This window comes from Hyposmocoma kahamanoa, unplaced genomic scaffold, assembly GCF_003589595.1.
Source record: "Hyposmocoma kahamanoa isolate Upper Pololo Valley unplaced genomic scaffold, ASM358959v1 93, whole genome shotgun sequence".
In the NCBI taxonomy this organism is placed as follows: domain Eukaryota; kingdom Metazoa; phylum Arthropoda; class Insecta; order Lepidoptera; family Cosmopterigidae; genus Hyposmocoma; species Hyposmocoma kahamanoa.
The window spans coordinates 8,923,495-8,988,964 of record NW_020654810.1 but is presented as its reverse complement, the minus strand read 5'-3'; the positions used below and the strand labels follow the sequence as shown (position 1 = coordinate 8,988,964).

At 34.5% G+C, this 65,470-nt stretch overlaps 2 protein-coding genes across 7 annotated transcripts; both read left to right on the top strand.

Moving 5' to 3' along the window:
- Positions 1-19,731: 19,731 nt before the first annotated feature.
- On the top strand, positions 19,732-55,961 carry LOC113237431 (TOX high mobility group box family member 3-like). Of its 6 annotated transcripts, none has more exons than XM_026473893.1 (15): positions 19,732-19,951; positions 20,477-20,663; positions 36,068-36,136; positions 39,567-39,695; positions 43,255-43,364; positions 45,836-46,058; positions 47,581-47,658; positions 47,787-47,920; positions 48,055-48,190; positions 48,302-48,382; positions 49,886-50,161; positions 50,840-51,064; positions 51,303-51,659; positions 52,004-52,122; positions 54,479-55,961. In XM_026473893.1, the coding sequence occupies exons 2-15, from the start codon at positions 20,601-20,603 to the stop codon at positions 54,546-54,548; spliced, it is 2,070 nt and encodes a 689-aa protein (XP_026329678.1). In that variant the 5' UTR covers positions 19,732-19,951; positions 20,477-20,600; the 3' UTR covers positions 54,549-55,961. The 6 variants fall into 6 exon arrangements, with proteins under 6 accessions (XP_026329678.1, XP_026329681.1, XP_026329677.1 ...); XM_026473892.1 differs by having other exon boundaries at positions 19,733-19,951; positions 39,567-39,692; positions 50,837-51,064; positions 54,479-55,951; XM_026473891.1 differs by having other exon boundaries at positions 19,733-19,951; positions 50,837-51,064; positions 54,479-55,951.
- Positions 55,962-57,099: 1,138 nt separating this feature from the next.
- Positions 57,100-60,773, top strand: LOC113237465 (protein RER1). Its single transcript, XM_026473951.1, has 5 exons — positions 57,100-57,342; positions 57,683-57,787; positions 58,405-58,501; positions 58,827-59,050; positions 60,618-60,773. Exons 1-5 carry the CDS (start codon positions 57,265-57,267, stop codon positions 60,699-60,701), a joined length of 588 nt encoding a protein of 195 aa, XP_026329736.1. The 5' UTR covers positions 57,100-57,264; the 3' UTR covers positions 60,702-60,773.
- The last annotated feature ends 4,697 nt before the right edge of the window (positions 60,774-65,470 follow it).

Below are 65,470 nucleotides of genomic sequence, written 5' to 3'. Positions count from 1 at the left end.
GTGTGTGTGTGTGTGTGTGTGTGTGTGTGTGTGTGTGTGTGTGTGTGAATAAGCGCGTTTGCGTGTGCGTGTTTGTAAATGTGCGTGCGTACGTGTGTGTGCGTTTGTTTGTGTGTGTGTGTGTGTGTGTGTTCATTACTCATATAATAACGTACAAATACAAAATATAATAATGCCAAGTTCAATTATGATCCAGAAACCATGACCCTAATGCCAAGTCCGTACGCCTTTCTTTCAGAGATAAAAGAAAGGCGCAAGTATTAGTAGCAGAGTAGAGCTCCTGGTGGCAGAGTTCGTCCAGGAAGTACTGCCACCTTACCTATTTCTGGCACCAAGCAGTAATCTGAGTTACTGTGTTTCGGTTTTGAAGGGTAAAGGTGCTGGTGAAAATACGGGTAGGTGTACATATGGGACTTGTCAACTTATGTATCAGGCTGACAGGCGCAGTGGCAGTGTCCCTCAGAACTTTGCGATTTAAAGCTTTGCGAGGCAATGTAACTGTCATGGACAGGCGTGTCGCTTAATACTAGGCGCACGACTTGTTCGTCCTGTCACTTAGTATCATAAAAAAAATCATAAAAAGCAAAATTTTAGACAAAGATTAAATTTCTCGATATGTAAAGGAATTTTAAAGATCTGAGTTTTTCTACGGACGACAAGAACAATGACGTCATAATTATTATAGATACAATGAGCTACGGACCGAGTCAGTTGTTACCAACTACTACAAGTGCGGTGGCCCCGTTGTGGCAACTGACGGTTCGTCTCCAGTCAGATCGAAGGAATTTTTCTATATGTTGTTCAATCTTTGCAATACCAAACTATTGGATTATTTTCACGAAAAATATATGAATGTTATGGGTAGTAAAAACATTATGATATTCAAGCAAATAAATATTGCAATGATGTCATGAGTTAATACTTACTAGCTACACCATTTCATTGTCAAAAAGTGACATATCGGACTTTACGTGTCTTACTTACTTAGCGCTACTCGTACAAAACGAACAACTATTGCCAGTTCTGTCCAGAGCAACAGGAAAAACCTGCCAAAATTTTAAGCCAGCGATGAGTTAAAAACTATGATTCATAACATTTAATTGCAAATAGCATTCTCTAGACATTCACGGTTCGGCAGTTATGTATACCAGCTGAGTTGGTCCACGATGAAAATGCAGAGAAATATCACCCGCAGAACAATGGAGTATTATGTGGTAATAGTGGAAATATATTCGTTTGCTTATGCGTGGAAAAAAGTATCTAAACAAATCGAGGCATTGTTATGGCTGGCTCTGGGATAAAACAACTAAAGAGTCACTTTAAGTTGTCGTACTGCCCTTATCTTTTTGTCTTCTGATATTCATGCAAGTTATGTATGGAATTAGACTTTTAGGTAAGTATACTTTATTCAAAACTTACTCGATTTCTTATTTTAAGTCTGCTTGTCATAAATTCTTTGTAAAAGTATAGAAAAAATTGATTGATTTTTTTTTACAACACCATTCATCGCTAATTTAATTTATAAACTTGAAAGGAAGGTGGATTTCGTCGTGAAAAATTCAACGGTCATTCACCGGGCCAAATTAAATTATAACTGTAATAAATTACATAATTGGACGTTTTATTCAAAGTCACGTGCGACTAAAGTCACACTTAACGTCAAGATATATTTTATCTTATCCTGGTTCGGGACAGTGAGGACCGAGTCAGTGCCTACAACCATTTTATTGGAGCTCTACCCTCCTCCTTGAGGCAGCGTCAACTAGAAGAGGCAAGGGTAAGATTTAAATCTCTGCGGGCTCTTATTCAATGGACATGTTTAAGGCTTCGGGCGAGTAACTTGTCGGGGTCATAACCTGTTTGCGACCCCTCCCTGCGGGACCGCATCGCGATGTACTCTAGTGACCCGGCTCAACTGACGAACAATCGAAAAAATAACATGTACTGCGTATATTGTCCATCATTTTATAATAATTCATTTATATACTATCCTAAGTAATATTATAAATGCGAAAGTAGCTCTGTCTGTAACGTTTGCACGCCTAAATAGCTAAACCAATATTGATGAATTTTGGTACAGTTAGATGGGATCTAGGAGAAGGACATAGGCTACTTTTTATCACAAAAATAAATCTTAAGGGGGTTGAAATAGGGATTTTTTTGTTATGGAGAATTAACAAAACTACGAAAATTAGTAAAGTACTACTCGAAGTACTTATTGTATGCGAAACGAAGGCGCCGGCACCAGCTAGATACCAATATACATTTATAATCGAAAAAGTCCAAGTTTCAACAGGACTTGAGAAGTACGTAGTAGTTACATTGTTATGCTGAAGTAAAACACGGAAATCATTACTGTATGTATATTAAAATTTAAAATAAATTAGTAATAGTTTAAGGTACCATACCTGTGTAAAGTGACGGAGAGCCATGTAAGGTCGACCTATTTCCTATCCATATTAAAATATATTATGGAGTAAAAAATCAAATTTACTTTACAACTGCCATAAAGACGATTTAATTTTCATTTACGAGTTACTTTACAAAATAAACGTTATTTGTGTTGGTCGCGGGGAGCGCGACTTGCGAGCACCATCGGCGGGCAGGCATAAAATTTAAATTGGCTGGAATAGTCGATTGAGTTTGTTTGCGTATGGGATTTGATTTGTTGAAATGACGTCGAGACGTGTTGTGTTTATTGTATAGTGTTGTGCTGTGGCCCTTGGATATTGTTAAGGCACACAATGCGAGTGCAACGGGCCGTTGTGCCTTGTGAAATGTTGCACGACTACTTTTTTCGTCTGGATTCTACACTCACGATATTCGTTTTTTAAGCCGCGAGCTCGAGATGTACAGGTTTATCTGTTTAAAATTTATTAACATCGAGAAACAATTTAAAACCTTTTCTTTAGATGGCCCATGAGCGATTCTTGATGAATACTATTATAAAACTTATTGCTCGTGCTCGCATGATGCTTTTATTTTTATTATTTCTAATTTTGTATCTGTCTGTTCCATTCCGCGGCTAGTGAGTGGAAAGCTCTTGAAACTATTTTTATTTAATAAGTTTGTGTTTTTGTTTACATTGAAAGTGGAAACATGTACTTAAGTATATTAATTTGCTTGAGGTCGATTACACAAATCATAATTGAGGTTTACCAACTAATTGACATTGTAAACACGTATAATATTTCACAATAATTACTGGTTCTCGTTACCTATACGAGGAGGTCAAAAACAATACGATCGTGGGGATTAAGTTTAAATTATAGTCTGTGAGCTACGGGTTAGTCCTCGAAATTGCCCACCTGTTTAATTATGTATAGACGTTTCGAAACAAAGATACGTAATTAACCGATAAATTGATTAAAGATATGTAGTTTTTTTATTTCATAAAAAACATTAATTTATAATTACAAAATTGTTATTAGAAAAAGTGCGGATTGTATCGTCTTACAATTTTAAATTAAGGAACAAAACACGCTCTAAAATGCGTAATTATAGTAGCAAAAGAATGTAAATAAAAACATAATTAATTACAAAACAAAAAGCTCTTAAAAGCTTTCCTTTCGGAATTGAGTAGGGGTGGGGTGGCGCCCCTTCGTTATTATACCGAACTAATTTCATTCCCGATGTATGTTATGTTTTCATACTTTGTAGAACCTTGTGCGATATATTACAGTTATACGAATAAAATGGACTCATTATTTAGATTAAATGTTAAGGTCTCTTTAGATAATTTTCAGAAGGATTTCGCATACGCATTAAGTTAATGCGATGTGCTGATAAAACTTTTTCATTAACTTAAAATGTACTCCTACTTTCGTCAATAAGACTTTAGACTTCTATAAGCTAGTTTTTACAAACCAAAAATATAGAAAAATACAATCAGCCAATCTGAAAAACTTATAAACACGCTATCTTCAAATAACATAATTTACCAAAAGATAAGGCGTGTTCTACGTCTCGTACAATATAATATATACGAAAATTGTTTGAAAGCGTTTTTCCTCGGATATATTTGTACCTACAGGATGATGTTGGTAGACGTCGGGTTGTCGATTTCCTCGCGGCGGCGGCGGCGGCGGCGCGTCGGCGGAAAATACTGCGCAGTGCTACAGCAATATTTTTCCAACCGCTTGTCTCCAAATTGTACAAATATGAGTTACGGGAATAAACAACTACATACTTAATTCCTTACCATAGACAAGATGCTGTTGTCGTACGGAATTGTTTTTAGATTTTCTAGTAATGACGACTAAGTCACAAATTTTCTGACTTACAATATTAAAGCATTTTCTGGACACATAATTGTATTTTGGCTTTGTTTTAGTTTCTGTACTCATTATAATTAAACGTTTTAGTTAAGTAATTACAGCGAAACATTGAACATATTTTTTAAAGCTACCCTAATTGGTTACAAAAGCATAAAATCATAAAAATGACGATTCGAGTTGAGTGTTTACGACGAAATGAGAAACGTAAAATCCAATTTGCATGTTACATAACCCTATATATTTAATTTAGCGTATGTTTGTTTGAATTTTTTCAGTTTGTAAATTGGAGTGAAATGAAGGAGCGTCGGGCGGCCCGCGGCCCGCGGCCCGGAGGAGTAACACATGGGGTGCAGCGGAGGGTGCGCCGGGCGCGGGCGGCGGGGTGGCCCACTGAAAAGTGCGCGGGTGGGGCTGAACAAACTCGCGGGTACCTTCCCTATATATCTTGCTCCAATTTTGTTACATCTTTTCAATGTCACCGAAATCTTTTTTTTTTAATAATTTCCCCAAAACAACATGAACATCTGTAGAGTGGATAGGGTTATCTCTATTAATGTAATTATTTCTCAAAGATAATACACCTTGAGTAACATTATCTACGAAGTCATCAATATATAGGTATAACATATTAATTTGGTGAAAAAAAAGCAAAGCAGACACTTTACCATTACGAATCAAAATAAACATAGTAAACAATTCTATTTTGAATTATTAAAGAGTCAAAATAAAACATGAAAAAGTGGCACTAAACTAGCTGTTAAAACACAATGCGTCGAGATAAGAACGCGATAGAAAGTGTGTCACATTCACGTTCCAATGAAGACGCATCCGGTCGTAAATCTTACGTAAACTATTCACGATAAGTGAAAAAAGTGGTTATAAATGAAGAAAATAAGGTTTTAAACCAGTTCATAAAGATAGGGATTTAAGATTTATTACAATATTTATCGCAGCCTACAGACAATTAGTGAAAAAAAGAAAATAAATGTAACACGCATTACTAAGGTAGTCTTTTAATCCAGCAACAATAAAGTGTAGAAAGTGTAGACTAGTTGCAAATAGTGTTTTATTATATTGTATATATGTTGGTCCTTAAGGTATATATTATATGGGTCATGTGGCCTGAACTAAATAAATAAAAAAAAAAATAAAGACTACGGCACTGTAATTTTCAGGTCAGTTTTCTCTACGTCATTTCGGTGGCAATTTGTAATAATTATGAATTCGAGTATGTAATCTTGAAATAATAAATAAAATTTCAGGATGCTACACTTGAATATTAAATAATACTTCATGATAATATTCTAGAATAATCAAAAAATAAAAATTACCACTGAAATTAGGCACAGGAAACTAACCTGAAAATTTCACCGCAGCGCGTACCTTCGGTAGGGATTATGCGTAACTCTTCAAACTTTGTTTTCGTACATCCATTACGTAATTTATGTGGTCTGTGATGTAGACAGTCAACAATACTTATTGATTGTCTACATACATAATTGTAGAGTAATATATATATGAATAAGCCAAAATATTTGCTACAAATCGAATATTTTCGTGATTCGCGGTTGAATAGGGAGTAACCCTCCAGCATGTACTCTCAAATAGGGGAACAAGCATTTTAGCATTACCCCCGTGCACAACTCTTCCCGCGGGGAGGGGGTGGGCCCACGGCGACGTAAAAATCAATATGCTGGAGTTGTTAAATCACGCTTATAAACGAGCACTCGTCTTCGTTTCGTTGCTCAAATCACTAATATGAGTTTAGTTTTCATTAAGATGGTTCGTCTTTGAACCTCTACAAACGGTGGCTCGCACCGCATGGACTATACCTCCATTTATCATGCCTGGGGCTATTCGGTAGCAAACTCCTACATACATACTATTATAAGCATATAATTATATGGTTATAAGTATACTTTTAAAGTAACAAGATTTGTATTGTTTATCTTTTCTAGATATATTGTAAATTTTGCATTATATCTAGTGTATCTACCTCCTAACAGAACATATTCAGTGCCAATATAATAATTAGTGGTTACATAAGAATTGCTTAAAAATAGTCTCCCCCAAAAATCCTTGACATTTTTAATCATTTGACCCCAGTGAAGTTGCTAATTTATAGGGTTGGAGGGCAAGCGGTGCAAAGTTACAAGGTTGTATAAGACGGGGCATCGATTCGGAAGTTTTCCCATGCGTTCGCTCTTTACGGAATTTACCCTACATCCATGTCTACAAGGATAAACACAATAATAGTATATTTAAAGTAACTTTAGTTTTTCTTTTCAATAACTTACCACATCTTGCTTTTAGTGCCAAGAGGTACAAGTACACAAATTAATTTCTTATAATAAAATTATAATACCATAACAATGTACTTTTGAGTTGATGGAATTATGCTGACGATTGAAAGGAATCCAAAAAGAGTAATCAAGCAAGCTAACCCGAAAGAACAATCCCTTCATTCAATAACCAGCTTCGCCGGGGTCCATTATCAGATGGCAGAACCCTTTGATCTCATTAATCGACTACGGAATTAATTTAAAAAGGTCAACGCGATAGAAACAATGGCTTTTCAAACCCTCGCTCTGCGCCCGCCACAGGAATACTGCTTGCGCAAATAATTGTACTTTTTCACACTTTAAACGTTGTAAGGTTAAATATAAGTGACATGTGGATGCGACACGGTCGTAGTCGTTAAGAATGGTCAGGAGTATAAAAGAAACAAACAAAATAAATGTATATTCTGTGGTCGTACCGATGTGCATGACTCGTTTTTCGTCATTACTGAAATCACAGCGCGTGAACGTCATCTCTTTTCATCGTCTTTTAATCTTAGTTTAAAAATTACAGCACGAGCTCTCACGATTGTCTCTTGCCCCTATTTGAACATACCTCTAACCGGCAACTTTGACACTAATTTTTTAATGATACAAAAGACCATCGATATGGTTTTGGTAAAGCTCTGGACTCCGAATTTCCTTTAATAGGATTTATCAATCTCATTTATTTGAACATAACTTGGAAAGTTGGTTCCAAAGTAATGCGATTACACCTGTAAAAACCAACATACCTACTTAGTATCTTTTACAAATTGATTCCGATTTTAATGACATCAGGGACACAAACTGCTAACGAAAGACAACATCCATCTAAGACTAGTATATTTTACCTTAACATGCCAAGATCTGTAACGTAAATGTAAAAGTTTCTTTCCTTTTCATTACAATAAAATTACGTCCATCAACCAACATTCGATCGTCTAATTAAACTCAATTTTCCCTCTTTCGATCCGAACAATATCCCGGAATTTGTCGGAAGGAATACATTTGGTAAACGATTGTCGCAAATTCCAGTCACGTCAACCTTGTACGTACGTTCTTTCTGAAATGTCCAATTCCTCGAGAGTACGAAATTCAGAAGTCACTTATTGAACTTGTCCTAACTCTTTACTTTCCGTAATGGATTCATGTTGACTGAAAGAAAAACTCATAAATATTAAGCAATTGTCAATTTATACACACAGGTAATAGGTACAATACAATGAAGAAATAATTAATTAATTGACGTGCTCACTATGTTGTTGAAGTACGTTAAAAGCTGTGTAACGTTCGAAAGAGTAATAATAACTTGCTTTGAAAACACAAAATAAATATAAAAGGAAAACATAATTAATTCAAACGAATATACGCTACCATGAGAGTGTGAGAGAACACCCATACGTGTCGGGTTGTATGTGTGTAAACAAGCTACGTCAATAACATAACAGTCATATACATTTATATAGAGATGGAGTTCGTTTAGATCTGAATGCGATTGCTTTTCTGTTTTTAAGTGAACCTTCACATGAACACTGAAGGAAGAATTTGGAATAAATCGTTATTGAAGCTTTCTGGCTCACGAGAGAAATGTTCCTGTTATTGCCTAATGGAGTAAAAATTGAAAACTGAAAAACATCAAGTAAATCTATCTAGAAATAACAATCATTATCAAAAGTAGTGACATCGCTACCAAGACAATCTAAACTGCCAACATTTTTTATGTTGTTGTCTATTAAGACAAAGCGAGTAATCATGAAAAATTAGATTAGAGGCAAGTAATTTGTTTGTCGCTAAAAAGGGGAAAGTTTATACAATATTATTATTATCGCGATAAAACGTGAAATAGTTACCTAAAAGTAAAAAGTAATATTACTTGTCCCGTTAAAGTGGGTCACCCCCTGGTACCCCCGCGAACCCCCGCCCCCCGACCCCCGCCGCCTTGCCCCGCGCCCCCTCCCAGGCGCCGTCTCTCTGCCGCCTCGCGACTGTCCCCACTCCCCATACCACCCCTACATTCATTGTGCCGCAATATATTTCTTTTTATGTGCAAACAGAAAAGTCATTTATTTAAATTTTCTCACGAATTCGCATCGCAATTTTTTTTTATTACATTATCTGTAACACATTTAGAGTGCTTCTCATGTGTTCGAACCACGTCATGTATCATAAGCATGTTCAGACATTTAGGTTTAAGCGTAATGAGTTTCTGAGAATAACATTACAACGAATACTATATAAAATTTTATAATTTAAACAAAAGTGATATGTGTCGCAAATTTCTTTAATAATATTTTTGATGAAGCTGTGCTCGTCTATTCTCCTTCGAACGTCTGTGTCATCGCTGTTATGTCCCTAAATAATTAAATTTAAAGCTCTCTCGCTGGAAATAATGTTAAACTGAATTGCATTGCAAAGATCACAATTTCCCGACAAACTTAGACTGGCTAAGAGTTTCCTATTACAGAGAAACATTATTGCCTTAGGTAAAGAATTGGTTTTAATAGAATTTTTTTGTATCGTCTTTTTTAAGTCAGAAGTGGTTATAAACTCTAGAAACTTTACACGTCATACTTATTTGTAGATTGTAGAACATATTGTTATATTTCTTCAATTTTGATACGGAATACTAAAAAAATATTTTATCTCCAACTTCCAGTGAGTTTATAGCATTATCTATAGGCATGTTTTCATAGAGAATCAAATTACAATATTTAGTTATGTGTCTGTGTATCCATAAGCGTGTGCGTGTGTGTTATATCTATATGACGAGTGTGTAGCATATCAAGCATTGACTGACCTTATTCCATTGCTCTGGAGATGATATTTGAATAAAAATGTATAGCCGTTGACTGTACAAGGAAGTAAATACTTGCATAAGTTCTGTCTATATTTAAATGCATTTAGTGTCGCAATGCTGTGATTAATACTATGATATAAAAAAATATTCTATTTAAAGTCTATCTAGCTTTAACAAGCCTTTATTACTTTATCTATAGATAAAGTTGTAAAATGAAGCCAAACGTTGTTATTACTTTTGATACCGTTTGTTTGTAAGGCTTAGATTTATAAACCAAACTTTATTTACTTCGACTAAGCAAAAATTAAGAGCTAAGCAAATTTTTTGTAATTAAACTTTGAGTTTACTTCGCAATTTCGTGCTTAATCTTATGCAATGTTCGTTTTGTAAATCGGAAAACCTTGCTTAAATCGCCATTTTTGCTTAGTTCGAAACAGAGTTCGTTTTAGAAATCTCTGTGACATTATGGCACTATAAGAAAAACCTATATGACATGATAAGAAAAACTCAATTCGCCCATAATAACTCACTCATAACTCATTAGGGAAACTTTACATATAATCAACGCAATTTCCGAAACCGGTAACGTGGAGTTATAACGTAAGAATTTAAAAAATGTTTTCAAAAATTTTTTATCGGACTAATTTTCGTGAGACGATCCTCACTCATGTAAGACATAACATGCACCGACGCACTCATTGTAAGGGATGTCTAAATCCTCTTTGAAAAAAGTCTTCACCTTCAAAACTTTCTTACAATTTTTTCAACCTATTCTATCACGCAGTCATTCTTCACCGTTAAAGCAAAATCTAGCAGAAGAATAAGAAAGAATAAGAATAAATTCGGGAAGTACCTGGGGCGAATCGCCAGGAGGGAACCTGCGTCAGAGCGTCGCCACTGCGACAGCTGCTTCAAAGAGATGGCCCAGCATGTGCTGGTGGAGTTGCATGGGCTGAGTAACGCGGTGCCCTTGTTGCCACTGTGGGGAGCAACCTTTCCTTCGCAGCCATAGTTCGCTATATGGTTAGGAGCAAAAGGTCGTGAGACGCAGTCCTAGCCACCTACGAGAAAGTGATGGTGCAGAAGAAGGCGGCAGAAAGGGAAAGGGATGATATTGCCCGGACACAATTCGTTGATTGTAGACAGATGGTTCTTCGTCTCCTGATGTAAGTGGACTACGGGTGGCAGAAACCACGGTAACATGGGGTCCATGCGCGGCAGTTTTAGGGGAGTCTGTCGTCCGTTAATGGTGGGCCCAAGATGGTAGCGTACATGTTCCACGTTCGATGCCCAGTCAAACCGTGCACTGTCGGAGTTGCGGAAGAATGCAAAAACTCCGTGACTCTGATATATGGTGAGAGGAGAAAACACTGTCAGGTTTTAGTCGGTAAGAGTTCAACATAACCCTCCGGGCTTTTTTCTGACGTAAAAAGAAAAACTAAAATGGTATCTATAAATAGAAACAATTCAGACTAAATCATATTAATTGGTATAAAGTTACTCTGTAATAAAAACAATACAACCGCAAACACGATCCTTTAATATTATTCTGGCTCACAAATTGCGCAGCTACGCAAAACAATGAAATGGAATTGTTAGTGTCTCTTCGAACTTTTCTGCTTAAAACGGCGTAACGATCTTGAAATAGGCATTGCTACCATAGGCTACCATTATATCATATTAATTATAATTACCTATTAAATATTATAAAGTAAAAGATATAACAGCTATAATTAATTATTAAGACTGCAGCGGTTTTAGATTTAGCTCTGGAATATTCAGTATTTTCCTGTTCCTGTTAGTAACCGTATGTACAAAATGCTTAATACATCAAAGTCAAATAATCTTTATTTCACAAGAAAGCAAATTACACTTTAAATCATTATATTGATTGAACTGTACTGCTCATTCGTAAGGCAGTGACTGCTCCTTGTACGGGTCACTACCAAGGACTTTTGTCATCCAAGTATACGCTGAAGCTTTAGTATAATGTAACCTTAAGCTTAAGTTTCAAAACTCGTAATTGGCAAATTTGAAATATCAACAAGGAATCTTATTATATATATATATTTAGTTTTATTCCTCGTATTACTTTTATGTCTGGCACTATTTTTCATAAAAAAATTACTATTCTACACTTTTAATTTAATTTTCATGAAAGTACTGTACCTCTGGTGTAAAAATGTTGATTTCTTTAAACTTAACTCACAAAGACGCTCTGGGGCTCAGATTGTAATTTTTTTTTAATCTGATGTAACGACATTGAGCAACCAAAATATATTGTATGCGAGCATCAGCTTTAACAATTAAAAGTAATTCATTTTTCATCACACTTGGTCGTAAACAGTGTCAAGACATGCAAGCAAAGTCGACCATAATGTCCTAAATTATGCACATGGCTTTTTCATTACATTATCGCCCTATGGATTTTTTTATTTTCAAGATTAAGCAACAAGTTTTTATGCTCCAAAAATCTGAACATATATTTCGATTAAAATTGATGTGTAAAAAACATTGACTTATGGTAAAAAACTAAACATTTATAATTTATTTTATTTATTGTACAGAAAAAAAAAACAAGAATATATTTAGTAACAACGAAAACACAAACAAAAGGTACTGCATATTTCTAACAGAAATTTAACCATGGTTTACTAAATTTATTTTGTGAATTAAAATTCTGCAGTATTTTTAGAATTTGGAAAGTATTTATTTTATATCTGATACATTGTGGCTGTATGTATCTGTGCATTCCCTTCTTTTAAGATTTTAGTTCGAATTTTATTATCTATGAAAGAATAACAGGTAATTTATTAAAAAACAATAAACCCGCCATTTGCAAATTCCGTAAATGTTATAATGAAATTGTGAGGCGATATTTATTCAAACTAGAAATAAATTATCGTTGTATCTATTTCCTCGCAAATGTGATGACATTGTATGTAGCACGGGCAGTAAAAAGTACAAACCTCGAGTCATTGAAGCTTTCGGCTTCGGACTTTTAACAGTCTCGTCAATGGTCTCGTTGGTAATTTTTTAATTACACCGTTCGCATTTTTTTTTATGATACAAGTGACAACGGGGCCACCGCACTTACCAACTGACTCAGTCCGTAGCTCTTTGTATCTATAATAATTATGTCGTCATTGTTCTTGTCGTCTGTAAAAAAACTCAGTTCTTTAAAATTCCTTTACATATCGAAAAAATTATTCTTTGTCTGAAATTTTGCCTTTTATGAAATTTTTATTTTTTTATGATACTAAGTGACAGGACGAACAAGTCGTGCATCTAGTATGAAGCGGCACTTCTGTCCATAGCAGTTACAGTGTCACTCAAAGCTTTAATCGCTAAGATCTGAAGGACACTGCCACTGCGTCTGTCCCTCTGAGACGTAAGTTGACAAGTCCCACGTGCTTCTAACTTCACCTGCATCCTTGCACTTTAAAACCGGAACGCAGTAATACTCACATTACTGCTTGGCGACAGAAATAGGTAAGGTGGTACTTCTATTCTTCTAGAGCTCTACTGCAACTTAGTTGCATTTTATCTTCAAGGCTAGATAAATGGGAATCTTTTAGATAAGCTCGATATGTCGACGCTTTTATGTTAACATATTCTATTGGTGTTAAGTGTGCATCCATAGAACACGAAATGCTCAATCGATCTAATTGTGTCAGTAAATAATTCTTTTTCATCAAAATCATATTACTCTCACACGTGTTAAAAGGGACGATCTAGAATCGAACATGTGTGTGACGATGCTATCCTCCATCGTCATTCCACCTTTTTATTATTCTCTTTTCTGGTTCCTGACCACATATTTTGAAAATTTGAATCGTTCTTGAAATGCCTTATGCTTCACTATTCTTACATTTCTTTGATTCATCATCGTCACTCCCATTAAAATTCTTGAAATAAGAGGTCGTGCCCATAGATCAAGAATCACGTTAATTTCTTTATCGTTAAATTCCAATTCAATGACTATTTTACACATAATTATGTACATAATTTAGGGATGAGTATTGTGTAGATATTGCGTTATTACCCGACTGCGGGAGAGTTATGTTTTTCGAGTGTATGTATGTTGGTATGTATGTCTGTTCATTTTTCACGCTGTACAGCCTAAACGGCTTGATGGATTTTGACATATTATTATGAGTTGTCGTTAGATTCGTCTTGATTATGGGAGTGTCCATAGGTCCATAGGCTATTAAATAAAATAGTGAGGGGCAATATCCAGCTAAAAATATGTTTGCAGTCTGGTTTTTGCTTTTTTAAATAGTTTTTAGACTTGTTTAGTATTATGGGAAGTGTTTTATATGAAAAGCAAATTTTTTATTTCATTTTATTATTTGTTACATTTTTCCTTTTCCTCTTATAAAATGATAACATTTCTTAAAATAAATCTGTTGGGCCGAATCCTCTGCATTCTTATTTCTCTAAGGCTAGACTACACCTGTTGTCCTAAATGCCTATCATTGAGCCATTGAGGTCGAGCTTGTTTATGAAAACAATACTTACCAACATCGATCAATAAGTTTTAAGCAGTAAAGAACCACGATTATTGCATTTAAACATAAATTTACGTTTTTTTTTATGATATCCAGTGACGGGACGAATAAGGTGTGGGCCTGGTGGTAAGCGTCTCGCCTGTCCATAACAGTTGCAGTGCCACTTAGAGCTTTAAATCATAAAGATGTGAGGGGTACTGCCACTGCACCTGTCACACTGAGACATAAGTTGAGAAGTTGCATGTGCCTGTAATTTCACCAGAACCCTTGCCCTTCAAAACCGAAACGCTGCAATGCTCACACTACGACTTGGCGGCAGAAATAAGTAGGTAAGGCAGTACTTCCCTGGACGAACTCTTTCACAAAGTGCTCTACTGCTACTATTTATATACGTTTTATTTATTAGATAGTGCAATGTGACAAATTACCAATAGGGTAGAATGTACATTTTTTAATTAAATATCTAATGATAACAAATAAATAGATTTTGTATTAATTTTTGTATTATTCTTTTTTAATGTTGAGAGGAGACCATTTTGCATCTTAAAACTTAATAACTAATCATTACGCTTTACATTTTTGTGTCATCAAATTAGGATTTGCCATAATTTATAATAATAAATAAATAATAAATAACTCGGGCCTTTTCAAGGCGAGAGTAAATAGGCATTATTTAGATGTGCATGCTCTATCGTCGACCTCACCGTTACTTTCCATCAGGTGAGATGGAGGTGAAATGCGCACTTACATTTTATATGAAAAAAAAACTACGCTTAAAGGCAAGCTTTACTTCAATTCTATTTACTCCACCATATAAATTTTATAAAGATTTTAAATAACATAGTAGTCCTTATATGATACCTCAAAACGGCGTAGTAAGAAAGGCAAATGACACATATTCCATAAAACCAATGTGTAGAATTATCAATAAATCTTAAATATACTAACTAATAACTGTAACTTTTCTACTTTATTCCTACAGCTTTATAATTTATTACATTAAATGAATACCATTTAATTATTGTCCAAAATTTATGGTAACATTAACATAATAGAAGTTCTTGAAGTTGATTATTGTCTATTATAGTTTTATCTATTGTTTTAATTAAGTTGGATATTTTATTATAAAAGTAACATATATCACCATTGAATGCGGACTAAATGAAGTTATCTAGAATTGTAATTTGTGTTCATTTATAGTATTAGTTTCGGTTAGTTAGTGGTATATAAAGAAGCTTATATTTCGTAATAAATTTGTAAGCCTCCAAAATATATGTAATATTAATGTAAATATTAGAATATTTTATTAGAAAAACTAGACTCTATATTGGTCTGTTCAATGTTTGCGAGTATCCTATTCTCTAATGATGAATTACTGTCCTATAGTATGTCCTATAGTAACGCCCTATTTTAACAATGAATATCCGTAACCGTAATACATGGACAAACTTGTTTTAAAATCAGTCCTTCCTTTAATTAAACACAAAGCGTGCGTAAAAAAAAGTACTGAATTTTGAACCGTCTTACAAAATAGGAAGCGTGTATGCTACGTGATTACTCCGGCATTTGTGAACCGATTTCGATGATTCTCTTTTGTTGAAAAGAGTGTACCTTTTATTGGTCCCATTTAAATTTGAAGGGAATATTCCAGCTCTAAGAGTGGCTAACTAGGTGATGAATTTTGCGCACTTCAATAAAACATGGCAAATAGATGTAATTCCACGAACTTTTGAGGTTAGTACTTTTTATAAAAAAAGTTACAATGATGGCATTCGTTTTTGTGTGTGGGCTTTCTATTTGTTACAAAAAGTTGAGACTAAATAAATATTTTTTCTTTTTTAACAATATAGTGTGTATTGTCAGGATTTAATACCAATTACGTCTTACATACGATATTCTTTTATTTGTAGTTATCTGAAAAAATTCGCACTCATCGCCTTTCCTCGTCAAGCGATCGTTTTAATTGGCATAAAACCTTTAAAATAAAAGAATTAACATCATCCACTTAAATAACGATATAATATAAATATAAAATAATAATGTATAAAAATAGCAAAAACAAAACGAGTTACATTTCTAATCGGAGGTGGACAACCTGGTACTTATACCAAAGGTAAACGTAATAGGTAATAGCTAAGGTTAATAATCGACTTCCTCAATATCGATGTGGGTAATTCAGCAGTCATTATAAACAACACGATATTAATTACATCTCGAGGCTACTCGTTCTCGAACTTGCTGCTACCAGAACCAGTCCGATCACCCATATGAATCTAAAATGTTATATTCGTAGCCTTTAAGTAGAACTTAAACTTAAGTATATTTATAGTTTAATAATACTTATAAAATTTTAGTATAGATTAATTACCTATAGACCCAAAAGTTCTAACGGCTGTTCAGATAAGAGCCGTTAGGTAACTTATGGGTCTGGAACGGTTAAATCTTAATACGTGTGATTTCATTTCAAGAACTACTATGAAGAGAATCGTTATAAGATTGTTGGAGCTGGAGCTCACCAATAACACTGAATAAGCTAATTAATACATCAAATCATAATGATACAAAATCATAACAATGAGGGTTCAGATGCTACAAACCCCAATGACGACACACACTGTCAATCACTTCATTGAGTTAAACGTCAGACAAGAACGCCGAGAATTCGAACGCGACTTGTATCGTCGGCGGAGCTCGGTCATTGTGATTGACAATCACAAACAAGCAAATTACAGGTGTTTGAAGCTAAAGCGTCGCTTACGAGGTGGCGATAAAAAGCGAGTCGGCGTTCATTCATGTCGGCTATCGGGCGCACGAGAGCGGCCTGCGGCTCCGACACAGCCACTCGGCGCTGCACGCATTCTTTGACACCTGCCTCGCCTGCGCCTGCCACCTCGCTCACCTTCGTATTACTGACTCACTTGATGCTCCGATGAAATCGCATGTAACTAACCTACGACTTCCGAGTCAGATTACGACCGTATTATGCAAAAGTTATCTCCGGCACGTGGTGCGTCATCGTCATGTGTGATTGCTTGTTTAGCAGCATTGTTATGGGTGGGATTTGTGGTTTCTACGAGATAATAAACCAACTTACAAGAGAATAACGGAAGTGCTTCTGTATGTTATAAAATCATTGAACTCTTTGAAAAGTCGTTACATACGCTTATTGTACTCATACAATGCACTTCAGAGGACATTGGTGAAGCAACAGGCAAGCAAAAAGATAAGCCAAAGACCCCGGAACACGAGCGCGTCAATCAGCTGAAAATACTTTCACTTGTAAGGAAACTTGCGGAAAAGTCATCGCTTTTATTTTCATTGAGGTGGGATATAAACAAGGCTGTGGCGCACGAGTGCGGCGGGGTCACTTAAAGTTAGTGTCGGCTCGTAAACGTATCGGTCGGGCGAGGGGCTACCGCTCGCCGCCGCCGCCGCCCCGCGGCGACCGCACTCGACACGCTGCCGCACGTCGCCGACGCTCTGAATCGCACCCATTCACACAATATCTTACAATGGATATACCCTCGCAATTTTCAACAATTTTCAAAAAGAAAATTCAATAAAATTAACCTTCTGTCAATTTCTAAACGTGTCGTAGATCCTCTACGACGTAGGCCTGCTACGAATATATACTCAAAATGACAAGAAGGGCACAATTTTATATTTGAAACATATCTATGAACTGCAATGTTAACAAATTGTATCGTTTATCAAAAATAAACAAAATTATACGATCAAGAGATAAGTACAACTCGTCAGGGAACATAACTTTTTATAGCTAATGATGTCAATTATACTTTTTTCGATAATGACATAAGTAGAAATTAATATCTCTTTTTATTTCTACAATATCATATCAATGCACAGATAATAGCTAGAATTACTCATTGCAATTTTTTTAAAACCTACATATGGGTATCAATCTTTACTACGGGAATAACCAAATATTCAACATGTATACATATCTATGTAAGAACCTATTATCGTAAATATCGGAGCATTTGTTGAAGGGTATGTCCACAATAGGCTCCCCTGGGAAAGGCGGCGTTCCGACAACAGACAGCGGGTGTCAGCCGCCACGTGCTACCCAAGGCCACTCGCTTAGTGTCAAGGTCATTGCCACTCCAGCTCGGCACACGCGGCAGCGGCACCCACGCCTCTCCTGTCACCACAAATAGAACAACCCACTCGCCACTCTGATCTACCGCAACTAGTCCACACGATACGCGAGGACCACTTTTTCGGCGTGGGAGACACTTGCCGACGGCTATCAATACGTACACGCCTTTACTGACTCTCGTAACTGGCTACACTTGTCTTATGCATATTGTTTTTCAGTTTTGTTATCCAGTTGGAAAGACACCTTCCTGTTTCGTCAAACTTGAATCAACGCCCACATTGATGTCACGACGTCATATTTGTCACTAACTTCTTTGTGATATCATAAGATACACAGACGAATTCACACCTTACAGTAAACAATAGAATGTAAACAATTACGTAAAGTCCCGTCATTTTATCCCCGTAGCGCACAGTTGTATGGTGCGATACCTACTATGTCTAAATACCACCAGATAGCAACAATGAGAAACTTTTTAAATGGAAAGTAGTAAGGCTATATAAACGTATATGAATACATAAAATTCTATAATTGTTTTGATGAAAAGTCAACACATACTAAAGTTAGTATTACACCATCACATCTATAGCTCACTTTAGGTAAATTCTCAGTGCTTAAGACTAAAAAATCTCCAATGTATCACGCATATATTGTGAAACTGTCAAATCTTATAATTTAATTATGAAAAAGTCACAACTTTTTCTCTCAGTTCACATGCTGGTACACACATGCCTAACAGAAGAAATTAGTATTTAATACCTATTTGCGAGTTCCGCTTGTGAGAAATTACGGTCTTTCGATTCTTTAGCAATAGGTTCTTTAGTTTTTTAAACTCCAGCAGGAGGAAGGAAGATAAAGTTTTTAAATAGGAAGAACTTGAACGTAACGGTTTATTGTAAACTCTATTATTAATGTCGATGTTGAGTAAACTTTACGTTTTATAAGATAATTGCACGATAATTAAAAATCACATTGAATGCGTATGAAACACAAAAAAGTTTTACTTCTATAAATTGGAGTGGTTTAGAAAAAAAAATACTGACGAACATTAAACAAGAACAAAGAAACCATTTCATCTTCTGTAACTTATATTGCTAAGTAATTAGTAATTAATTGCTCCTTGATTACTTTTTACTTGGATCATAAAAGTCTCCAAGATCCCTTATTATATTTTTATTTGTAACAATAAGTTTATTTTTATTCTTGTAATAACAAACAATACCCCAAAAGCCACTTCCGTAACAAATGGTGAGACAATATCTATTCTGTTGCGATTGAGGAAAATTGCTGTACAGACATTTATAAGAAAGGGTGTTTTCCGGGCCTGCTACCACCCTTTTCAAAGGAACAATCAAAATATACCTAAGGAAAACGCAATAATAACGAATAGCTACTTTACAACAATATCATTTTAAGTTATATTATAGGCCTCAAATTACTATTTAATTTTTAGTTACTCGGAAGAATGTTAGGCCGGAGTAATTGAAAGCTTCTGCAGTGCAAAAATTCGAGAGTTTAGAAATGCGAGCAGTAATGAATGACGTCAAATTAAGCTCTAAGCTTAACAGAAAACATTACTGGGACCTTAATTCGCGATTAAGGCAAACATAGTACGCGGGGTGAGTGGTGGTGCGGAGACGTAGGCTGCGGAGCCAGTGCATGTGCGGTGCGCGGGGGGAGGGGCGCGCGGGCCGGCGCGCCGCGGGCCGCCACTTCGCTGTACTCGAGGAGCCCCGGTACACCTCGGTTTCCGGCGGGTGCTCCCTCGCGGTTCGAAGTGTCCCGCGTGCCGCGCCGCCCGGTCGCGACCCGCGTGCCGGCCACGTGGCTCCGTTTGCCGCTCGCCATCAGCTCACCGGCAACGCTCAGCATTATTCACGCGCACGCCATTGATAAATCTCCTGTAATTACTGTCAACGATCAAAGTAAACAACTTTTCTACACTTCCGTGCCATTATTTTACTTCTAAAGTTTACTTAATTATTAATAAATACTGTATGTATACAATAAATACTTTCTATTAATTTTATCGCTTACCGATTAATAGTTATACTCGTATTATTTCTTGTTAAACATGTAAAATAATAAATAATTTTTCAGAAAAGTTAAAATCTATTAATATTGCATCTTTTACACGTTAGTAGAGAATATAGCATAATAAATTATTAAGGCGTATATTTCTAAATTATCCACATTGTATTTTAATGAAATTTTACATTTGTCATCTATGATCAAATCTACTCTATTTTACTAAGGAAAGAAATTTCTGATTATTACCGACGGCTTCTATTATGACCTCTTTATATTTTTCGTAATCAGCCTCTAATTGTAGTATTTATTTTCTATGAAAAAGTTTCATTATGTCTGTCATAATAAATGATGATACGAATAAAACTAAGAATTGGTTGCGCTAAATCATACTTAATTAAAATGTGTAACTTTTGTCATAGGTATCAAAATGCAATGCACGTTGTGAAATCATAAGCATTTAAGAAGTTGGCATTAATGTTAGAAGTACAGGACTCTGTGAATGGACGGATATATTTGGGATATTGTGAGTAAAGACTATTCCAAATGGAAGCCACTGCTTGTCCAGAAGACCACCACCGAGCCTACAAGCTCTACAATATGTATAAGGTATGAAAAAAAAAATGTTGTACGCTAAATATTATCTTGTTTAAAATGGGAAATGTAAACTTAGGTATGTCCGTAATCTTCAAATGTCATCAAAGGCCGTTAACACAGTATTTATTTGTGAATGCATCGTTGTAGATAACAAAATTTGAATTATAGGCATTTAAAAGCAAAAACTGAAGCGTAACAACATTATAATAAATTTATATAGCAGACCATACCATATGAGCGATCAGAGTATCTTCAATAATTCTGCAATAAAATAATATAATATAGTAAACTTTTTATTGCGGACTGATTAATCCATACAGTTTCGTAAAATCTTAAAATTATATTAAAATATATTACGGGACGAACAAGTCGTGCGCCTGTTATGTTATGTGTTCATCCCGTCACTTCGTTTTATAAAAAAAGTGACACGCCTGTCCATGACAGTTGCAATGCCATTCAGAGCGTTAATTCGCAAAGATCTGAATGGCACTGTCACTGCGTTCGTCACCCTGAGACATAAGTTGACAAGTACCATGTACATGTGACAAGCTTAACATCACTTCCCTGGATGAACTCTTTCACAACGAGCTCTACTGCTACTAAATATGTAATTATTTTAGTAGCACTAGAGCTCCTTGTGTAAGAGTTCGTCTAGGGAAGTACTACCACCTTAGCAATTTCTGCCGCCAAGCAGTAATGTGAGCGTTCGAGTTTATAAGGTAAGGTTGCTGGTAAAATGCCAGGTCCATAAGACTTGTCAACTGATGACTCAGGGTGACGGGCGCAGTGGCAGTGGCCCTCAGATCTTCGCGATTTAAAGCACTAAGTGGCACCATAATTGTTATGAACATTGCAATTGATATGAAAATATTTTCGGGAGCCATTTGTATGCTTCCCGATCCAATGCCTGTAAAACGGACAAAGTGGTTTATCCTTAATGACCTCCAAGATGCCGTCGATGCGATGGAACCTATTCATTTTCTGATGATGGCATAATAATCATCACAACGCGCTTCCGCGAAAACTCCGTACGCATTGCAGAATTGGGGGAGCCAAAACAGCATCCTAAACGCATTGTTAAATTGCACACAAAGGGCATCAACAGCCTTCTGCGTGTAGTTAACTCAGAGAAAAAATATAAGTTTTCCTATCTTGCTTCTTATTGAAAAACATTTTGTAACCGTACCCATTACTAAAAATGTAAATACTAAACAGAAACAAATTGATCGATATAGATAAATAAAGTTTCGATTACTAAAATATCATCATCAATTTTATGAAATTCAAGACTACAGGTGTAAGATGATGTCGAAAAATTCAATATGATTAAAATCACATTAAAACTAACCGCCATAAGGTAAAACAACACGTCATCAATCAAAAAACACCAACAGTATCGCATATATCGACCATTGGTTTCTTCCATTGCTGTGTTTAAAAATAAAAGGAAAATACTTTAAAATATAATCAGATACTATTATGATAGACCCATATTGATTTTGAAAAAGCATGTTTTTGCTTCTACGAGTATATTAAATTGGATTTTTTATTACTATCATTACAATTTCGAGCAATTCAAACGGTACTTTTTTACCTTTTTTAATTGTGATTATACTTTTTAAGTTGATTGTATATCAATCAATCTAAATTGGTTTTAGTAAGAAAATGACGGCACTATATACTGATGTCTAATTTAATGAAATAAATAATGTTCTTTGTTAATTTAGTTTATTTTTAAATGCAGTAATCCCCACAGACTGAATACAAAACGCTCCCCTCTACGATGTAATATTGAATTGAAATAAATCTTCGGGGAAATCCTATTCACAATAAATCGGATCCAAATGTATGTAGTGATATCTATACTTTTTATAACCGTAAGTATAATATTTAGATAAACATTTTAACACTATCTTAACTGATCGTAAATAAATACGAGGTTAAAGATGAAGCATACTTGCTTAAAATTTACTATCGAAGCACGTCTTGATAGACCAAAGTTAAACTTGTGTCGTTATGATGCCTAAATATATGTTACGGTTTCAAAAATGAGACAAAAAGATTTATGAACGTAAGGATTAAGGACGTATATCTTTGCAATTTTTCTGAAAATTGATCGGTTCAACCTCAGAAATGTATTATTATATATGCGGACTATATAACAACTCTGACTGCTGAAACTCGTTCGTCGTGATCGTCGTTATTAAAAATTGAATTCTATCTGTACGTAGTTAAATCGGGGTTCAAAATGTAACAAATATTACCGAAAACAAATACACTATCTATTGGAAATGAAACTATTCCATCCGAATCTTAATTGTGTATATTTGTTTTTTCAAACAAACCAACGTTACGGGTGGTTTAGAGGTCCCATGGTTACGGCTGACTCAGGGGACCTGCAAAGGATCAGAAAAAACTAGTTTTCATTTCCATTTCACACTATAATAATAATAATAATGAATTTATTCTCTTCCACAGTTAAACTTATATCTAGTACATAAAATACAGTGTATACTTTTTATTGTGGAAGACTGGTGCTCAAACTAGGTAAACTCTGTATTATGAGATACCAGGTCTCCCTTTGCGGAACAAATTTGAAAATCAGGAAACAAAACAAAAATTCTGTGGTAAATTTAAAACTGCTACATAAATAATTAAGGTTAACCTATAAGCAACGAACAAGCAGCAAAATACAGCCAGTCTTAAAAATGTGGAATGAATATATGTAAAGTTACATGATGTGTGTCGGTGTTGGGGTGTGTGTGTGTGTATATATGTGTGTGTGTGTGTGTGTGTGTGTGTGTGTGTGTGTGTGTGTGAGAGAGAGAGAGAGTGAGTGTGCGTGTGCGTGCGTGTGTGTCATATCATACCAGTAGTGTGTCATATCATATCATACACTAATATTATAAATCCGAAACTAAACCAATAAAATAAAACCAATATTGATGAATTTCAGTATAGAGATAGATGGAACCTAAAAGAAGGACATAGGCTACTTTTTGTCACAAAAATAAATCTTAAAGGGCGTGATACAGGGGATGAAACTTTGTATGGAGAATCAATAAAACTATGAAAATTATTAAAGTACAGTAGGCTACTCGAAGTACTCATTCTACGCAGACGACGACGAAGTCGCGGTCTCCAGCTAGTGGGTATATATACTGTTTAACTAATTCTGTACACACGAGGTCTTGTCTACTTCCATATAAATTTGACAGTCCCGTACATGCATATTTTTGGTAGCAGTAGAGCTCCTTGTGTAAGAGTTCGTCCAGGAAAGTACTGCCACCTTACCTGTTTCTGCTACTAAGCAGTAATGTGAGCTTTATTGCGCTCCAGTTTTAAAGGGTAAGGCTGCTGGTGAAATTACAAGCATATGAGACTTAAACAACATATATTCGATACAAACGCGCGATTGCATCGATGCAATTGCCTGTAAATCCCAAGTGAAGCGATGCAATCACGCGTTTGTATCGAAGCAGTCGCGCGCTTGCATCGCGTTTGCACAGCTACTTAAAATCGCGCGCGAGTGTAAATGTAGACGATTAATGACTGCACCACTGCTGCATCGCATTTGCATCGCTGCTAAATATCGCCCTGTGTAATCGTTCTATTGGTTGAACCTATCGCCTCTCAAGCAGAGGCCGTGGGTCCGAATCCGAGCTCGCACCGCTGGGTTTCTCGGAGTTCATGTGCGAATTTTAATTTGAAATTTACCATCAACTTTTTGGTGAAGGACAATATCATGATGCATGTCGAAGAAAGTCCACGACACTCGGAAAACGTGTGAAGAACCCAACCCGCATTGAGCTGGCGTGGTGGACTATGTCCTAAACCTCCGCCTGAGAGGCACGGATCTGCCCAGCAGCGGGACGTATAGGGTTGATGATGATGATGAATCCTTGTTATAAGACAACGAAGTTTGGTGCATTTAATGATTTCTAGGAAAAATATAGAGCTATGTGTTAATAATTGTAACTTTTTTATAAAGAAAACCGACCTCAAAAGTTAGTGGAATTGCATATATAATGTAATTTGCTTTATTGAAATCGGTTACCGGAATGTATGCGAAACCGGTTCATTCCTTAGTTTGCCACACAGAGGTGGAATATTTTCTTCCAATTTAAATGGGACTAATATTGTGGTACCCTTTTTCCAATAAAACAAAAATAATCATCAAAATCGGTTCACAAATGCCGATTTGTCGCGTGACACATAAACAAAAAATATACGAATGAAATACCAAACATTTTCATTGCATTTTCATTTGCCAATCATATAAGGTAGATGATTATTGTGATGTTATTATAGACGGATAATATATACACTGTGCGCTAGTGTTACGCACCCTCATACGGATTTCCAGCATCTGTGTACGGAATCCTCAAAAGCGACAAAATTTATAATTTAACAATTGACCTGATTTCGTAAGCTCAGTTAACAAATTTGTCACAAAATTGCAGATCGGTCTTTGCTAGAGCTCATTGACCGCTACAAACATTTCATCGACATTACCTATAATACGTCACTTTGTCAGTCTGTCTACTCTACCAATCTATTATTTTGACTACGAGTGCGACAGAGAGGGAAATTGTTGACTTCTCATTGTGGTTTCTGTCTATGTCGGGCGCTCTGCATCATTTCAAATATTTTAGAGGGTTCTTGTTGAGGGAATTAAAGAACATTTACAAGGAAACGTTTATAGCCTCTCGTACATTACGTTACTGTAATGTTTCTTAAAATAGATTCATAATATAGCTAATCGAAAGCCAATGACTTCACAATTAGAGGTTAATAAAATTACTTTCGTCAGTTTTAGACCGACTTCAAAAAAAGGAAGAGGTTCTCAATTCGACTACAGAAAATATATTTTTCTTTTTTGTGTGTATGATACGCGATTATTCCAACATTTGTGAACCGATTTCGGTGATTCTTTTTTATTAGAAAGAGGGTAAGTACCGGGCCCATTCAAATTTGAAGAAAATATACCACCTCTGTAGCAAATTACATGAATCCGGTTTATTGGATTGCACCTAATTTCCGTTAACCGATTTCAAAAAAAATGGCGAGTAGATATAGGTAATTTCACAAATTTTGGAGGTTGGTTTCTTTTTATAAAAAGGTCATAATTATTTAGCTACCAGTGCTTACTTTTCTCACCGAATCAGATACCACTATTGGGTGGGATCTACGCATAGCTGCGATACAAAATTATGTTAGTAGTTCTGAAACAGGTTTATTTTATTGAATATCATTATATTTTTACTGCCATGATAATCATATATTTTTGTGAAAATTCTCCACTATTTTGTTGTTATAATTGATACAAAAATAGAAGAAACGCAAAGAAAATTTCATTCAATCAGACTGAACTCGAACCAGCGACTATTTGCCAAACCGGGGCTACTGCTCCTTCCAATAGAGTTACAAGATCGAGTCGGCTGACGTTACGAATTTCTCTATGTGCTTGTTGTCGATCTTTATATAGGGTTTAAGTGGTTTTTATAGATTGAGTTTGTTGGAAAGGAAGCACGCAGCTTACACCGCTTCTAAATATAAATTGAAAAAAATATTATTAGACTTTATTACTTATAAGTCTAGTAAGTATCAATGTAATAAAACGGTGTTATGCTCCTAGAATTACCATTGCCCGTATAATACACACGTAGTCACATAGTTTTCAATCAGAATACCAATGCGTCTTTAGCGATGAATGTTGAATTGGGACTATAGATCCAAACCCAGGCAATGTTTGAATAACGTCGAATTGATTCCTTGAATAATGCTACGGACATTGACGAATATTTTTGTTGTGATATTAACTCGTTAAAGCTATAGGCATAACTCCTGTAAACTGCAATCACTACAGCACCAATAACCAGAATATCTCAAGAAAACGTGAAATTAAAATTAAAAAAGTTTGAAAGGCTTGAAAACTGACTGCAAATTAGTGCTCAAACTTGTACCAACAAAATAACTAAGTTGAAGTGGAGATTAGAGTGCATCGCACAAAGAGTCCAGATATTCCGAAGCATTGTTGTCTGGAGCGGTGCTCGAAGGCAGCCCCGAGTTTCTACATGTAGATGTGTTGGACTCGTTGGGCTAAACAAGCAAAGCATTGCATCGGGTGCGCCGCAGCGCCATCGGCGTCGTGCGGCGGTTGGCGGTAACACGACGGAGGCGCGGCGCCCCTCCGAAGCGCGCCACGGCCCGCGACCGCCACGCAGTCTTCCCGCGCGGCCCGCACGTGCGTCTAGCGTGCCTTTACCCCACACTAATAAAACCTTTCGAGCGAACTTCTAATATACCCCAAAGTGAAACAAACCCTGAAAAAGGTCGTGTAAAGTGTGCCCTGTGGACAAACCACGGTCCTCCGCGACCTCGACTGTGCAATGACTCCAGTGCTCTATCAATTAAAGTTGTAATTGTATTATTTTTTACTTCCTCGATAGATTAATTAGATCTTACATGGAACCGGAACGCATTTAATTAATGTATGGAATTTATTAGGCCTATTTTTGTTGGATGGAATACATGGGAGGACACTAATTGAGTATTAAATGGTAGGTAAATTACTTTATAATTATAAATAAGTTGTGCCCAAGTAAGTATAAAACTTTTGAAATGGAACAGAAATTAAGTATATATGCTCATTTACATAAAAAAACTTTTTAAAATGAAGTTACTAACAATATTAATGTCCTTATTTACAAAGTTTATACCTCCTGCGAAGTGCAGCTCTAGTTATTTAATTATTGTTTAAGTATTTTAATTACTAAGTTAATTACCTTCAGGTATTACGATAAGAACGAAGTTTAATTTGCAATTATTATTTTGATTTCGCTACACTGGATAATTTCGTATATGTGAAAATGTTTTCATATTCTCATCTCTTCGTTTACACATACTTCTAGAAGTTTATATAGCTTACTTGGAACACTACCAATTTTAAACTTTGAAATTTTGTCAATAAAACGTATTTTGTATTAGATATAGCTACAATATCACTATTCAAATGTAGATAAAATACCGCTATCTCCGACAAACTAGAACGTGTAGATATAAATACAAAGATAAGGCAAAAACGTTTAATTATAAATCAACAATAATATCAACTTCAAAATTCATAAAGCTATACAGATCGAATACATTATTAGCCTACTTACTATCTAAAAAAGAATCATTACTATCCACTTTCACCATAGCTATTGTTGAAGATATACCTAACCGAAATCTACTAAAAGCGAAAGAGAAGAAAACAACGAATAAAAATCACTTACATTCCACTTTTATTCAGTAAATAGATTGTATTCTTTGCTATTACAATTTAACCGCATAATTGCGTTCAATTTTATTCCGCATAATTGGGTTCTGTTTAAGAGGTTCGAGGTTAAACGCTTCAATAAATCGAAAACAGATAACGTAACATTTTTGCTACATCACATTCCAATCTAATAGGTATTATGGAAATACCTATACATGTAAATTAAGTACAACTTTAACATTGTAACACAGTATAACTGTGTAAATACATTTGAACTTCTCATTTATTTAACGTAGAAATACAAGAAAACCGATTTAGACTACATGTCATGTAAATTACCATTATTTTATTTTTGTAAGTATTACGCGAGTTGCCCTAAAAACCAAACAACTAGAACACATATCCTTATTAAGACCTACCTACACTGTCCAAGAAATCTTTATCATTGTGCACACTATTATAAAAAAAAAACAATACAACAGTAAATATCCTTCCGATCTAAATAAGAAATTCCACAAATATAATTTTGTAGCATAGCAAATATTATCTCAATATTATAAATTTATTGTTTATTGTATTCCATATCGAATATGTCAAGGCAATTGATGTAAAGTTCAAAGCGGACAAAATTATATTCCGTTCCTTTATCGCACTGTATAAACATACCTTCTACCAATTACAATCTGGATGTTAAATATAGATATGTGACTACAAACAAATGTATTCCACCCCGTCCCAGTGGGTTTAAAAAACACCGAAAAAAATTCCACCTGCGCCCTTTATTAGTACAGAATTCAGATTGGCCCCTCACAAATGGTAACCAAGGCACAAGTTACGACGACGTTGCGTTCCAATTGTAATAACATCAATTGATTTAAAGTTATTTTAGTGGGAGGAACGGGGTCAGTGACCGGCAATTATGTCCTAGAGACTACACAACTACATTATAATGGAGCACGAAGCCATGTTTCCTCGACATTAAAATCTTCAATGCGCGATCGCTGCTCCAACTTTATTGATATTATTGGTTCGAGTGTCGTAAATAAAAATGCAGTTTCTTGAAAGTTTTGTATGGAGATGAATTATCACATTTTTTTCCGACTACGAAGGCAATGATTTTGTAATGTAAAGTTTATAAAGATCTTAGATAATAAATTGAATAAATCCTAATTACATGATGTAAAAAACAAAGAGTAGGTAAATTATCAATTTTCAGTACAATTTGTTACCTGTATATATATACTGTGCTACTTCCGTTTTAACAAGACTGAGATTGTAAAAATACAGCTCCACCCTCGAGGAGTTTATTCACCCTCATTCTCAACCCTCTGGCTAAGATTAACCCTCTTGAACTTGCCGTATTTTTCAATTTATTTTGATTCTTTTTAATTGACCGATTTATGTTCTCTCCGATGATAAATTGACTTTTGTCAAACTCTATAATTATTTGCAATTAGATCCCGGAACTGGCACTTAGTACGACATCATCAGCTACGTTTTGGAGTTTCTAAAATAATTTAGGCAAATAGATACTTTTCAAACTGTATTAAACTTACCTACTTTTTAAAACTTTCTACTTTCCATGCTCTAAAAACATGTTAGAAACATCGCTTCGGCGACGTTATAATTGACAATCATTGGAATCATTAGTATTGCAAGTTTACTATAGCTGATATCAATATTTTCCAAATATTTGGAGAATTTAACTATTATTATTGAGAATGTAGAGCAGCGATTGTTGTGAACGGTTACGGTCTATGAGGAGAACAAATGAGTGACAGCGGTCTAGATTTGTGGAATATTAATATTTTGTTAATGCTAGCGGGTGGTTACAAAATCGAATAGCACAAAAAGCAATTATCAGCGTGTCCTTTCACTTGGTGGCTGATAGTGTGTGTGGAGCCGGCGTGGTGCGAGTAAGGCCCGTTGGCCCACGGCCCGCACCCGGTGTGCTCAGAACCGGTCTGAAGGAATGAGACCGACTTGTGGCTCAAGGTACTATTACAATGTTGATCAATCGAATTTTGGAACCAACATTTTAAACTTTTCATATTTTAAAAACGATTCGTTTCACTCTCCATGTATACATGCGTAACTTTAAGTCTAATGGTAATTAAGTTCTATACGATCGTGTGCAATTGTTTTTCTATAAGTATTTTACCAAAAGGTATATTACAAGTAGTTTGTAAACCTTGCTTTTATTTATTTTTTAATCTAAAGCTTTTGTAGAGCAGTATGCTTCGGTGAGGAAAATGCGAATAAAACTATTAGTAGCCACGTGAGTAGATTCATACTTTGTATTATAGCATTGTCATGTAGAATAACTAAAAAGCTTTATAAATCAACTAGTGAACTGACAGAGAATGTTTATTTATGCAATACTGAACAATGAATGACCTACATAGCGGATAACTTGACATTTGAAGCATACTTACTCTACAGTTAATGTACATAGATAAGGTTTAGAGGAAGTATTTTGATGCGGATAATAACAACGCCGTTTACAAAATGATATAAAAAGAAAAATGCAATATTAAAAATATTTTTATTGTAGCGTGTATTGTGTTTTGACATTGTACGGTTTTAAACATTTTATGAAAACCCTTAATACGAATGAAGATCCAATAAAACCGCCATTTTTATGAGAGGAATGAATACGACAATAAAACTCCGATGGAACATTGGATTGGAACGTTTCACGTTGGCAATAAACTATGAATTGTAATAAATTGTGGTACAAAACCAAATGCTGTGAGACAGAGAATGCCATTGGGCGCAACTCTCTATAACATTCAATATCGCAATCTTAAGAAATACTAACTGGATGGAGAATTGCTGCGCAATGCAATACCCAGAAATAAATATTATTTTTATTGCCTCTCTTTGACATGGACCCATTTTACAGCGGTTGTTTTTTTGTTGTATTTATTTGTAAGAATTTATTTATTATTTATTGTAGCGCTTAATGGTATTTATATCAATTAAAATTCAATGTAAACACCGAAATTTTCATATGTTAGGTAACCACGTAAGATTCCATTTTTTTTATTTCATTTTCTTCATTATTTACCTTTTAATTTGTACCCTCATAGTTATCACGAAATGTGTAACATCACTCACTCACTATCCTTATACACACACCAGCGCATTTATCTGATCAAAAAAAATTGGACGTAAAATAGCAATTAAATTCTTGTAATATAATCTTTCAAAATTGACTTAATACAGCCTTACTTAACCTTTATTGAAACAATCGAGATTTAGGTTTTATGACAAAGCTGAAACAACTGAAAGTCGTAACAGTTTAAAGCTGATTAAATTAAATTTTAATATATATATATATATATATATATATATATATATATTAAAATTTAATTTATAGTTTATATTATATTTATAGTATATTTATAGTTATATGTATAGTGTGTGGTACACACACACAATATACATATAACTATAAATATACTACTACTATTACTCAAAGTTTACGAAATTTGCACGCAAAAACAGCCTGCAACTACTCTGCTAACCTGTATTAGTAGGTAATTTTTAAAAATAAAAGACAAAAATAATAGCCGACTAATTTTTACATTTCAATTGCTCCTAAAATTAATTAAATTATACTTTTTTTATACAAGAAAAAATCGACCTCAGAAGTTTGTGGAATTGCATCGATTTGCCAAGTTTTATTGAAATCCGTTAGCGGAAAGTGGGTGAAATCCAATAAACCGGATTCACCCCCTAATTTGCCACCCCTAGAGGTGGAACATTTTCTTGAAATTTGAATGGGACCACTAGTGTGCTATCCCCTTTCCAACCAAAATACAACAATCAATCTAGAAATGGCTTCACAAATGTCAGAGTAATTACGTCACATACACAAAAAAATAGAATCGAATTGACACCTTCTTCTTTGTTTGAAGACGGTTAATAAAAATTGAAATATAACCGCCTCTGTGGCCGAAGGGCTACCACGCAGAGGTCCCAGGTTCGATTCCTGGGCCGGGAAAATATTTGTATGGCCTACAATTATTTCTCTCGTGAGTTTAGGAGTGATTTGTGGTTGACTATGTGTGTGTCCATGGCACCCGCGACGCAGGGTTTCCCTAATGCGGGGCTATGTTGAGTGTGTTATTATTATTATTAAAATTATCGATCAAACTTTTGAAAAATACTACATTTGGGAACATTACAAGTGTTCCGCCGATGTGTGTTTTTCGTTTTGTTTTACTTAAAGGTAAATATTTTGTCTAGCCTAACTCAACACTGTCTCCTATGACACAGACTCTTTGTCTAGTTTAAGAGGCAGTCTCTTAAATCTGTTACTCCTTTCTTTTACTGCCTGTTTTATTTTATACCTACACTTAGAAGTCTTGTTTAGCTCGCCCTGTACTATTTGTAGGACTAAAGTGTTTGATTATGTAAAGATATTATTAATATTATTATTGATTCGAACTATTTAGAAACCTCTTTAGCCTTTCCTAAGTACATTTGTATACGCTTTGTACTTCACTCTTGTATACAATCTCTAAAAATATGTAAATATATCGCAAGTCGTTAAAAATTACTTTAAATTTTATATAGAGTGACATAAGGTTTTATTGCCCCCTAGTTAAACACCCTCTATACTCAACAACACCAGAGTAACTAGCTCGTATTGTAATTTGATGATTTGTTACAGTGAATCAAAAATAAAATTGGGGTATGATTTTTTTTTATTCACACTTTTTTACTTATTTTATAAATCAAATGTCGCACTTATTTTTACCTCCTTCATTTCACCTGAAGGAAGTGACAATGAAGACGATGATAGAGTATTCATTTGGTTTTAAAAGAGATTGAATAGATTTGAATTAGAAATATTAATTAAAATTAACATTAATTCACATCAAGAATCAAGTTTCCAAGAAATACAACTCAAGGAATGACTATTCACGGATGTAATAAACTCGTCCGAGTTAAATTGTTTGTAAAGTTTAATTACTTTAAAAATAAGTACTTACTTGTATTGTTAGATAATTAAATGACCTTGCTGTATGACAATAGGTTTACTTTGAAGAACAATCATTAAGTAAACTTCAAATTGTCAATAACAAACACATATATACCTGTATATGTGCTTTTTTATCATACATTATCTGATTTAATTAGAATTAATTCGATTGTTAAGTATTTTTCTGCAAGTACCTAGGTACTGTAGTAAAACAAATTACTTAATGAGTGATAGAATAAGTAGTATTATAGTATTCATCTTAAATAAAGTTTAAACTTGTTAAAACTAAATGTTACGACGCCAACAAACCAAACGGCCTTCATAATTACGAAAAAATGTTTAAGTACGCAAATATTTAACGAACAGCTGGATTTGCATCACAATATCCGACAAACGAGTGTGTTTCTAAAAACAAAAAAGTATTGTCTTTTATTTGTCACAGATAAGGCATCCATTATTATATTCCGTTTATTTTTTAATCAAAATTTTCAAGGAAAATAGTTCGTTTTTCCATCAGTTCATATTATTGGGATATAATTATGTATAAAGTTCGGAAATACGCCAAGAAACAACACATTTGAAGTCAGTTTATTTAAGGTTTACTACAGATTGTAGCATAAAAAGGTCAAGAGCTACACTGGACTGAGTCTAGGCCTCAAATCAAACGTCAAATTTTACATTTAAAGAGAGTTTATGGTGAACTAAAATAAGAAAAGCTGTAAGGCACACATCACATATAAAAAGGAAAACAAAAATATACTCTAATAGGAATTAGAAACGTACAAGCTACACATTACATGAAGAAGAAGGGAACACAAAGGATACGCTGCTACACTTTTATAGTTCCGTAACACTGCTAAACTAAAATAGTCGAATAGACTGACTAAAGGAGGTAATTCACAATAATAATAATTTAATGTAAAACAGCAATTTAGTCAAGGTAGGACTATGGTCTAACGGTGTGGATCCTCAGCACAGGAAACTTGGTACTTGTAAATGTATCCAGAAATACCTTAGGTCTTTGGGTAGTCATTACAGTTCGTACGTTGTAGACGCCACTTCCGGTAGTTATACAGAAAATTGCGAGCGGATCTCAAAAATGAATTGGAGAATATATGTATCCGTGGTTCACACCAACTGAAAAAAATACACGCAGCACACCTACAAATAGTACATCAGGAGGAGGAGGAGTACAACTTTTTCGTACACTTCTAATTGCAATATGTTGTTGTTTTGTTCATTTTTTCCAAGAAAAAACCACTCGTCAGTTTCTTGTCAAAATAACACACCTCCTGAATACAAACACACAAACAAACCTTCTTTCAAAAAGAACTTAACATTTTTGAAATTAATTTCAATAAGTGCCCGACTAAACCACAAAAAGATTCCAAACCAAAAGACTAAGAAAAAAGATGTTCATGCACCGTATTATGCTGCAAGATATACTACCTTTTTTTATATAATACCAAGTGACGGGCCGAACATGTCGTGTACCTGGTGGTAAACGACACGCCGTCCATAGCAGTTGCAGTGACACTCAGAGATGTGGGCACACCCATTCAGTAATAAATAATGGTAAATAAATTTCTTGCGACCTCGCTTAAATTCATTGTAATTATTATAAAATGTTCCACTGAGAAGTCGGTTCGTCATGAGAAGGTGTAACCAAAACTATTTATTTCTCCTGCGTCTTCGTATGTACTAACAATGCCAAAAGTTGACTGCGATTGAGAGGACAAATAGTTAGAAGTAATCTTTAGGTATACAAGCAATATCTGTTTCTCTCGGATTCGTATCGGGCGAAGTGCACAAGTGACATCCGAAGTCGGCCGGCAGTAATGCTCACACTACTGTTTGGCGGCAGAAATATGTAAGGTGGTAGTACTTCCCTGGACGGACTTACATAGATATGTCGATAGTCAATGTTATTCAATTCGATATAGATATTTCGTTTCATGCTCTGTCTTGAAAAAAAAAACCCCTGAAAATACTGGCTATATAATGACGCTGAACGTAATAAAACTGTTAAGAAGACCGATTTATTTTCTAACAGAAAATCTCTGCAATGAATGAATCTCATGCATTAAACATTCTCATACGTACGTCTACACAACGTGAACGTACAATAAAAGCGTTTTCATTACAGTATAATTGGCCAGAGTTAGTTTCAGGATAGATAAATTGAGTTTACGTGTAACCAGCTTGAGCTTAGAATAATTTACTATCCTCCAGTCTAGTAAGATGTAATCAACAATTTACTCAGCGAGACCGGGCAGAATTTAATATTGTTTAAAATAAAAAAGTATAACAAAATTGATGTTAACTATCATGTCGGGAAGTTAACGAGGATGTTGCGGGCCCATCGATCGGCGGATAGAGGAATTACTTGTGATCGCTGAAATTGTGGCCGGCACATCGCCAGGAAACATCTCGTAGGGCCGCGTAGTAATAGAATCAATATCGCAGCAAATTAAATCTTTACCAGAAAGTGATCCACCACTGTGATTATCTTTATAGACGGTTTTATTAAAACCTAGTATGTTTGCTCCGCTCACGATGATGTGCTACATTTCCCTTTTATCTAGGGCTAAGTGTTATTATACATCAACATAGCGATTATTATTACTTACTAGGTATATTCACTTCCATTTTGAACAAACATTATTATATATTTATGAATCAAGTTGAACTGTTTGAATATTTTAAATGACAAAACATGTACTTTCTATTTAAAACAGACGTATTCAAGTATATTTTTTTAATTATAATGATACTTATTAGATACTTAGTAAAACTCTGATCCATTGCTGATGGAAATGCAATTCTGATGAGTTTAATTATTGATAGTTCGGCAGCAAAGATATCGTTACACAACTTCCAATTTTAAAGTATTTTTAATCTGTCATGCATCCTTAAGATACACGGTGTCCCTAACGGTTTTGGTAAAAAACAAATTGAAAAGTTTTGAGAGAATATTTTAAAAATGTTGTACATTATTTTTTTCAATTGGTTGATGCAGACATCGTGTGGTTTTAGGAGGTTACAATACCAAATCGTTACGGATACTATATATCTCTAGGATGCATGAGGAGCTAACATAAGTAATTTTCATCGACTACTATACCAGCGTATTCTAAAATTGGTTTTATTTTGTTACAGCGACCAGAAAACATCGAGCTGTCAGCATCTCGCGACACCAAATTGAGTGTGTACGCTATGAACGACCAGGTTAGCATATTTATCAATATTTCTAAGTTAGATGACATATTTTCTATTTTGCAATCACAAAAGTGACACCAAAATGTGAACTCTATGTACTCAGAATTCCGTCGAGGTAGAGTCCTATATATTACTAATGTTCCGAATTAAAGTGAGTTGGCGAGTCAGTAACAAAAAAGGCAGACAGCAAAAGTTTACAGACTAGCATTTAAAAATGGAATTTACGTATAGTAACCCACTGAGAACTGAGTTTTTAGACTTTCTATAATTCAACTTATTAGTGTTACTTATTTATTTAGCATAGGCTGTAAAACCATCATCTTAAAAAGATAACGGAGAATTAAGAAACTCAAAATGTAACATAAAAGTCATAAAAACTATGGCACTTTAGTAACTAACAACATTTACTTGCCTATACTTAAATTACAACTTCAATATAATCACCAAATACGGAGACATATAAAATGTGTTAAAATATTTGAGTTGTCTTATAAAAACTTGGTTAAGTCAAATGGAATCATATAAAATGCATCTCCTAAACTGCGATAAAATAAAACTTTATGACTCTCATCGGCCGATGTAATACGCTATGTGCGGGTTATGTTCGATTTAATAAAATTTATACCATGAACACCTAATTTATTTTGCGCTATAACAAACTATCATGAGCATATTTCTTTTTTTCCGTGATTTCGGACTATCCATAGAGTTTCATCACAATATGTTCTATTCTTACTAGGTACATGTAGTGACAAGCATAGAATCAAACTTTAAATGCATATTTATTTGAAAAAAACTGATTTTAATATTTTTAGAGAATATTTTAAGAAGATGGCTCAAGATATCTGTATGCTCCCAGCCGATTTAAGCTAAGGCGTTCGTGGGCGCGCATGTGGCTTATGTAGCCAATCTTCTGGGTGGAGGTCCTCGTACCCTGATTACCGCAGATGGTCGGGTTTTTAGTTCGTTCCGCTTAAAATCAAGTTCCGAGCGCTGTTCCGGCTAGTTGGCAGACTGCTGCTCCCATAGTGAAGGCTCTATATAGCCCTTCTCATGTGACGCTTTAGCACTTCTTTGTACCTAAGGAGTTGTCCGCCACGCTTACGCTTGCCCTCCTCAATTTACCTTATTATTTATTACTTTTATTTATTATTTATACCTTATTATTTCACACGCGATAAGACCATCGGATCTTTAGAATCTTCCGGAGACATCTGAGGTAAAACCGGTCGAGCATACGGATATGCCGACGATACACGGTCAATGTTTCGGCAGAATATAATATAGCCAGTCTTAAATTATGGGAGCAGAAGATCTTGGAATTAGGCTTACCAAAAGCTGCTGCAGCTTCGATTCTCCGTTGACTTCTGTATCAAGGTCGCAATTCAATGTGATCATGCTGCCCAAATAACGAAACTTGTTGACCTGCTTCAGCTCGTCCTCGCCGAGTGTAATGGCTAGTGTCTCGTGACCGTGATAAACCAAAGACAATACTTCCGTCTTCTTGACACTAATCTTCAAACCTAATTATCGGCAAAACTCGTCGAAATTGCTGTTGCAGGCCCTCTGTGGTTTCTGCTACAAAACATAGATCGTCCGCATACACGATATCCGTGACAATTGGCTGGTTAGATTGAAAAGCTGACTGTCTGTGCGGAAGCGGATCCGGACACCTTCAAAAGTTGTGTGTAATACTTCCTGGACTGCAACTTCGAATTACATTCGCAAATAGTTTGGGCACCAGTACGAAGCTCTGCTTCACCCCACAGGTAACGGGAAAGAACTCGGACTGATCGTCGTTAACAGCACTCAATGTTATCATGCAATAGTCTCAGGAATTTTATAAACTTCGTGGTGCATTCCACTTTCTCCAGCACCAGCCACAAGACTTCACAAAGAAGTGTTCCGTTCCCTAGTAACTATTCATGCTCTGTCATTCCATTATTTATTGATTAATATAAAATGTTTACGTAATTTGATTTTCTTATTTTATATAAAAATGACGATCTCCCTAAATTAAGTAAGAATTAGTTACTTAAACCGTTAAATGGCGCTCAGCCATACTCTTTCGAAATGAAACTTTTTGGGATCTAAATCGCGTTCAATTGTTTTTTGAACAAACCAACCTTTCGGGCCATTTATAGGTTCCATGGTTATGGCTGACTGTGTAACATTTACGATAACCTAAGCACTCAATAAATACACTTTCGTTACCAAATAGTCTGTATTTTACTTTTTTCTGACCACTTCTGCCCTTATTTTTCTTCAGCTCTATTGAGCATAATGTCATCGAAGATAACTTAGTAAATTCGGTCTACAGTCTCATTGCATGATTGTAAACAATTATATTGTACACTATAATCTAGAGACCAATTGCAAAATCATTATGTATATAAAACACAAATCATACGAAACTACCTCAGACAGGCTTTTATTATGCTTTTTAATTCGCACTTACTATCGTCGTAACTAGAATTATATTTACTTACCAAGTTATAAAGAAAATACTCGACAATTCTTCTAACACTACAATGGCGCAAATAACAATAGTACAATAAGAACAAGACCTTTTTATCGACATTAAATTGTATAGAAACTTGCGCTGTGTTATTCTCATACAGACTTTCTTACGCTCAACTTTTATGTTAAGTAGGTAAGGTCGAAGAAAGAATACATTAGACCTGTTCTTATTTGAATAAAGTTGGGTCTTCTTAGCGTAATGTATGTTTTGAAACAAAAACAAAACGTCTTAAAAGAAAAGGAATGAGGTTTCTTTAAAACTCGAAGATATTTTGTTATGTTTTACGTGTTTCTGTGTTCTGTGGTTTCAAGTTTATAGATGTAGACATGTTAAGCTTTTTATTATTACGTCCCAAACATTTTTTTTACTATCATAGATATTTAACGAACTAAAAATAAATTACCTAAAGTCAACAAAAATAAAAAGTGAAACAAGTTATTTCACCAAAGAAATTTAGTCCCTAACTTTCTTACACACATGGCTGAAATAAGTTAAAAAAATTTGTTTTTGTAGCCATTTCACACTAATGAATTTATCAATAGGTTTAAGTTTTATCCAAGTAAGGGAGGTTCAAAATGGCCTTTACGGTGGCCGTTTTGAACCTTCCTAAGCAGTATGGCCAACTAGAATTTCATCCCAAAGGACGGAAAACTTTACTACTACCAAGTAACGATGATGACTGCCGTTTTTTTAGTTTTTAATACCAGTATATTATAGTGTTTACATTGTATGAAGAGTAATTTACATAGATCGTCATAAATAAATTTCCTTTTTGGCACAGTTAATATGTGCTACATAACCGTATTATAATAATACGAAAGTATTCAGTAAAAAAATACCGTTCTCATACATTAAAACTCTGCAATGCTCGTGGCGAACTCTAGAAAATTATTAACTTAGTGAAATAATTTGTTTCAGACGTTCCACACTCCATCTTTTGGCGACGAAGAATTTGACATTCCAATGATTCACGGACAGCACGTTCCCAGTAGTGGAGTTCAAAACTCCCACATCCAGTACACACAGCTCCACCCTGCGCCACAGGTAGTTAGTATATTGCTGATATATGAAGTTAACGTTTGTTTTTGTCGTACCTCATTACGACTTCGATTTTAGTATCTTAAATATTGTGTAAGGTCTATTTTGTGATTTTTTTTGCTCTAGTACTTCCAGTGTAAGGAATTCACTAGGTTAAAACTAGGTAAAAAGGTATAATTTTTCTGGCTCAGTTGTATATAAGAGTCAAAATTTAGGAAAAAATGTTTAAAAGTATACAGAAATATTTTTTACTTATGTATATTTTTCCATGCCCCAACCCTATTTGTATATACCAGCAAACATAGTTTAATAGCTATATCTAAAACTATGATAATAATATTACATACAAATATATTACACACCCACCTACTACATTACGTACTTATCCTTTAAAATATTGTTATTGTTAAACGAAGCTCTTAAAACATTTACAAAAGTTACACAATATGCTATGCCCTACTTTTTAGATTGCTTTTATTGAAATCAAATTGCCTATCAATCAATGGAATCCTCTCTACCCGTACCTACGGTCGACCCTCGAACTCGAACTATGTTATCTCCGCCACTCGTTCGAGGAACGGAATTTGTATTTTATTTTCACTCTTAGAGCAAACGCAAAATGTGTCTTTTCATTACAGGTACAAATCAATGAATATCATTTTCGAACTCCTTCTTGCCATAGCATATGTTGAAAATGTTTAAGGAGCTATCAGTTATAGTAATAATAAAATTATTTATTCAGAGAAGACAATTTATTATTATTATTATTATAGCATACCAATACACCAAAACTGCATAGACACTAATTTATCTACACCTAAAGTTGGTAAATCTAAATGCTTAACATGTTTATTAGATTGTGTATAGTAGATGTCATTGTTTAAGTTATTGGTCTAAGTACATTACATAGTTAATTACAAGTTTGTTTGTTTATCATCAGCGACAATTTTAATTTTTACTTATATTTTATATTAGAATATTTCATTGAAATGGGTGCAGCAGTTATGGTTCATTGCAACCATATTCCGTATACTCGAAATTAAGCAATACGTATAGGTACGTAAAAACGTAAAAACAAACGATTACGTTTTGTTTTTTTTTAGAATATTAAAAAGCGCGCCATTAGAACGTTTGCGCATTACGTCCGATTCGTATTCCAAATACGAGAAAGAATGGTCCGAAATATCACAGGCAAAGCTAGGTGTACAAGCGATATTCGTATTTTCTCAGATTCAAATCGGGCTTAACGCACAAGCGACATCCGAAGTGGGTCCGAGTTTTCTAGATTTGTATAATCTAACGAATACAAAATCTATCAAAGCAAAAGTCAAAAAAGTAAAGTCGACCGTAATGTCCTAAATTGTGCACACGGACTTTTTCATTACATTACCACCCTATGGATTTTTTCGTCAAGATTAAATAAAAAAAATTATGCTTGAAAAATCTGGCGGTATAATTCACATAAACTAGAAGTACAAAAAACGGAACATTTGCAATTTAACTATATTTTACTAAATTTATTTTGTGTACTCAAATTCTGGAGTATTTTAGAATTTGGAAATTACTTATTTTATATCTAATATGTCGTACATATAAATATATAGATATAAAATAAGTAATTTTCACTACATGCGTCTATGCCTTTTACAACATTTTAATTCGAGTTGTATTATTATATATATAAGGAAGAATGGCTAGCAATCTATTTAAAAAAACATAACAAATAACATAAGAAATAAATTATCGTTGTATCTATTTCCTCGCAAATGTAATGAAAAACATTGTATGTAGCACGGGCGGTAAAAATTATAAATCTCGAGTCATTAAAGCCCTCAGCCTTCGGTTTTGGGCTTCTCACAAACTCTCGTTTAATAATTTCTTATTTACCACCCTTAGTACACAAAAAGTACTATTGTTATACTGGTTTCAACCTTCAGCGATGGAATATACGTCCGACTTCGTCTGATAGCCGGATCCGACATGGATCCGACTATCGGATCATAATCACTCAATACACGTCCGATAGGCGTCCGATTCTTACGTCAGACTTTTCTGAACTAACTATAGTACTGCCAATTTGTGGCGAATTCCCCAAATGCAGGGAATTTTAACTCAACAACTCGACTGGAGATTTCGTGGGCATTGACAGTATGTGAAAAAAATGCCCCCGCATTCTAGCATTTTATAATTTTTTTGCTACATCGCAATGTTGATGATCACCTATAAAAACACTATTTGTATTGATATTTTTTCCACACATCGCACATGCCCCGCTTACCTAGCAACATTTATATACAAATACAAACCGCGTAGATAAAATTATCCGGTAGGATATGAATCACTTTATCCTGAATTGTAAAATGACCACTATTATCAGTCACCGACAAGAGCTGGGCTCTAAAATAGGATGATGATGATGATCAATCGATCCTCGGTATGAAAAAATAAATCAGCTATTGCCAAACAAAGCCGAGCAGTTATTATTTTAACACCACAACTAGACACTCCTCAAGCTTAAATATTAAGGTCTAAATTTAATTCAACTTGTTGAGATTATTTCTAATTAAAGCGTAACGTTAACGTAAATTATTTGATATATTTTTAAGGGTAAAAATAATAACATAAAAAATACTGAGAATATAAATTGATACTATTACATGATGATGATGAATAATATGAACTTTGCTCAAATTTTTTATTTTAATTTTTGGGGATTTTGAATAAGAATTAGCATCGGCAACGCTGCACATCGGAAAAAATAATTGGACGTGTATTTCGTCTCCCCGCAAAAGTATAGAGAGAGCGCCTTCAGACGATCGGATCGGCAATAAAATCAGACTCTACTTCCGACTCGGACTCGGACGTGTATTGAGTATTCAAACCAATATATGGTACAGGGTCAGGATCACATCAAGCTTGACACTTATAATTTAAATCCAACTCTATACCGCTTATGTTAAGAACGGTCCAAAGTACAAAGTGTCAAGCTTGACATCCTCTTGACGAACGAAGTTGAGTCTGATCAGACTACGAAGGAAAAATCGGACGTGTATTCCCGCACTTAAATTAATCAGAGTAACCAATTTTAGAAGCTTATATTAGAAAAATAGTACCTACTCTCAACTTCCTTGTTTATGTATGACCGACCGCCAAAAGTAAGAATATCTATCTATTTCATTTTCAACGGTTCAATACGAAACAGCACGATGAAGAGACGACAGTCAAGCGTTTAGTTACTGCAAGTTGCTCGAATAAATTGAATATACACAAATTACCTTAGTTGTCAAACACATCGTAAATGTCAAATCGATCTAACCTAGTCAGAACGCGATTTTGGGTTTTGTTAATAATTTAGTTTTCTCGTTTTTTATTATTTCAATTATTGGTTGACTGTTATCTTTTTAAGTGTATTATCTTATTTACTTAATTATAGCTCATACCACATGTAACAATGAAGCGGTGTCAGAAGTTTTGATAACAGGAGGTTGTAATTATGTTTCGTGGCGTTTTGTTTTCATAAAATATGTGATTTTGATGTTCGTTGGTGCTAATCTAGAATTTTTTTCAGGTGGGCATGATGAATCCAGCGCAAGACGGCCTTGCGCCTCCCGGCGGAGCACCATCATATCAACAACCTCTTTATTTACAAGAACCTCACACGCCAGTCACATCTCACGGGTTTGTCTTTTTTTAAATAAAATAAACCTATTCCTTGTCAGTCCAAAAGCATTGGAATGTTTGTTTAAATTGTAAAACCACATTTCAGTGCTCCAAAATTACAATTGCGGACTTTCCCTGAAATTTTCCTGTTAAACTAAGAATATAGCACACACCCTTAATATCAGTAGACCTACAAGCAATATGGTATAATATTTTTGTGAGAGTCATTGACAGACGATAAAACAAATGTGAATAACTCAGTTTCAAAAAACTTGGTGAAATTTAACAAAAACTTGTTCACATGATAGCATTCAACTATAAGGTATTGTAATGTAATCGTTGTTTTGAATTTATTGTATCAAGCAACTCTGTAGGCGAGTAATTTTCAGGTTAGTTTTCTCTACCTAATTAAGGTGGCAATTTTTAATTATTTAAGTATTCAAGTATATTATCGTGAAATATGTACTAATTAATATTATTCATCATGATAATATTCTACAATATTTAAATAATAAGAATTGACACCAAAATTAGATGGAGAAAACTAACTTGAAAATTACCCAGGTACAGATTACAAAACACATTTATATCGAGATGTGTGGTGTGTTAGTTTTTATTTTTGTAATTACTTTAAATATCAAATTCATTTATTCCTTTGTGACACCCACATCAAGACCAAATCAACATCAACACTTTTATGGGCAGCTCTCATGAAATTTCGAAATTCGTGCTTCGAATATTTATGAAAATTTTTAGGAAGAATTTGTATTTATTTTTTGTCCATTTCTTAATACTTATGTAAATAGTTTTTGATGATATAGTATTCCTCAAAATAAATGACTTTTGAGAAAATGTACAGGGCAGTTGGAACATTTGTGGGTGAGGGAATGACAAAATCAAAATAACCTGTTACACAAAATATTAAGTCTTAAAGTAAGTTTATATGAGTGAATAATTAATAAATAAAATCAAATGCTAAGCTTCTTTTTATATGATGTGAGAGAATGACTGTCAAAAATGTAACTTTTAGAATTTTGAATTAAATCTTTTCGTAGTAGAAACTTTTTACACACACAAGTACACGCAAAATAGGCGCCTTGACGTCGAGTTGCGGACACCAGCCCGTTACACCAAGTACCAAGTACACACACACAAGTTGAATTTCTTCATTTTGAAACGTTTACAGTGCTGCTGACTTTTAAAAACATACAAAATGCCTTTACCAAAGATGAAAAATGCATTCACAAATCGAGTGAAGGTAAAAGTGTGAGAGAATGATTTTTTTGGTTGGGACATAATAATAAATAATACATTTTTTAAATTTATTTATCGTATTTTTACCACAGGATAGCTTTAATATTGCAAAAGCATATTTTATTTGATTGAATGTTTAAAATTTAAAGGTTATTTTTGTTAAATGTGTTGATTTAAAGCACAGAAAATGTTTGATTATAGAACTTGGGCCGTAGTGAGGGAATGATTTTGGGGACATTTTTATATTAGTATTATTTTTATTTAAATAGACTAACCAATATTTTATGTAGGCATTAATAGCAATTGACTATAATTTGATATTAAATATTAATTTTATGGCAAGAATTAAATACTTTTTTTTATAAATCTAAAAGACAAGAATTTCGAGATTTTGTAAGAATTACCTTCACATGTCCCACTCCTGAGCATGGCTCTCCTCATTGCGGGTTGTTTTCCGAGAGTTGTGAACCTTCTGCAACATGCAAGTGTCATCACAATGTTCTCTTTCAATGCGAAGCTCATAGTAAATTTGTACAACATAATGTCATGTGCCGTTACTATTAAGATTGGTTTCTGTAATGTGTTAGTTGTTTATTTTTTAAATTTACTTTAAATTTCAAATATAAAGTATCAACATAAACTCATCATGTCATTGGCCAATATTATTTGGATAAGTTTTCAAATCACAGTGTTACATAAATTAAAAGGTGCCATTTATTTATTGTCATTTGAACAACATTCACCTAGTGTCTTTGCCAAAAACTACCAGTGCTTTTTGAAACACCTGCATACAGCTACATAAATGTAAACCATTTTATACATTGGAATAAATTATTTAAAAATGAAGGCAGCAATTGTATGAAATTGTTTTTATTAAATTTTACCAACTGCAGTTGAAATTTAGTTTTTTTTCTCAATATCACGAAACCATACTTACATGAAATGGAGTCAAACATCATGTTTCTTCCTTTTTCTTTTCTTAGAAAATATACTTACCTTTTGGTAAGTATATTTTCTAAGAAAAGAAAAAAAAGAAAAAGTGTTACATTTAAAAACCTTATGATATCTAAGTCTTTTTCTCTGTGACTGCTATAGTTTAGGATTTCCGCATAATATCCCTGTTATAAAACACTATATCCAAAGTCCTATTAAATAGGTAGCTTTTTAGCACCAATTCACAGCCTTTTTATGTACTTTTACACTTGGCAGAGGTATTAATAAACTTATACTTCCAGTGGTGCAGGAGCACCGGCTGGTAATTACATGATACAGCAGCAGCCAGGAGGCCAGCAGCGGCTACTGATGATGCAGCCAGCACAACAGGTCATGAGTGGGCCCCCAACTCCTAACACCCCCACTCAGCCCTCAGGACCTGTGTATGGCTCACCACAAAGAGCATCACCACCTGGAACAACAAGTGATGATTCAGATGATAGTGTACCTTCACATCAATCACAGGTATATAATTTTTTATTAAATTTATAGTAATTAAAATTGAAATGAGGCTATCATTATATACCAGCCAGGTGAGCGGTAAAGGCTGACAAGTGAGAATTTTAACCATTACTATACTTTGGAATAACAAAAAATAATTTCCAAAAGGCATACAGTGCCACTATTAGAGGGTTAAAAAGTAACTTGTCAGCGTTTATAACCTTCAAACAAATAAATAAAAAGTAACTGCTTTTATTATATTTAGTGGAAAAAGTCATCTAAAGCTATAATGACCTTTGAATATATGGAGTACAAGTACCAATAACTTTATTAAGTATACTAAGTATAATGATAGCCCCTATTTAAATGACTGCTTTAATATAAGGGATAGAAACACTTTCTTTCAATACTGTAGAGTGAAAACTTCAGTGATGCATTATTACTTATTTTTTGTTCATTTTTTTAAAGTCCCAAAGCACTTGTATTAATTTATTAATAACTACTAAAATATAATTAAAACGCTATTGCAAAGAAAATGTGGTAATACAATTTTACACCACATGGTTTTTCGTCAAAAATTTCATTCAAGTCACATATGAGGTACTCACTCTATGGTGATGATTGTTTTTTTTATGTTGCTTGCTATAAAGTTAAACATAAGTACGTAGTGCCAACTTAACATACTTATTCTATGTTCTCAGATGTTACATTACACTTACTTATTCATCATTTCCTAAATTATTTATGAATATTGTATTCTTTTGATCTCAAATTAAAATCATTCATAAATCTTAATTATAAATTCATTGAAACCTGTCTTCTAGAAACTTACATAATTTTCACTTACCACACCTATCTAATTGAGCTGTGTAAATGTTCTCATAGTTGAGAATATAATAATCACTTCCTGTTTTACTACACTTGCAAAGCTACTTGAAATTGTGGGAACAAGCTGATACATAGCTGAGAACACCATTCACTAATGTGCTTAATAGTGGCCTTGACTTCCTTGTAAACTTTGCTTCTCATTTTAATACTATGAGAAATGTATTTTGCCCCTTCAATTGTTACGTTTAATGTTCAGTATTTCAAGGAGCTTAAAGCATTGGAAACATTTTAAGATTCACTTATTGCAGAGGATGTCTTAAAATCAAAGATCAGGTCAGTCTACTTGTATACTGATTGTTTTGACCTGATAGAAATGAAAGCTCCCTGGAATTACACAAGCAAATGTCTAGCAATACTCAAGACCATGAAAAAAAAGGACATAAACATCATTTTTGTTCCTCTGCAATTTTTTTGGAAAGTTTTTTGTTCAAAAAGAAACAGTCCTGACAATTTTCAACTGCGTAAAAATTACCTGGAGGATACACTGAGATGCCCTTCAGAATTAACACCCACTCTTTCTGTCTCATCAATTCATCGTCATACATTCAGCTACCTGAATATAGTTCATTGGCATTATTACTTTTTTAGTATTTATGGAAACATTTAGTTCGAATCACGTAACATAGCAAAATCTAATGAATTGGTTGTTTGTTGGTAGTTGCCTGGTGACGCGGAAAGCCTTCTGCCTATCCATTATTGCTCGGCGAGCCGGCAGCAACAAACTACGCTTCATCAGGTATAGGCAAATTTTATCACTTTATACACATATTTATAGAAATATGTACTCTTGTAGATTTGCCAATGAACTATATTTTGAATTGCATTCCTATTGGCTTTCGAGTTTAATTATTTGTCTTTTTCTAGATTGGCGTAGCCAATATGGGCGTAAAAAGGTCCTCGCCTGAACCGATAGATAACGGAATAAATCGTGGACAAATGCAGAAAAAACCTAAAGTTCAAAAGAAAAAGAAGAAAAGAGACCCTAATGAACCACAGAAGTAAGCAAAATTTCCAGTAACACGACTTGTAATGGAACAAAACAAAACAACAATCATACTGGCACAGTGATACTGTGGTCCATTCTATATTAGATTGCAAGAGAATATCTAAAATAGTATGATTTTATTTGCAGGCCTGTCTCAGCATATGCCTTATTCTTTCGAGACACGCAAGCGGCTATTAAAGGTCAAAATCCGAACGCGAGTTTCGGCGAAGTTTCCAAAATTGTCGCATCAATGTGGGATGGACTAGATTCAGAACATAAAAGCGTGAGTTACCTCTAAGCACGACGAAGATCTTATTACAAGTGTACCTGTACAATAAAAATATATGGCTCATAATTTTTTATACATATTTTTTATACTTTGTATTTCTCACAGGTGTACAAACAAAAAACGGAAGTGGCGAAAAAAGAATATCTTAAAGCACTTGCTGCTTATAGAGCTAGCCTCGTTTCAAAGGTAATCAATCAATTATGTATCTAAATACAAAATAGATATTGTAGGAAAAATAACCTTGATAGTAGGCTGGCTGCAAGAATTTTAACATATTTTAAATAACATCACAATAGTCCCAAATCTACAGTATCAGCTATTTATTATATAGCCATTGCAAAATAGTTGAAGTTTTTTATATAACAATTAATGAACAGTCAACTATCGAGGTTTTATCACCTGAAAACGACAAATTTTGGGGAAACTTAAAAGGAAACTAGCCCTGACAAACATGACAATGGGTATGAATCTGAAGAATACAAATTGTATTATTATATAGGTTTCCCTGATACCATGATAATACTGATGCCATTACTATATTTGTATGAATTTTATTTTTGGTGTTTACTTTGGAGAAAAAAATAAGATGAAAGAAAGTAGTACATACATCATCATCTACACTCCAGGATACGTTAGCTACCTTTACCTTTTTTTATACACTGTGAAAACTTTCCGATCCGATATCGATCATTAACGACATTAAAATTTAAACTCATCATCATCATCAACCCATTTATACGTCCCACTGCTGGACACGGGTCTCCTCTCAGGCGAGGGTTTAGGCCGTGTGTAGTCTCAGTAGACAACAAATAGTACAGGAGCTTGTCAAGCTCGACACTTAAGATTTAAATTCAACTCTATTGCTTGCAATAGGAACGGCCCAAAAGCAAATGTGTCAAGTTTGGTATGCTTTTAGTCAACATTATCGGAGGCATCACTGTTTTTTGTGTGAAAATTATTTTTGGCATTTACTGCGGATTTCTGCGTCTTCATCAGCATAAGACTAATATCAATAAGAATTAATAAGACAAGGAAATTATTTGTTTGTCTCGTCATTTGGTTAAAAAAATCCAGATGTTTCGAATGCGTCCTTTAACCCTACTTTAACTGGACCGACTAGACTGAACGCAGGTTCTCTACTTCAATCGTCGTAAAAAAAAATACAATAATAAATCCATGTAAAGAGCCCAATTTCTATATCATAAACATTGAGCTAATTTAGAAAACCATTAATATTCATCTCCTACAAACGTAGGATTATATCAAAACTTTTTAAATCAGCGACATCTAGCAGCAAGAATTCATATTACAGAAACTAAAGACGCTCTTGTTAGTACAAAACAGAGGGCGCTGCAGCGAAGCTTATTGATTGGACTGACATATAAAAGTTCACGCTTTGTCCCGTTTGTTTTGTCTGTGCTCATTTTCTAGTATAATTCGTAAAGTTAAACAAATTGTATGTAATTATTTCTTCTGAAGCGTTCGTCCTCAATATACCGATGTATAAAGTTTAGTTATTTGCAGTTTAGAACTTGCGAGCTTTAACGGAAGCATATCTAAAAGCTTCCTAACCTAAAAGCTTCTTATGCTTTATTTATAGACAAGGTACAAGTGTTTATATGTCTAAATCAAGATTTCTCCATGCTGTGAGAGAAGCAGTTGTGTTTACAATATATAATTTTGTTCCAGGGCGGCGAGCAAGAGAGTCCAACAATGTATAATCACACTAATAACACGAATCCGGCGTATGGGAATTACTACCAAGGACAGACATACGGAAATGGTCATTCACCTCAAGGGTACGGTCCTAACACTGCTCCACAAGGGTACACACCACAGAACTACCCTGGAGGACAGCCACAGGGTACATACCCCAGACAAGCACCTCATGGGTACCCACCAAACCCTCAGCAATCTCCTCAGGGCTATCAGGGCACTATGCCCCATAATCCACAGCAATATCAGGTTGGTGCAAATACTTTATAATACACTTATAGATTGTTATTTTACACAGTTATTTGCTATATTCAAAGATGGGCAAGTGCCCTACTTTTAACCCGATGCTATATTAACGCCTGGTTTTAATCGGGTTAACTTTAACTTTAAAAAAACCTTTACAACTAAATATTTGTAAAGAGTTTTTTTTTTTTCAAATGTAATGATTATTATTACAAAATTTTTATTGCTTGCTTACATATTTCTATTCAGTTTTTTTTTAAATTAATCTATACCAAACATGTTGTATACACTTGAATCAATTTTCATAAAAATAAAATCATTATGTGCATCCTTAGGGATACACATTACGATTACTACTAGTAGAGAGTGAGACTCCATGGGGCTGCAAGTTGGGTATTATATGGAGTTGCCTCTTTTTCGTTTAAAAAAGGCTTTGTTCACGTGGTAACTTGTAATAAACATGGCATTATGCTAAATTCCGTATTAGCCGTTATCACCCACGATTTTTGGCAGAAATAGTTTAAAACTGAAATCTGGGCAAGTTTTTTTTTAATTGAGTTTTAAATTGCTGCCCATCTCTGATTGTAATGACTAACAATTATTTTAACATCACAAGCTGTTGTGTACAGTATAGTAAGAAAAAATATTGTTCCTTCCTATGAAAACAAATTTTCTTTTCAGCAGGGTCAGCACATACCAAGCCAATCCCCTCAAGGCTACCAAGTGAACCCAACAACTTCACCACAGAACTGCCAGCCTAATCTAGCACACTCTCCAATAGGCTATGAACCAGAACAATCTCCCACCAGCTACCCCCCTAACTCTGGATTGTCACCTCCTGGATACAGGCAGGTCCAGTCACAGTCACCTCCTATGGGTGCTGTTCATGCTATGCAGTATCATCAACAGGTGTGCATTTGTAAATGTTTACATTCTTAATTTCACTTTTATTGAAGATGACTGGACTGTACTAGAACTTTCTTAAATTTTAATGATTTGAAGACTATTTTTATAAGAAATTAATAACTGATGTTTTTTTACCTGTACTTAAAATTAATTCTTACTTTGCATATAAAATTGAATTTGGTTTTAATAATAATGGTGCACATACTTGAACATTACAAATACCGAAATGTTTTGTTACCAGCAAATGCAACAAACGCACCAACAAATGCAGCAAGCACATCAAGTACAGCAATACCAGCAGCAGCAGCAGATGCAGCAGTCACAACACACTCAACAACAGATGCCACAGCAACATGCACAGCAGCATGCGCAACAGAACCATGCGCAGCAGCCACACCCCCAGCAGCAAATGCAGCAACATCCTCAACCACAACAGCACCAACAAAACCAGCAACAGCAGCATCAAAACCAACAGCAACCTCCTCCACAGCAGCCCCCACCACAACAAACCCAACCGCAGCAAAATCAACTTATCAAAGCTGAGTCTCATTCACCTAACAGCAATGGAAATGCGGGCATGCCACAGAAGTCACCAGATGTAAGTTACGTTCTAATTGGGTATAGCTTAAAACTTACAAAAAAAAATATTTTATTAAAATATCAATCTAACAGATACTGTCTATTTCTCGAACTTTGCATACAACAAATAAAAATGATCCTTGAATAATACTCTGTGTGCAAACTGTTTCGAAATTTACTGTAATGGACAATTTGTATAACAATGAAACAACCCACTGCACAATTTAATAATAAAAGTATTCTGAGGTCTTGTGATAAAAATAAATTCTTCTAAAGTGCAATACACAAGCCCTTTCATCCTTTGTTAGGATGGTTTTCAAGTCTCAAGGTCAGTAGGGGAAGTGAAACAGGTTTGTTTTACAGCAAAACGAGAACCGCAGCACGCCGTCGTGCATCCGCCAAGGCTGCACCAACCCCGCCATAGCTAACAGTGAATGGGAGGACGAATATTGTTCCAATGAGTGTGTCGTCAGCCATTGCAGGTATATTTCTTGGATTCCATGAATTCACAATTTCGTTCCTTAATTTATTAAATCACGTGATGTAAATTAAGACATGAAAATTTAGTAATCTTTAAAATAAACTTGTTTTTGGCAAAAATATTTAAAAATACAATATGAAAATTAATAGAATTTATATAAAATTATTTATATATAAAAAGAAGAATGGAAATGGCGTCAAGCATGAAAGGCATGCATTAGTATGAAAACCGGTGTCGCCATATGCACACGTTTCAAAACTAAGAATCCTGTGACCATCAACGCCTTAGAACAAAAGCAAAAAGTTGACAATCTACTGATAGAATGATATCGACATTATGTTTCATAACCAGCGGAATATTGAACTAGGCATTGCTTTATACTTGCTATAATTAAGGTTAACCACGGAGTATATGGAAACGGCATTTAATGCAATTTCCTGGAGGACCAGGGTAGCTGACTTTTACGCGCACACATTTGTCACCAAATACGCATACGGTGTTACTACATACAAATATTGATATTAACTACGCAGGCGTGTCTGTATACGTAACTACACACTACAATCACTGCATTAATGATATATTGTACTGTCATCGTACTTTAAGTACCATACTAGATTTCAAGTCTATCCAATCACTGGACGGGTTGAATATTAAAGCAGTCATCATAAAAATATTTATTCTCCTTGAAATATTTATTCCACAATTACCTCTTTCTAAACTGACTGAACATAACAACACATACAGCGTCGACGAACTTGTCAAGAAAATGAAGATACTTATTTCCGAAGACGAATCATTTGTTTTAAGAAAACTTGACGAAAAATAAATGACAATGCTTCAGAAATTAATTTCGTATTCTGATGTGGTCTATAAATTGCGAAGGCAATTCTGAGTTTCATGTCATAAATTACCCGATTAACCAAATTATTTATTTCTTGCGTGAGAAATACCTACGTTTAGAATTTTTATGTTGTTTTTCATAGGTATATAATCTGATGTCATAAGTGCCTATTGCAAATGGCGCTGCATTTAGTAGGTACCCAGCTTTTTCTGCCTGTTGCTTCAGCCCATTTCTCCTTTAAAAAGGATACGGCGGGAAACTAAAAAAAAATCAATACAAAAATTGCAAATATGAATCATCTTGAGGTAGAACCCAAGAAGCGCAGCAGCGATGGCGTAGATTGTACACAAATAAACAAAGAGAGCACAAATAATAACTTTTATATTAAATGAGATAAACATAGAACACAAGATACTAAACAAGAATGAGGTGTCATGAGAGTGAACTTCATTGTCAGTAGGAATTTGAATCTAAGAACTATACAGCCAGTAAGAAACTATGCGTTTGTCGTATAAGGTTCGTACCTCAACAAATCATACCTGTGATAAACTAAGAACTCAAGCGGATGAAGGTGACGCATAATAAGCAAATAGGGAGATAGGAATCATGTAGACGAATGAAAGAAAATCTCCATCTTCATAAAGTCTTCATTTGATACTCCACGTACTTACGTGCATGGTAAAGTTATCGATACTGTACGTCTCCTATCTATGTTTTTTTCTGCCTTTTTTCTATTAATATGCCGTTTTTACTGAAATTAAAAAAATAAAATTTAAATAAATTTTTACTAACTATAGTTAATACCCGCGCTATTGTGAGCGTCGAGACCAAAACATTTAAGTAATCAAAATTGTTGGCTTTTAGATACCTGTAAACAATTTATGTTTACACATTGGTACCGCTATAATAAAAAAAAACATTGTAACTAAACCTGAACCGGGTTTTTAAATACAGAGTTACTACTTATCGATAATTTGATTACAACACGCGGACCCAGTTCCAAGTGGAGTATGTCGCTAGTGCAAGCAATTCATTGAGCGTCATTCGAATTGTTCTTTTGACGGGCGGCGATGGCTAGCAACCAATGTATATTGTTAAAACCGGGTTGCCACAACATATTCTTGTTTCGAAATATTAATATTGTATTCAAAATATTACGAAATACAGAGTTTCAGTACTTAGTCATGAAAGGAAATCACTCCCAGAGTATTTTGTAAACATGACCTTCTTACGGGACATGATATAATGGTTGACATATTTCAATTTTTTTTTACAAAACAATCTTGTACATTCGAACGACAACTGACGCGCTATTGACACTCTTGGGAGCGTCTGCTCTTAAGCTAGGTAACGCGCGCCCCGCCCACTAACCAGTCTATTACTAGTATTTATTTGCTGTGTGATTAATTGTGTATTAAATAAATTATAATTTTTACCCACAGGCTATTAAAAAAATGCAACAAAAGTTTAGCAAGTTTTAACATTGATTTAACCTGTTAATTTTGTGTTTCAGAGATGTCTTCAGCTCATGGGTGGCTTCCAACAACAGCAACCAAATCCAAAGCTTCTCTGCTGTAAAATAAGTACGCAGTTGTACATATCACATGTAATAACCCATATGAAGTTTTCTAATAGAAGTACATTGCTCTAGGTCTGATATACAATTATTTTATAATTTTTTGAAAGGGATCTCAAATCAAAAAGATGGTCTGGCACATATAGTGTCCATAAGATCAAATAAGTAGGGACTTTATGAGGCAGACACATCATTGTATAACCTAACCTATTTTTGTGTAGAACCCCTTATAACTATGATATTCCCATCTCTGACGCCTAGCAATAGTATAACTTGGTGATTTATATATTCTCAACAATCTGAGGCTATGGTATATAAATTTTGAGCAAATATCTCTTAGTTCCTTAGTTTCGACTGAAGAGTTGTTCGGTTATTGAATTTCCATCAATATATTATGAATAATTTTATAGTATTAAACTAGTAAGTAAATATTGAGAAAGATGCCATGTATGGGTGTCGTGTATTTAAAATCTCATGTCCAATATAACCCATGCGGTTTTGAGGATAACATTTATTGGTCTTATAAATGAGTACACAAATACTACTCAAAAGAAAGCTTGTGCCTTTAAAGGAAAATGTTTGGTTGATATTTTTTTATTGTAAATCAGTGGATAGATTTAAGTATTTTCACAACTGCCAAGATGCTAAAGATACATAAGAGTGAGTAATGTGTCTAATTCCAGTCTTCCCCAAATATGTATAATAAACCTTAATTAATATTTTTTTGCAAAAAACGGCTCTTATTTTCTTTTGAGTGGTGTATATTACGTTGTATTTATCGGCTGTTAATAATATAATTTCCATGAAACAATACTTCGCCTTAAAACTATTATTCAAAATGGAATGTATAGCTAGAATGTAAGTGATTAGCTCGAAATTATTGCATGATTGTGCATTTATTGAATACAATTGTTACTTAGTACATTTTAATCAGTATTTTGTTGATTTAAATCATCGTTTAATTCTAGCATTTACTATAATTATGGACCTCTTTATTTTCGCGGAGTACGCGACATCGTCGTAACGCTTGCCATGAGTTTAGTATTGAGAGTACGGAGTAGCAGTTACTGTGTAATAAGTGAGAGTTAATTGTAATTAATTATGCTTATAAAGTAATACATTGGTAAACATTACATTTATATCGACATTTCGTAAGAGATACTACGAGCATTTTACACCATATAGTGTTATTCACTGTGAATGTCAAACTGATGATGAAAATAGCAATAATCTACATTATTTCCCTAGTTGTGTTAGAATAGGATTTAGCTGGACCAAAATTTTCTTTATATGTATTCAAAGCGATGATATTTTAAGAAACAAAATACATACGTTTTATTGTATATTATTATCAAATACATAACGTGTTGTAAATAAACTGCAATAATAGGAGTAGCTAATAGTATAGAGCCTACCTGTAGCGTAATTTTATGTTATTTATTTGGTAGTCTCTTAGATTTTACTTAGGAGCAAATTATCTTTACAAAGTGTAAAATAACAATGTATAAAATGTAATTAGAACAATAATTTCATTAAATTTCTTAAACAGTACATTATCGTTTATTTTGCCGGTCAGCCGATCGATGTCGCCAAAACTCCACATTCTTTTCAAAAAGCTACACTACAAAATCTTGATATTAATTGGTCGTAGTTTTGATATATTGAAATTTTAATCAATATGCTGTCATCTAGCGGTTAATTGCTGAACGACGACGAATTGGAGTTATTAATTTATTTCTCCAAAAAAGAAGCGACCATATTGCAAGAGCATAAGGTTTACTTTCGTTTCTACAAGAAACTTGTAACAAAAAAAAAATTTCGATAAACAGAAAATTGAAAATTTATTAAAACAAGACTTTCTGATGATATGAAATACCACAACGGGTAATATTTTTAGTGCTGCTATCATTTTTGCACTCCAAAACAGCGTAATAATGCATTTTTCTAGGATTTTAGAGAATTTGCAAGAAAAAATGACAACGATATCATACAAAGCGAAAATGGCGGACTGAACTCAGATAGGTCTTTCGCGACCTATACTTGACTCGCGTCAGACGCTGCTAACTAACCACTTCTACTGTATTTATTATTGTTCTGTGGGTGTCAGTGTTCAGAAGTAGCAACCGGCGGCGGCGCGGCGCCTGTGTCCGGTTGCCGTTACTCCCATTCTGTTTCCTATTGTACCGTATATACTGCGAGATTCTAGTAAACCATCGTCGTGGAATAAAGCAACAGTGTAATGTGATAATGACCTTATTAATGTTTTACCCGCTAGTCCGTCGTTTCCCTGCACACGGTAAATAAATATATTCAATTTTTGATAATATTTGAACGCATCTTAAATATACGCATCTTAGGTTGGTAGCTCTATTTACACGTCACTTCAGGCACGTCAAATATCAGTGAAAATTGTAAGCAGTTCTAGGATTGGATAAAATAACACCTGTCATAATTTGACCAATCAAAACCTTAAATAGTTATAAAACCCGCTGTTCCATTGGTTACCAATTTAATTTAAAAAAAAGAAAACCTACTTGCGGCAATGGATGAACGTTTTGTTGGCCGTGGGTATCATCACAGTGAATTTAATTTTTAAATGTAAAAATAATCAAATAATAAAATATTCACTATTATTTATGAACTATATTTAACAGTCGTACCCTCTGAACATATTCATTTAATCAGTGATATGCTAGATTTAGGATAACCAAAAGCAATTCAAAATGATGGACGGAAATGATTTATCGGCTGAAACAAGCAGAAAGAACATATTTTCGCAAGCCTGGACTCGAATTTCTCAGGTAATACTGTTAAATAGACTTTCTAGAAGCGGTACATGAACTATCATGGTTAACGTCTAGTGTTTTTGGGTTGTAGACCATGACTGGTTTGTTCAGTTTATTAATCATGGGCAATCGTGTCACTCGATTCATACAATTTGTTGGTAAAGTGAATATCGAACTAAATGAACGCATTTTATGTTGTAAAAGTTCCTCAAAACTAGTAAACTATTAATGAACTTATAATTTTTTAAAGTTATTTTTAATTTGCGGTTACTAGTGCTTTCTTATAATATAGTACAACAAAATAAAAAGAAATATCCTTAGTTATTACCTTAACTAACCCATATTACTTTCACAGCTGTACCAGAGCACCTTAGACAGATGGACACCACACACAAAGTCCAGATGGGTTGGCAGTGCACTGCTTGTGGTTATATTTATTATCCGAATATTTACTAAACAAGTAAGTCTAAAAAGCCCTTTGTATAGTCTAGAAAATATCCCAAGTAATCTGTCATCAAAACTGGCATACTGAAATAACACTTTTAGCAGTCATCTCTTCTATATACAAGTGAAATATAAGAATGGTGCAATATTTATAATATTTTCTTCATTTTGGTTCTTTTTTTAAGTTTTGTTTTGACCCCTGATAGTTGAGCAATATTCATTTAATGTAACAAGTTAACTTATAGTCTCTAGTAATGTCGTGACTCCTTAATAAACTTATTGCCGTCAATCTTGTAAAGTTTTATTTTATTCTTCTACAATGCTTCAATGTTACTTATACAATTCATATTATACAGCCTGAAAAAGCTCCAGTCTACTTATGTAGCATCAACTTATTATGTAGGTATTTCTTCATATCCTTGATCTCATATCACCAATTCTATGGTGGCACTACTCTCCTCTAGAAGAGACCAAAACCTGCAAAGGGGCATTTTTTTACTACTGTCAATTAAGTGACTTCCTTTACAAGTGAATTAAATGAAGTTGACACATTTTAAGATTATTAAAAAAGATTTATTATAACTAAATAACAAATTTATTTAGACTGCATATTAATTTATATTACTGTTTCAGGGTTGGTACATAGTCACATATGCATTGGGCATATACCACTTGAATTTGTTTATTGCATTCCTTACACCTAAAATTGATCCAGCTATGGATTTTGATGGTAAGCGAAAGATGTTATATGAAAAAATTTATTCGCTAGATATAGTACAAAGAAAATATGACATAGGAAAGGAGGGACATATGTCACTTTCATTTAAATGCATTAAATGAGTGGGCCTTCACACCATTGCAAATATTTCTTGGCTAAGTGATTCAGTGTAGAAATGATTCATTCCAAATTTGAAATAGGTATTATAATAATAAAATTAATGTGTATTTATTTCAAATTCAATTATTAATTTTTTTTATAAAGTTAGAACTTATCAGATACTGTCTACTGATTGTTCAAAATTGTTGTAACTGCAGTTCTTAAAATTGAATTTCAGGTGATGATGACAATGGCCCAGCTCTCCCCACCCGCGCCACTGAGGAGTTCAGACCGTTCATTCGAAGGCTACCAGAATTCAAGTTTTGGCTCTCGGTCACTAAGAGTACCGTGATAGCCTTCTTTTGCACTTTCATTGAAGCTTTCAATATTCCAGTATTTTGGCCAATATTAGTCATGTACTTTATAACCCTGTTTTGTATTACTATGAAGAGACAAATCAAGGTATGTGGTACATACTATTTTATTAGGCACTATGCAGATAACATTTTTTTGCACAAGAGCTTTCATGTTCTGTACTACAATTAAGATTTGATAGCTTATCACAAACAAAATTAGGCCTATCTAGCACCTCCATATAGTTTATGTATCTAGTAAATCCCACACAACAATGCAAATCATGCCAGGAGTTTTAGTCCTGAAATCTAAAAAATAGAATTGAAACCCACGTATATCTCAGCACAAGATATAGTTTTTACAAAAGCTGAACACTGAACAAAATTTTTACGTTTTTTTTTCTTTTGGTGAATATATATTTTTTGTATTAATCTTCTGTTAATAAGCACAATAACAGTCATTTCACAAAAGCCACATTCGAATGTTGAGCGAAAGATAATAAATAATGCTCTTATCTATGAAAAGATAGTAATCTTTTCTTTCACTGCGACACATATATGGACATTACCATATTTATTACCACTTTCGACTTATTATTAAATTACTGATAATTTCATTATTATGAATTTTTTTGCTATTATTTAGTGCATATGTTTATAAACTTTGTACCCAAGTTAATAGTATAATGGAAAATGATTCCTTTCAAACCTTGACTTTTTTGTAAACACAATAAATGTGTCAATTTTGCTCTCAAGGAAAAACTTTTATAAACCACTATGAAACATCACATTTAATGCAGTGAACGAAATTTAATAGTACATTGTGTATCAAGGGCGGTAAATAAGGAATTATGAACGAGACTATTAGAAGCGCAATGTCGAAGACTGAGGGCTTTTGGAGTCGAGGTTTGTAATTCCCGTACCGCCAGTGAAACATGCAATGAAAACACTTGCATGTAAATAGTATAATTGCATACAGGGAAACTTGACTATAATGCCCAAAAATAACACCCTCGGAACTTTTTTCTTAATACAGCCATGGTTGGTAATGAGAAGAAAAAAGGTCCGAGGGTTTTATTTGAGCATTATAGTCAAGTTAACTTGCATGCAATCATACTATTTACGTGCAAGTGCAATGAAAAGTGTTTTTCTTATAAAGTGTGTTTTTCTTTAATAATTTGTGATCGTTTTGAGGATTGGCTCAAATGGTTAACGTACCCAGAGCCGTAAAAACCAATAATTAAAAAAAACCAGCAACTGTATTTTCATCCCATAAAATCGGCTGCTTATGAAACAGTTGATTTCAATAGATGAAAAATAAACCTTTCAAAAGAAATGTTAAATAGTGTTTGAATAGATATTAACCATGAATCAGTTATCTCATCATTGTTCTTTACTACAACTATATTTCTGTATATAATTTTATAATTTAATTTTTTATACCAATTAGCCGGAAACAACATGATAAAGAATAATAATATGATAGTGTTGTAAAGTTCAAACTAGAAGGCCAGTTATTATTTGTTGATTATTTTATCAAGAACATTGATTTCAAAAAACCATAAAATCTAGTTCCTTTTTTAAGATTTTTAGAACCAGCTTAAAAATGTTCATAAACTTAATGTGATAACTAATATGAAAATCATAGATCAATAATATATTTTTTTTTATTTCAGCATATGATAAAGTACCGGTATCTACCGTTCACCCACAGCAAGCCAAAGTACAAAACTGTAGACTCTGCAGTAACTGTGAACTGACACCATATTATATCCTCTACTTAAGAAAGTACGGAGAGTCCTAGTTTAATTAACAGCTGTTGTCTGCAAATGTTTCTAGAAATACAGTTTTATTATTATGTTTAATACAATTTTATTTTCTCCCAGTATTCACAGATTTGGGTTATTAAGTTGTTAAAAAGAAACAAAAATATTACTTTAGATTTTTTCATAAAACTACAATTGTTACTCAAAGTACAAAACTTAACCATTAATATCTTCCAACTAATTTTTAGAAAGAACCATATCGCACTCTTCATGGAAGAATGGCATAAGGGAAGTTACATCAAAAATGTTTATTGCTCCATTAGATACAGAAAAATATATTATGTGGGGACTCTCCCTCCAGACTTGAAGGCCTACCTCACTAAAACCCCCCCGGGTTTCCCTCTCGCCGGTTGAGTCGGCGCCGTGGGATCAGTGAACATACACCACGACGCCGCCCGGAAATCACGTTGACCTACCGACACCGATTTTTTTTAATATAAAATATTAGATAACATTTAATTTCTTGAACAATTGATTGTTATTTTGTGGTTTTTTTATTTCTATTTTATTTTTTTCCTGGAAATGTAGGAAACTGTTAAATGCTGCAGGAAAGTTCTAATCGTTCTACCAGAAAAAATAAAGCACCTGCAATGTTGTATGTACTTGCAGTATACAAGAAGCGCCAAATGGCGGTTTTTTACCACAATATAGTGTTCTTAAATTTTGAGATATAGTTATAAGTATATCGATAGCTATAACAGTCTAAATTCTACTAAAATACATTTTTAACAGACTTCAAAAAAAATGTGTAAGTTACATTGACTTACAAATAAATGGACGACGGGTCTAATACAAAAACCACGAAAAAAATGTCCCAAGTCAACCTATTCGAAATTTAAATTGTTATGTCATCGCAGTATCGCGCTGTCCGTAGAACAAATGAAGACTAAAGCGGAGTGTCGCGCTCTGTATACGATTTTAGCGCCTTACAAGTGCGGACACTTTTTAGCGCGGACCCGACGTCCATATAATTGTAAGTCAATGGTAAGTTACGCGATTATCCATTTGTGAACCGGCTTTTTTTGTTGGAAAGAGGGCACCTCAGTATTGGTCCCATTTAAATTTGAAGAAAATATTCCACCTCATAGCGTGCCAAACTACGGGTGAATCCGATTTCGCGCACTATCCGGCAACCGATTTCAATAAAACGGCAAATAGATATAATTCGACGAACTTTTGAAGTGTGTTTTTTTTTATAAAAAAGTTATAATTATTAAGTGTGCGCTTGTACATTTTGTTAAAAAATACATTAAAAATAGGAACTGCCGCCTGTACTCATAAATCTGCAAATGCAAGGTGAGCACGTCAAGTTTGACAGTATACCGCTTACAGAACGGTCCAAAGCGTTAGCTTGATGTGCTCCTGACTGTACCTGCAGATATAATAGGGGTTAAACGGTTAAAGTATGAAATTGCCGATTTGTACTGAAAATCTCGATTGTTTATTTTTTAAATTTTTAACAAATTTATTTAATCAAAATACACTCGAGAGCAATGAATCCGGGTCACTTAAAGAATCCAAAAAATCTCGGAAAGTAAGAATGCTAGGTTAATTTAATACTCCTTAAATGAAAGTAAAAAAAATATGAGTCACCATACATTTTATTTACACAAAATTACATAAAGAAAAAAAACTGCTGATCTCTCCTTAAAACAAAAATAGGAAACATGAAATTTTTGAACTTTATTACGATTTTCTTGAATTTTAATACTTCGTATTGCCTCCTCGTGCTTCCATTACTGCGTTTAGGCGGTTTGGCATGCTGTACACCAAGTTCCTTATACGATTTTGGGGAATATTCTCCCATTCCTCTGTGAGAGCAATTTTGAGCTCACGAAGCGTGATTGGGGGAGGGTTTCGTTGTTTTACGCATCTCCCTAGCTCGTCCCAAGCATGCTCGATCGGGTTGATATCCGGGCTGCGCGCTGGCCACTCCATACAAGTAATGTTCATCTCTTGAAGGTAGTCATTTACAATCCTACCTGTATGAGGTCGGGCATTGTCATGCATAAATATAGCATCCTCACCAAAATTGACCATAAATGGACCAACGTGTTCATTGAGGATTTCATCTACATATCTTTCGCTAGTTAAAGAGCCGTTTTCTATGATCACCAGCTCTGTGCGACTTTCAGAAGAAATTCCGGCCCACACAAGTACAGACCCACCACCGTAGGCTACTTTTTCTTCGATGCATGCTTGCTTGAATCTTTCCCCTGGTCTTCTATACACTCTGTGTCTTCCATCGTGCTTGTAGAGCATACATTTTGATTCGGAGAACATAACTTTCGACCAATCTTCAATACTCCAATTTACGTGGTTCTGGGCATATCTTAGTCTTGAAATACGATGCCCACGCTCCAGTTTAGGGCCGTTTGCAGGTCTAAGGGGTTTTAAGTTAGATTCAGCAAGCCGACGTCTTACTGTCCATGCACTTGGGTTACTTCCTCCGAGGCGTCGAAACTGATTTGTGAATTCAGCTCCTGTGAGAAAGCGATTTCGAAGCATGGTGTTCACCAAGTATCGGTCTTCTCGTGCTGTGGTACACCTAGTTCTGCCCGTTCCTGGTCTGCGTAGGTTAGAACCAGTTTCTTCGTAACGTCGGAGAACTCTTTGTACTGTTGACAGCGACACACCGACAGTCCTGGCTGTATCGCGCTGACTCCGGTCAGTTTCCACCAATGTAAGTATTCTGGTGCATTCTTCAAGTGTAAGCGACATGATTTCAGCTTAAATAATGAATATTAAGCACTATCAACATGGTTTATGTACCCACATAAATGACAGATTACAAACAAAAGCAAAAACAAATGCTGTAATTTCGTAGTTCCATCTTCGAAAGTGTTCCCTTTTCATATTTGATTTTTTTATGATATAACTTTACAATAACTAAAAAGTTTTAATACCTTCATTTAAGGAGTATTAAATTGTCTATTAAATACAATTTATTGCATGAACCTAGCATTTTTAGTTTCCGAGATTTTTCGGATTCTTTTAGTGACCCGGATTCATTGCTCTCGAGTGTAGTTGCCATTATTATCTATACATTGCTGCCATCTAATGGGAAGGTTATTAATGCCTTTGCGATAGAACTCCGACGATCTAGACTGCACAAACTGTGTGAAAGCATTTTGTACTGCCTCCTGGGAAGAAAACTTCTTGTCACGTAGATAATTGTCCAAATCACGAAAAAAAATGGTAGTCCGTTGGAGCAAGGTCTGGTGAATACGGAGGATGACGAATGGTTTCTAACTGCAGTTCCTGAAGGGTCAAAATGGTTTCTCGTGCTGTGTGAGGTCTCGCGTTGTCGTGGAGCAATAATGGTGAAGATCGATTCATGAGTCGGGGCTGTTTTACTGCTAGTTTTGTCAACATGGTTCGGAGTTCGGCACAATAGACATCTGCCGTTATTGCTTGACCAGATCGGAGAAAACTATAGTGAATAACACCATGCTGAGACCACCAAACAGTTACCATTACCTTTTTATTGGTAAGTTTTGCTTTAGGACACTGTTGTGGCATTTGACCTGGGGTCAGCCATTGCATTTTTCTTTTCCGGTTATCATAAAGAATCCACTTTTCATCACATGTTCGATCCAATATTCCTTCATTTCTGTACCGGTTCAACAAGGCAACACAAGTTTCAACACGCGTTTCTTTCTGCAGATCAGTCAAATCATGAGGCACCCATTTTTCGTATTTTTTTATTTTATTGATTTGACGCAAGTGAGTCAATATTGTGGGTAAGGTAACGTTAAACCATGCCGCTAATTCCTGGGTAGTTTGACTAGGATCGGCTTCCACTATCTCTATTAATTCATCGTTATTCACCTGTGTGGGCGGTCTTCCTCGTGACTCGTTCTTTAAGTCGAAATTTCCATCACGAAAGCGTTTAAACCAAAATCGCACGGTGCGTTCATTAGTAGACCCCTCTCCAAACGCAGCATTGATATTGCGGGCTGTTTCTGCCGCGTTAGTTCCGCGTCGGAACTCGTATTCAAAAATCACTCGAATTTTCGCAGTATCCATCTTTCTTGTCTAAATTGAATAACAAAAACAATTGAAAGTCGATATTCAAATGTTTCAAATTTAAAAAAAAAAAATCACAGAAACCATTTGAAAAAAGTTTCATTCGAAAACCTCAAACCATGAAGATTCTATGAAAATTCAAAGAACCTATTGCAATAAAACGGCAATTTCATACTTTAACCATGCTTTAACCCCTAATATTTTTTTGGTACATTATGATAGGAAGTTTCCCTACTATAACCAAGCCAAACACTCCAACATTTCGACAAAAGCATGTACATTTCTTCATATAATGAAAATTAAAAATTATTTTTCTCTGAAACAATCTACTACTTATTTAAAGATATTTCAAAGAATAAAATTTGTCAGGAATGCATTGACCTACTTGTCTTCGTAGAGGATGGCAAAAGAATTATTGAATTCGGTATTCCACAAACTTTTTCTATGATTATTTTTACTTATTGTCGGGGCCCTTTTAGGATTTCGTCAGTAAAAATATAAAAAATATGGCGATCGCCCTTTGTCTACTGTGCGCCTTGTGATATTCAATAAAGTATTTCAGGGTCGTATTCTAGAACTCTACTCAATGCTCAAATCAGGATTGCACTGGAAACACAAGTACTGGAAATACCACCCTAATGGCAGGGACTTGAGTATGATTTCGAGTGCTTTAA

Bases quoted from the DNA above. Each gene is read 5' to 3' on its own strand.
- LOC113237431 (XM_026473891.1), top strand. From the start codon at position 20,601: ATGGAAGCCACTGCTTGTCCAGAAGACCACCACCGAGCCTACAAGCTC. The intron at 20,664-36,067 runs GTATGAAAAAAA...ATTTTGTTACAG, and splicing joins AGCTCTACAATATGTATAAG to CGACCAGAAAACATCGAGCT. The intron at 52,123-54,478 runs GTATATTTCTTG...TTTGTGTTTCAG, and splicing joins TGTGTCGTCAGCCATTGCAG to AGATGTCTTCAGCTCATGGG.
- LOC113237465 (XM_026473951.1), top strand. From the start codon at position 57,265: ATGATGGACGGAAATGATTTATCGGCTGAAACAAGCAGAAAGAACATA. The intron at 57,343-57,682 runs GTAATACTGTTA...TTACTTTCACAG, and splicing joins CCTGGACTCGAATTTCTCAG to CTGTACCAGAGCACCTTAGA. The intron at 59,051-60,617 runs GTATGTGGTACA...TTTTTATTTCAG, and splicing joins CTATGAAGAGACAAATCAAG to CATATGATAAAGTACCGGTA.